We start from the raw sequence: 60,948 nt of genomic DNA on the forward strand, positions 1-60,948 counted from the left end.
TGTAAGACCTGGGCAAAGGAATAGGCTTTCAATAATCTGCTTTTGGGATATGAGATATAATATTAGACACACAAGGGTAAAAGGCTGAAATGAAAGTTTATTTCTTCCTGAGGTCAGGTATGAAAAGACATAATATGGTATTGTCTCCCAGTGCCAATAGCAAAATACTTCTGAATAATGTTTGCAACATAATTAAATCTGTACTATGAGCTTTCAAAAGCTTTCTAGCACTTAAGATGTTTCAAGTGAATCTGCATTATTTCAGAATTTTCAGTGTTAGTCACTAACTATTCCTGTGTCCTACATTTATGTGACCAGGGGTTCTAGTTCCTTTTGCAAACAATGTGAAGTGGCCATTTCAGATCAGCCAAGCTAGGAAGTTAAGTATTGCCTAACTCATGGTTTCAATTATTTTCTGAAGGCTTCTATATCTGTCTGTTTACCAGATGTGGAGCCAAACCCCTTCTGTAAGGTGCTCAGAATGTACATTGAGACTACTCCTTAACATACAGTACTACCACAGTACTCCAGATTTTTGTCAATATTCCAGAGTAAAAAATTTTTTCATTAAATTGTCTATTAGTGATTTGCATATACAAACTATATTGTACATAACAGAGACCCAATTCTTAAAGAACTAAAGAAAATTCAGCTTGAATTAAAGAATGGTTATGTTCTTCTGAATATTTTTACATCTTCAAATTTTATAAAATTCTCAGTGTAGAGGTACAAAATAGCCTCGATTTGCATAAGAGGCAGCTTAGTTTCCCACAGTTTAGGAAAGACAGGGCTCCACTGTAATGAGACCCTCTGAGAGCAAAGAGGTCATCACTCCAGTAATTTCTAGAATAACAATTTGATAGAATTGCTGAGTCAGACAAGCAAAGCCATAAAAAAGCTCTGTACCACTGAAAAGCAGTGAAGTATCTTGTTTTAGCATTTTTATGAGAAAACAAATAACTCCTAGGTAAATGCATAAATAAGATCCTACCCTGCATATCCTTCCAGCAGGTAGAAGTTCATGAACTTCTTGATCTGAAGATGGCATTTTCTCCATTGTGCTAAATAACCACAATGAGCCTATCTTCCAAGATTTTTTTTACATGCTTTATATGTGGGAACAAAATAAAAACATTAGCATTAGGAATCTCTACAAGTCCAGAAAATAGGATGTGTGATACTGTGCTGGACACTAGTTGTAATGTAGCTAAGCTAAAACCCAAGTGAACTTCTAGCATGACTTTGAAGTGTTGGAGTCTAATCCTAAATAAATTATTGTGCTCCATCGGAATTTGCCTTCATCTTTTATGAGTTTAACACTTTGATTCAAGCTTTCAGAAAGACGATGATTTAGATGTGGTAGCTGCCATCTCAGTTGACTGCAGATTGTGCTAGGAAATAGTAGACAGGATTTTGTACAGCTTGAAATAATTTCTAACTTGGTTGTGCTTTAAGTGTGAATGTTCAGAACCTGTCAGCTTCCATGCATGATAGACGTTGTGAATATCCATATTTAGCAGGCTATCTATATATCCCATTTTGGCCTGTATCATACACATCATAGAATTACAGAATGGTTTGGGTTGGAAGGGACCTTCAAAGATCATCTAATTCCAACCCCCCCTGCCACGGGCAGGGACACCTTCCACTAGACCAGGTTGCTCAAAGCCCCGTCCAACCTGGCCTTGAACACTTACAGTAATGGTGCATCCACAACTTCTCTTAGTAACCTTTTCCAGTGTCTCACCATGCCCATTGTAAAAAAAATTCTTCCTTATATCCAGTTTAAACCTACCCTCTTTCAATTTAAAGGTTACCCCTTGTCCTATCACTAAAGGCCCTGGTAAAAAGTCTCTCTCCATCTTCCTTAAAGCCCCCTTTACATATTGAAAGGCCACAATAAGGTCTCCTGGGAGTGTTTTCCAGACTGAACAATCCCAATTCTTTCAGACTTTCCTCACAGGGGAAGTGTTCCAGTCCTCTGACCATTTTTGTGGCCCTCCTCTGGACCTGTTCTAATAGGCCAGTGTATTTTTTGTACTGGGATCCACAAAGCTGGATAAACATGGAAATCACAGAACTGTTGTGATTGGCAGGGACCTCTTGAGATCGTCTAGTCAAACCCCCCTGCTCAAGCAGGGCCACCTAGAGCCAGTTGCCCAGGGCAATATCCAGTCAGGTTTTGAATACCTCCACAGATGGAAACTCTTCAACCTCTCTGGGCAACCTATTCCAGTGTCTGACCATCCTCACAGTAAAAAAGTGTTTCCTTGGTTCAGATGGAATTCACACATTTTGTGCCCATTGCCTCTTGTCTTTTCACTGAGCACCACTGAAAAGAGCCTGGCTCTCTCGTCTTCATGCCCTCCCATCAGGTATGTATGCACATTGATAAGATTTCCCTGAGCCTTCTCTTCTCCAGCCTGAAGAATCCCAGTTCTTTTGGCTTCTCCTCACATGAAAGATGCTCCAGTCCCTTAATAATCTTTATAGGCCTGTGCTGGACTTGCTCCATTGTGTTCAAGTCTCTTTTACTGGGGAGCCCAGAACCGGATCCAGCACCCTGGATGTGGCCTCACCAGTGCTGAGTAGAAAGGATGGATCACCTCCCTCGACCTGATGGCAGTCCTCTTCTTAATGCAGCTCAGGATGCTGCGGGCAAACACAAACAAGTTATGTCTTGCTGAAAACTGCATATCACAGAATCACAGAATCAACTAGGTTGGAAAGGACCTTGAAAATCATCTAGTCCAATCGTTACATATCATCTCAATGTGATTCATTTGTCCCAGTTTTAGAGACCTACATTTAGGCTAGTCTGCTGTATTCATTTGCTGGTCAGGGGAGAAAAACAAGGTCTTCCAAAGTGCAGCTCATCTAACTGAGGTCAAGGTCTACAGGGTCAGTTAAATTGCAGCTTAGCCTAGAGCTCTTCTTTGTCTACAAAGAAAACCTAGATCACTCACTAGCTGAGGTGTACACACTGTGCACACTCAAATCTGGTACCACAACTCTTTTCTTAGTGCTTAGTATTTCAAAGTGCCTGCAAATGTATTAAGTAACTTGAGGTGTGGGTAAATCTGCCAGTCTCTGCCAGAATGGTTTTGTACCAGAGCAGAAGGAAACAGGAGCAACAAGAAAGGATTTTAAGGGTTATACAGTTGTCCTGTTCTGCCATATGTGCATCTTCATGGGCCTCCTACATGGTTGTTGTTTGCAATAACTAATTAGCTGTTGGTAGAGGACAGGGAAGTGTATTTTACTTCACACACTTCCAGTTGGAGACACTGTTCTCATTCGTGTCTCCCCTAACATTTTGGTACTCTGTGGTCTTTCCTATCTCACCTTCATTTCCCTTTCTGACTTTTTTGTCTCATTTCTGATTCTTATTTGCTCTGACCTCAGTTTTTCTTTTTTAATCTCCTCCCATTTGTCACGTCTCCGTAACTAATGCTGTTGTTTTTCCACAGTGCTTTAAAAGCTTTGAGTACTGAGGCAGATGCATGGGGCAGTGTGCTAGTTATATAAAAGGGCAGCTGTAAAAACATGTGTGAGGGCAATTAAGCAAGAACTCTTAGAAGCATGAAGTCATTAATTCTAATTGCAGTAAGGCTCTTCTTAGAAATTGTCCCTAATATCTGAAATGGAGAAAAAGTCAGCTTCAGGCAGCATTCCAGCTTTACTTCCTCCACTTCCGTGCTACTGCAAGCAAGGGGACTGCATGTGTCCTATTATCAGCTACACTGAGGAAGCTTTATCTTCAGATATTCCTCTTTGGGCTTTCTGTCCCACAAGCGGTGGAGCAGGTTTCACTTTAAATGCAGCAGAAGCAAGAGGCCAAGTTAGCAGCCAGAGATTATTCCCCACCAAAGCATTCCTAGTTTCTTCTTCAAATATTATCAAGGCCCTATTCTCAATGCCTTCAATTACTTTTCAAGAAAGCAGCAGATCAGGGCAGTCAGCAGCATCGCCAGGAGTTGTTAGTGCCTCACAAACTGATAATACAGTCATCTTAACTTCATTAAACTCCAGAGTTGTTTCCAATAAGCAGCTACTCTTTTAACTAGCAGATATAGAGCTGAATGACGAAGATATGCTTAAGCAAACCAGATGAATACACACAAGGAACCCTGTTCCTTTCAGTTGCAGGCTGAAAGCTGATATATTACATGTCTGCATGCAATAAAACTTTTTTGTTTTAATGTTCCTAGGGAAGCTTGAAACTAAATCCTTGCAAAACATCTGGTTCAAAACTTCAGCATTTTAATATTAAATGCTTCCTGAAATCTGTTTGTGTAACTATATCATGCAGGTTTGCTTCGTAGCTTTATAATAAATTGTTTCTAACTCATTTTGTTATCCTTGCACTGACTTTGACATCTCCTGCTGAAAACATAACATCAGTAACAGTGCTACTCCAAGTTCAATAGTTAGCTGATATCCCAAGCACAAATTCTGAAGACAACCGCATAATTTTTAGGTTTCAGCTTCATATTGTCTTACATTCAACTCTAAGGTTTTAATTATCTTTTCCTTAAAATTTGTCTTCCCAAACACAGTGTTCAGTATCACAGTAGATCCTTTCTGCAACATCTCTGGATAAGGCATGAAGAAACTTTGCATGCCCCCGTGAACAACAGTTGTTGTGTTACTGCTGCGACTGGTATTTAGAACTTTGTGTCAAAGCCATGGAGAACTTGGAAGAAAAAAATTCAGCAGCAAAGTGGAAGATATTTTCCACACCTAATAGTCATCCTGAGCGTCCATGGATAGATAGACAAGCAAAAGGAAATTGGAAAAGGCTCATACATTTTAAAGCACGCTAAGCCTTGTGAAGATGGTCTTGCTGACCTCAAAAACTGTAGCTTAATAGTTCCAAATAAAGCCCTGTTAAACCTTAGCGTGATGCTGTAAATTATGCAGGCTGATTTCATGCCTTCAGCTGGTTTTATGTTTGCGCTGAGCACAGTGCAGAGTCCTGATCCGGCATTGCCTGACCCTCCTCCAGACAGTATAATTGTGTCAACCGGACTCTGAGCTGCAGGGCTCATGAACTTTGGGATCCTGTAATGCTAACACAGCTGTGCTACTTTTGGGGCCTGAGCTGGTAATTTTGCAAGATGTGTAGCTTAGACTAACTCTAGCTATCCAATTCAGGGGAGCCTCAGCTCCTTAGTCAGAGCATGACTGAGAGCATCTCAGGAGCTTGCCTCTCTCTCCAGGCTAAAGAAGCCTTGGTTTCCAACTTCAGCTACTCAGGTAGAGCTCAAAGACAGACTGAATACAAACTGAAGGAGAGCTCCAACAACCTTTGACATACAGGAGAAAGCAGAAACCACTCAGGGGCTCCTGAAGAACTAGGAAGGATTAAAAACAAAACAACAAAAAAACTTCACACAACAAAAGTTCAATTCTATAGCCTTAAAACCCATACTGTTAGCAAAGCTTTGTGCATGCTTTAGATTAGCCATGTAATTACACCGTAAACCCCCACTAGGATTTAATTTCAATTGAAATCACTGGAACTAATGGTGTGCTTACAAATAAAGCTAATTAAGATTTTGTAGAACTGGGGACAATTTCATAACAGTATCAAGAGATTTAATAGCAATACGTAGCACTTTGTGTGACTCACGGAGCCTATAAATATATACAGGTATTTTCAGCCTGATCATTATATGACTGGCCTAGCTCAGACAGAAATGTGAAAATACATAGTAGGAAACAACTCTTCCAAACAGCAAATAATTGTGTAAATATATAACTGGAACAAAATCCTACAGCTCATGTATAACACAGGAAATTCCATTTCAACATATTTCTTGATGCTTAATCCTGCCAGGTGGAATGGCTCAACCAAAAGGGAGAAGTCACAGTACATTGTGAAAAAAAAGTTATACATTTGTGGAGGTCATCCAACAGGACAGAAGGAAACTCCACAAAGCAGCTACAACTCTCATCACCCAAGTTCAGCTACAGTCAAGCTCAGTGTCTATCTGTATCAGTACAATCGTTTACATTTCAATTTATCAATATCTTGCAAAAAGCCTGGTTTTACTGAAATCTCTTTTCAAGCTATTTCCTTAATTTTTTCCAATACAGACATATTAATTTCAATTTAAATATAGCAGTACTGGAATAACAGTTGGGGTGGGGAGAAAGACACTTTCTATAATACAAATGCTCACAGGAGCTTCTGCAGACTGTCTCCAGTATGATTCAATATTAGAAGAGTATCTTAGAATTTGCAACAGCATCAGTGAGCACTGAATCATCTGCTTCCATTAGACTGTGAAAAAAATGAACATGTCAGCACATTGTCATGACAGGGCATACTATAGCTGATCAAAGCACTCAAATTCAGAGGAAAGGGGAAACTGTTGAACATGGCAGCTGAGATAAAAATTGGAGATCTCCACAACAGGTCACTGCAAATCAGATTCGGAATGTTAAAAGAGAGTGGATATTGGATATGAAACCTGAAAGTATAATTGGTGAGATTTTTATATAATTAAATTCAAAACAGAAATGAGAGAGGAAAAGATTTTCAGAGTGAGCACGACTGATAACTAACTGCCTTTCAGGAATGGAGTGCTAGGTTCTTAAGTGCACTTCAAAGATTAAGTTTAAGCCCAAGATTAACAGGCATACTAACTCCAGACAATTTTGTCCTGAGGTTCCTTAGACCTCCTCTTTCAGCCATTACATATCCATGAAATAACATGAGAGCAAAGAACTAGGATTTGGTGTTCTTGTAAAAAGAAATATATCTAGTAATGCCCTGTGGTTACATGGTGGCTATAATAAAGTGTGAGGAATAACATCTAAGACAATGCAACACACTTTGCAATGTTCATGATCAACTGAATTAAGAAAAGGAGCCTGACACCCAGCAGAACTCCATATCTCAGCATTAGCTTCTGTACAGATTTTCCTTAAGGACTGGCTTTGCAAGGTACAACAGTGTGTTTGACCAGAAAGCCCCACATTCAGAAGATGGGCAATTTTGAAAATAAGCATTGGGATCTGTGCCAGAAGCAGCCTCCAGCCTCTCCACCCTGGGGCAGGAGAGCTGTTCTCCCTCCCTGCAGGGCAGAGGCTGTCTGCTTTCTTGCAAATTCCTGTGAACTATGGGTGATGCGTTGAAATTGCCTTTTTTGCTCTGGATCGAGTAAAGCTTTCTCTATATTGAGTCAAGTCCAGAAAGGCCAACAGTAACTTTTGCTAGTAAACGAATATTAGCAAAGATAAATGTCAAAAATGAAGGGGCAAACCCTTGCAGTGAAAGGTCAAAGTCTTTGCTAGGATTCATGACACTCGTGGGCCAGTAACATGCATTTCAAAAGTGTCTGTAATAGATTGTCTTCCTTTGTGCAAATGTATTTTCCATTTACCCTCAAACCTGAGCCAAGCTTGAGGCCCAGAGAGAGAGACTGCCCCTTCTACTTCAGCCCAAGCCCCAGGGGCGCTTAATAAACAGTCTAGTCAGGGGATTGTGAAGTCTGCAAGGGCGCCTGTTTGGTATTGCCTCAGAAGAGAACTTTGAAAGGTCTGGTGTAGTGATGAGTCTTGATCAAGGAGTTAGCATTTCAGTGAGCCAGCAATTCATATATATTAAAACAAAATACATATTTCCCTTCCATCCATAATTTTCAGAAAATAAGAGTGGAGCTACCTTAATTTTTAATGCAAATTGAGGACTTGCATTTCCCATTACACTTAACAGGTTCTTCACTCTTCCTGATAACATTTTTAAAAACAAAACCTTCAAATACCTTGCCTAAGCAGCATTAATCATGTTAGATCTTAACCATCAATCATCAGTTGGCTTTTATGAACTATGAGGTAAACAAAAAAGAATGGGATGTTTTAAAACTGCTGTTACAGACCATCAGCTACAGGCATCTACTTCCCCATCTCCTGTTTGACTTCAAGGGAGTATTACTGCTGAACATCACAAGGTGGGATATGATTTGCTAACAGTACTCGTCCACATTTTCTATCAAGCATCTGTTAGTATTTAAATATCTCATTACAAAGTATCCAAAACTTCACCCTGGTCAGATCCCAGACATATTTCATACACATGGATTAACTGAAGAAAATAATTAAGAGGGCAAACCCCCAAATACTAGCAAGTATAATGATGTATAAAATGCCCAAATTTGCTTATCTCATTTCAGACTCTACTCATATACCAGCCTGCATCTGGAATCCTGATTTTTTTTTTTTTTTTATTTCTGTGTTTTCAGAAGGTATATGAAGAAAGTCATTACATAATCCAGTGGATTTTATAGCAAATTAAAACAATGCTGAAGAGATTAAATGGTGGAAGCTATTTTTAGACAAACTGATTGTAACAGAATCACTAAGAACATAAGCTGCAAATGTCTCCTAAGGTAAAGAGCAAGATGATGGAAAAGCCGGTAAAACGAAAGGCCTCCGACTACAGAGAAATAGCAGATCCAAATTGCATTAAATCATATGGTTCTGCCCAACGCTCCCCCTAGTGGTTTGCCCACAGAGATGAGCATGAAGTCCCATACAGCAAAACCCTCCAGCCTAATGACAAAACGTCCCGTTAATAGGATTAAGTACTTTCTCATCAGATAATTAGAACATGGCAAAATCCGTGACAGTCCCAGCAATTAGATCAGAACACAACCCGACCCCTTCCTGACGCGGGGAGCAATTTTGCAGAGGAGGTATTTCGGTATTAATGGTAAGTATGTTGGGGTTTTTTTACTTTTCTTTGGTAATGGGTTTGTATTTCTTTGCAAAGTTAATTGGTCTTTCACTATAAATGTAAAGGTACAATATGCAAGTAATTATATAAGTAAATCCAGGGTATAAATAAATTAAAATAAATTTACATACGCACTTGCAGCTGATAACTGCATCTCCAAGAGGGCTATAATGGCTAACATGAAGGTACTTAAATACTGTGTTCACTTAATCAGATGAGAACTATAAAGTGTAGTTGCATGGATTCTAGAAAATAAACCCTTCTCCTCTAACTGCTTTTGCAGGGGGAATAAAGCAAATGGCATTTCTTTCCCTTATTTTGTAGGAATTTCTTTCAGTTCCTGATGTGTTTGTTTACAAAACTGATCCAACTGCCAATTTCTTGGCACACCTATTATTGCATCTGCTATATTATGTGTTATACTGAAGGACAATGAAATAAATTGTATGTTTGGAGACAAGAAAGGGAACAACACTCCAGAAATATCCCTTTCTAAATTTGGAAATAATGTTTAGCATAGATGCATTTACAATATGAACTAAGAACATAGCGTGAAATCAATAAATAGTGTGTTTCACATGGCAGAAAAGGGATAGACAACCACACAAGCTTTTCATTTTAAATATATATGTCCTGATTCTCTTACACCACTGTGCAAACTCAGTGGAATTCATCTAGTTAGTCTGAATAGATAATTACAAATGAGGTCAAGCTTCTTACTCATGTGTTTTCACTAACAGTAGCATTTAGATGCATATTATAGATCTCAAAAAACATAGTTAAAGTCAAAATTAATGGAAACTTGTATAATACTTAGTAAACATTACACCTAGGCATTTGAGCATCATGAAGATACTTATATTTAACTGCACTGACCTGCTTCTTTAACAGAAAGAACATGAAGTCCTCTTGGTTATTTATAATATACGTGCTATGGCTGAATGGTCACCAGTGTGCACCAACAAGGCAGGAAGAAATTAATTCCTGGGAGAACCTGAAGCGTATGTATGCTTTTCTTATTAGGGGTGTGCTGGAAGCCCCTGGCCCCAGGTCTCCAGTGTCCTGGTGCATTTTGACTTCCACATTCACTGGCGTCAAGAAGATCTGCATTCATGTGTGGAGCTTAGAAACCGTTATATAGCTGACTACATGCATCCACACACACAATGGGGAAATAAGAACAACCAGGATGAGAAAGTAAAGTGATTAAGAGATAGACATGCTCTTACAAAAAAGTATTTATAGCATTTTTATAGGTTATTTTGTCCCTCATAGATCATTAGACCATAAACTGAACACAAAATTCAATTCCACAAATTCTGAATTATTTTGTTTATTTAAATAATATTTGAAAATGTTTATTCTACAGTTATATACTTTGCTGGAAAAGGTGGTTATTACAAATGAGATAAAATTATAGAAAAAAACCAGCTATTCTGCATATATTCACCTTTAAGCATGGCTTTATTTTGTGGACAGAAAACCCAAGAGGATCAGCCATGAAATATTCCTTCTGTCTACGTTAACAATATTTCTGTAACAATCAGAAAGTTAGGGGAGGGGAAGAAAGAGGTAAAGGAAGAAATTACTGACATGCTTTTGGCAGTCTCAGGTTGATGTGGCTTTTAGTTGTTTTGTATAGCTCCAGTGATATTCAGGGTATTTCTGACAAGGGAACAAACACAGATAAAGGACAGGCAATCATGCAGAGCTTCAAGGTGCAATGTGTGGGCTAAACCAGGTTTTCACCAAAACTCTATAGTCTTTGCTTCACAGGAAGTCTAGAGATTGTATTTTTATGAAAGCAGGTTGAAGGCACCTCTAAAGTATGTAAAGAGAAATGTAAAAAGAAGCTGTCACAGGCTGCTTGCAAATCAAAGATAAATCCATAGGATATGTCATTAGAAAACTGATGAGTAAATCCTTGGAGATATCCAAAACCCAGGATGAGGTCCTGCGCAGCCTGCTCAAGTTGACCCTGCTTTCAGCCCGAGGATTGGAATCGACGATCTCCAAAGGTGCCTTCCAGCCTCAACTGGTCTGGGATTCAGTGATCAGCAGTGTGACTGCTGAGTATATGGCTTGGGTTACATACAGCTGATCACTGGCAAAGGCTCTGGGCCAGATTATTATCTGATGCAAATTGTCTTGGCTCTGTTATTCAGCATTCACTATCTCAAGATTTGTCTCTGCAACTGTAGGGAAACATAGAGCTGTTTCATTCTCCTTCATCATCAGTGCATGACAACTTGGGATAGTGTTAAAATCTGATTAAGTCACTGTATAATTTGGCTTTTTTTAGTATTATCTGAAGTTGGAGAGAAGTATGTAGATGAAGAGGTAAAGAAGGCTTTGACTGGTATTAAGCAGATGAAAATTATGATGGAAAGAAATGAAGATAAGCATGTAAATCTGATGAAAACTTTGAAGAAAAGCAGTGAAGAAAAGCAGGTAACCGAAGTGCATCTGGGGGTTTTTGTTTGTATTTTTGTTAACTTGTGGCTATTTTTAATCAAAGATGAGGCAGGTTGCACATGGATTTAGCCTACCTCTTGGAAGTAGTACAAGTAGTACAGCATGCTATTGTTCTTAGTCCAATAAGCAACTCAGAAGGATCCCTTGGTGTCTCCCCTTTTGTGGGAAGAATGTAAACCATATTGTATATACACTCTGAGCAGTATACATGTCTTTATATGGTCACAGGATTGATAGGAAACCTGCTTCTGCCCCTTTCTCTCACTAGCAGAAGAAAACTCACAGAGGTTCTCACTGCCTGCCTCCTGGAAGTTGGAGTTGGGCCAGGAGACATCCTTTACTAGCCTATCAAGAACCTGGATGTTCACATTTCAGAAGAAGTTAAAACATTAGTTGATACTTGCCAATTTCTTAAGAAAGAGCTTGCCTGCTGGCAGGACCCTGGCAGACTGAGGAAAGCTTTCAGACTGTGCTTGAAATAAAGCACTAAACAAAAGCCTCATTGGTGCCACTTCCAGATTGCATGGTTCTTTTGAAAGCTAGAGGTGAAGAGTTTCTATCTTCCCTCAGAAATACAGCTTTCTAACTGAGTGGCATACTGTTAATTTTTCTCTGTGGCTGAATGTCTAAGCTATTTCTAAAATGAAACTGAGTGAGCACTAGACAAAATAAGCTGAGTTACCACTCATTAGCAAGTTACCTTCTCTCAGCCCATCCCGGCTGCAGGGTAAAACGTGTTATCTGAAACAACCTTCCTCGAGATTTGAGGTCTCTCATTTTATTCTGCAGTTGGGATGTAACTAGCAGCAGCCCAGGCACAGTCAAGCTGATGGTGACCACCATGCGGAGATACATAAGTTCTACAGTAAAAGGAGACATTAAATGCTGGATGTGGACTCAAACATTACTTTGGAGAGATAACCTGAGTTTTGTAACATTCAGAAGCCAGAGCTGCTGCAACAGCAACATGTTAAATAAAGTAGTGCACTTGTTGCTTATTTCTAGAATCCCCTGCTTCACTTAGGCAATGGGAAGCAACTTTATAAAGGTGTTTTGTGGAGAAGGTCCAGCAGTTCTGCCCTGCATGTCTTTATACACCTCAGGCCACAAGGTGTTTCCCAGCTTGCTTTGCAAACTTCAGACCTTCAGAAAAATATCAATGCCATAAATTATAATGTGTTCTAGAGAAAGTATAGGGGATCAGGGGAATTTCTAATGTCCAAATGCAATGCCTAGGCTCAGAGCCATGTGCTCAAATGATCCTGAGAAATAGACATTACTGTATATTTTTAAAAAGACAAAGATCCTAACTATTGCTTTCAATGAAGTTGAAAATTCCCTCTTGGCCCACCATCTGGTAGTTAGTTTAAACTATTTGTATTAGCAAGCCAGAAAGTACCTGATAGCTTTCTAACATCTATAGGAACACCAGTATGTTCCCATGATCTGTGCTGTTGTTAGCTCTTACTGGATGATTTAATTTACACATAACTTACATCCACAGTGAGAGTTCATAAAACACTGAATAAATGTATTAGATCAGAAAATAATTAAACATAGACTATGAAGTTACTGTCTCCACCAAGCACATTCTGGCAGAAATTTTCTTTTCTGTGAGCCTCTTCCCTATTGAAATAGTGCCAGAAAGGAATAAGACTGACCAATTAGAAGGTTTCTGTCATACTTAGGAACAACTTGGAACACTGTTTGGAAACCTAAACTACTAAAATACCTTGTACTTGCAGAAAGAAATCTGCTTTAGTAGGAAGTACTCTTCTGTCTTTCCATTGCCAAGTCTATTCTGAAATGTTGCTTCTGATCTGCTCAGCTTTGAGCTCTACCTGATGGAGAATGATCTAATACACAGAAGCAGCATTGTAAAATGCATCTTGTTTCCCTTCAGTATGGAAGGAGTGCCTCACGCTTCCACAAGAGCAGGAAGAAACCCCCTCACTACAGTCTTTTTGATCAGTATAATGCCAAACAGAGGAAATGCCAAACTTTAACATATGTCTGCATTAGAGAAAGAATCTATGTGTGTCAAGGACCTAGCCCCATGAAATATCAGTCCCTTAAAGAATAGAGCAAAGCAACAAAAAAGGGCTATCTGTGGAACAGATGAATACTGCAGATATGATATGAAGAAAAAATGATACAAGTTGAGCACATGACCTTGTGAGAGATCGGATGCTTCTTGCACAGGAGATCCAGGTAGATTGTAGAAGTCCGTTTGGTTTTGTAGGCTGTGCCCTCTGGGAGAATAGTATCAGAAAAATCCTCTAAGGAGAAGTTTTTTCAATTTTCAGTTCCATCCATATGTGACTGCAGCTGAGAAGACAACCTACTTTAACAGTTAGGGATTAGCAAAAAAAGGAACCACAAATAGCCAAAATGGGAGATCAATACTGTGTTAAGTATTTAGAACATTAAACTGAAAATTGCTCTCAACTGAATCTTTTTTTTTACTTAGCAAGCCTTGCGACTTCTGGATGAAGTAAAGGAAAGATTAGAAGAAGAAGAAAGACAATGTCAAGTATCCTCGAAAAATTTATGGGATGAATGTAAATCTTGTTTAGAAAGTACCTGCATGAGATATTATACAACTTGCAAACATGGTTTGTCAACATTTAGAGGAAAGGTAGGAAGAAATTTTCTATCTGGGAAATACTCTTGAATTCACCTAAGAGTTTTAGAGAGAGCACTTCTTATTTTCTCAATGGCCAGATCTGCCAGTTCTATCAGGTTACTTTAAATTAATTTGACTTGGAGGGTCTGGAAATGTTAAATTATATGGCAGAGATTACATGCAATTATATTCATTGAACACTGAGCCAAAATGAGTTCGTTTGCACCCTGGCGTGACTCCATGGACATTGATTATTCCCCTGACTCCAGTGGAGTCACTCCAGATATACAGTGTTGTCTCTGTAGGACAAGTCCTAATGTAGGACTTGCATTAAGATAACCTTGTGAAAAATACCACACAGATTCTTAATGGTCCATCTGAAAATCAGCAGAATCAAAAATGTAGGCATAGTTAGCAAAATTACATGGGGGAAAAAAATCATCTACTTATACAACATCATACTTTCCTATATTTATTTTTAATATACTCTTTAAGTAACAAAACAGCTTTAAAATGCTTAATGGTTTTTTAATAAAGGAAACTGTCGCCAAAGGAGATTCCCCTAATTCTACCAGAAAGAAAATACACTTTTCTGGCTGGCACATTATTACTATAAGATTTAACAAAATTGTAATCACTTTTTTTTTATTTGGGCATATGCTTTAAGTGCTGCTTAACAACCAAAACTGTGCAATTACTGCTACTGAAATTTTAGCCACATTACTTAGCTTTCACATCCCCAGGCACTGAAATAGACAGTAACTTAAACAAGAGACAAGCTATAGAGCAAAGGTGTTTAACACTTGTGCATATGCTTTAAATTATTCATGTAAAAATGTGGAAGATATTAAATTTAAGACTATTGGTGATACTTTTGGCTTTTTAAATACTTTTCATGGATACCTCAAATTTATCTCTTGGGCTTTCAAGAGTCTGTGGATGTCAGCTTGAAATTATTGCAGTAAAAGTTATATATTGCACCGTTACTGTCTTTGACCCTCTTGATAACTTCCTCAATGAGCTATATGGTTTATTTGACGCATTCAAAGTAAGAAATGTGTTGTGACATAAATTGTTTTAAAAAAAATAGGACAAAGATAGCTGTGACTGATGACCACACAGACAGGAGGGGCAATACTGGCTGAGGCTGTTCCTACAGTGCCATTTCACAATTCACCTTCCCTCTGAGCTGCACTAGAGGTCAGATTGTTTGGAAAAAAAATAAGTATATGTATATCTATCTGTGTGTGTTTGGCAAGGTGCTTCTTAACACTTACCAGTTTTCTAATGCCATGAAGTATGGCTCCACAGAACATTGCATCTTCTCAGGTGAAGGTAGCGTGTTAAAGGACAGAGCAGGGAACCAGTGGCTGAGACCCAGGCACTGGGAACTCTGTAAAGCGGAGTCAACACTCGGCCTCTTCCATCATCAAACCATGGACTTGGAGCTACTGTTTCATTGATTTTAATGGGTTTCAGTTTGCGCAAGGACATGACGATTTGGCCATTGGTGAGAGAGGGCAGAGTATTTACAGACCACAGCAAGAACAATTGCCTTCTGTTCTCTCTCTACACTGCACAGAAGTACTACAGAAATGTTTCCAAGATAAAGTCCAAATTGTTTGTTGGAAGAAATCCAAACGCCAATATTAACCTTGAGCCTCCACAGATTAAAGGCCAACTGGCAACCCTTTTACTCCGGATCTGATTTGGAGCTAATAATTTAGACTGATTGTACTTTCACTCTTTATAGTCTAGTATCTTAAATTACTTCAGAGTATATGTTGTGTTTGCAGTTATTAAAATGGCATTGTTTATATGGGTACTTGAAAGAGAAAAATTAGAGCCACTTCCCTGAGAGAAGAAAAACTGATAACTTGCCAGACAGCTGATCTATCTCCTTCTTGTGCACAGGTTGAAGATTTTTTGAGGAAAATACCTCCACTCATTTTTACTTTTCATGAGGATCAAGGAAAAGACATCCAGTTTAACGAAAGGCCTGAGAAAGAGGATACCCAGCTAGTAAAAATGGAAGGTTTATTTAGCCAACTATTATTGGACATGGGCTCAATATTTGACAAAAGCTTAATTTTTTTCAAGAAGATACAAAAAGAATTTGACCAGTCTTTTCAGACATATTTCATGTCTGATATAGACTTGAATGAGTCCCCCAGCATGCCAGCTTTACCTGAGGACACCACCAGACATGATGGCTCACAGAAAGGCTGGGGTATACCTGGCTTCTTACAGATAGTTTTTGATTTCAGTAAGACAGTGTTTGAAGGTGTCAGTGAGGTGATTACCGAAGTTTTTGATGAATACAGAGATATCAGAAGAGATGTGCCGGAACAAGCCAAAGGCAAGTGTTAGAAAATGAAAATCAACTGCACTGTCAATGACATCAAACTGCTTGGGATTGCTGAACTATGGTTAATGATTCAGTTTGTGGTATGTTAGTGTAAGATACTGTATGGGAGCTCTGGAGGCTTTCTTGGTTAAACAGGCATGGGTCAAGGATGACTTTATCAGTTAAATGAAAAGCTAGAAATCACAAATCTCAGAGAAATGTCACAGGGGAACTTTACAGGTTCTACACAGCCTGATTTTCATAGCAATTCTCAAAGCACTTGTAGGAGTTCCTCAGGAGTGCTTGAATTCATGATGGATGCAGGTTTTCATAAGGCTAACTGACAGATCTGATCTCAGCATTTGTCAGGACATGATTTGTATCATATCAGTGACTTGTCACCAATTCTAAAAAATTAGAGTAACTATGTGAGATGTCAAGGCATATCCCTGCCCTTGTCACATGACATTAAGCTCAGCCAGACAGTTGCAAGCCCCTGTTCCAGGCTACTGCACCAATGCAGGCAGCCAATCAAATACAGACCAGCCATCAGGTTTTCCAGTGACCAGAAAAATTCTGGACATAACGTTGGTTTCAGGTGATAACTCTCAATGGAGGAAAAAACCCATGGTCAACTTTTAGAATACAAGTAAGGCTTATCCTTCATATCTTACTAGTGCAAATAGAAAAACAAGCATCATTCAAACACATGCTGGTACCTGTCACAGTAAGCACATGCCATTAATTCTTGAGTGGCAGATGACATAACCATTATACAGTCATCAGGAAATATGAAGTTAAGTGATTCTTCAACACCATTTTTTAATTTTTCCTGTATCATGACCCATGTTACCTCAGAAATAAGCTTTGGTACTGTGCATCTAGCTGTACATGATTATGAAATATCTTGACTTCTAAGGGTCAAAAAGATCTTACCAGAACTTTCATGTTATAGAAATAATGTGTAATAATATTACCAATTGTTTGGCTATTAGTGGGGAATACAGTGCTATCCTTTATAAGGGAATATGCTATAATGGCATGAATTCCTTGAAAGAAAATGTGATTTGTATCTTCTTCTGACTTCGACTTTTCAATGTTTTATTCCTTTTTTTTTTTGGGGGGGGGGGGGCGGGGGGGGCGGAGGGATTATCGCCAAATATTTTGGGTTAAGGGCAAGAAATTATATTCTAGCACTTAGAGCGGGTAACAAATGTATATCTAAGATTAATGTCAGTCTAAAAATACTGTGACTTCATTCTAGATCCTGACAGAAGTGTCATGTTCTCAAAAACTGTGTCAGGACGCCAGAGACCTCTGTGCAGGGAGCTTCGGGAGAACTCCTCTGGATGCCCACAGTTTCGTGAGAGATGTCAGAAATGTCAAGACAATCTTTTGCATGGTAAATATCTATTTTCTGATTATTTCTTTTTCTGTAATTCATTGATCCCTGGTTTGTAGGTTGTGAGGCTGACATTTTCTACTGACCTGTTTCCAAATTTTTGGAATTAACATTCAGTCACTTTTTACTGGAACTACGGATAAAATCCTCATTCCAGATGATTTCAATTACCTTTCCCCACTGTCTCCACAGAGTGTCAGTATAACTCAGTCGTTAACATACCGCTGACGGTCCAAAGAGAAGTTTTACACTCCATAACAGAATACCTATATATTTTGTTAGAGTTCTCATCCTGTAGAGAAGCAAGAGGTCAGGCTGTAATCGATCCTGCCTGGGTGCAGAAGTGCTGAACAGAAAGTCAGGAGAAGTTCGAACTCTTGACACTCACTTGTCTTTCAGACAACCAGACATCAAGTCTGGTAGCATTCAGCTCCTCACAAGGAAAGCCAGTGCTGATGAGCCTGTAATTATTCTTTGTTGAACCATGTCAGCAAACAGGGCTGACATGAAGGACAAAAAGGGAACTGCTTATCAGTACATAAGGAGATGGAAAAGCTCTGGCATGCACCCTCCACTGGCACCTGGAAAAAATTCAGACTGCATCACCTAGAACTGCTCTCAGAACTCCCACTGCAGTATAACACATCTTTATTTCCAGAATTATTTAGGTCTTAAAAGCCACAGAATATGCTTAAACCCAAATGTCTTTCAGAATATTCCAGTGTGGCAAATATTAATGATCCAATTTTGAAAAGAGTATCAGATCACTTCCATCTCACTAAAAATATCTTTTTGTCTACAACTGTGTATTACAGATACCAGTTTGTATCTGCGGTTATTGTACTATCAGCCTGAAGGTGACCCTTGACAGTCCTATTTAACAAAGAATAAATTTAATTTTTCCATAGTAATTTTTGTAAAGGTTTAATATAATGTTCTTCTTTAAAATCCATATCTTATTAAAGAAAAAACCAGCAATATTCAGTTCTAAATTCATGGCAGATGATACTAGTCACATGCTAATGTCTAGCTATTGTTAGATAATACTAGGCCTTAACACTCAACAGGAATAATAACATACATTATGGGCTTTCTTGTAATAAACTATATCATAGAATAGATTGGGTTGGAAGGGACTTTTAAAGGTCATCTAAGTCCAACACTCCTGCAATGAGCAGGGACTTCTTCAACTAGATCAGGTTGCTCAGAGCCCCATCCTGTTCCATCCCTCTGATCATTTTTGTGGCCCTCCTCTGGACCTGCTCCAACGGGTCCGTGCCTTTTGTGTGCTGAGGGCTCCAGAGCTGGACACAGTGCTCCAGTGGGCTCTCACCAGAACAAAGTAGAGGCAGCTTCTCCTGATGCAGCCCAGTATACGGTTGGCTTTCTGGGCTGCAAGCAGATTTCTGGCTCATAGTCAGTTTTCTGTCCACTAATACCCCCAAATCCTTCTCTGCAGGGCTGCTCTCAATCCACTCTTCACCCAGCCTGGATTTGTGCATGGGGTTGCCTCAGCCCATGTACAGGACCTTGCACTTAGCCTTGTTGAATTTCATGAGGTTTACACAGGCCCACCTCTCAAGCCTGTCAAGGTCCCTCTGAATGGCACTTTCCAGAGTATCAACCGTACCACACAGCTTGGTGTCATCAGCAAACTTGCCGATGGGTGCACTCAATCCCACTGTGAAATCCTTCTCTCTAAATTGGAGAGATATGGAGCACCTCCCCTATGAGGACAGGCTGAGAGAGTTGGGGTTTTTCAGCCTGGAGAAGAAAAGGCTCCGGGGAGACCTTACAGCAGCCTTCCAGTACTTAAAGGGGGCCTATAAGAAAGATGGGAAGGGACTCTTCATCAGGGAGTGTAGGGATAGGATGAGGGGTAACAGTTTTATACTGAAAGACGGTAGATTTAGATTAGATATAAAGAAGAAATTCTTTGCTGTGAGCGTGGTGAGGCACTGGAACTGGTTGCCCAGAGAAGCTGTGGCTTTCCCCTCCCTGGCAGTGTTCAAGGCCAGGTTGGACGGGGCTTTGAGCAGCCTGTCTAGTGGAAGATGTCCCTGCCCATGGCAGGGGGTTGCAACTAGGTGATCTTTAAGGTCCCTTCCAACCCAAACCATTCTGTGATTCTGTGTTGTGGGGGACCATATCAAAGGCCTTACAGAAGTCCAGACAGATGACATCTGTAGCTCATCCCTTGCCCACTGATGCAGTCACTCCATCACAGAAGGTCCCTAGCTTGGTCAGGCAGGACTTGCCCTTGGTGAAGCCATGCTGGCTGTCTCAAATCACCTCCCTGTCCTCCATGTGCCTTAGCACAGCTCCTAGGAGGATCTGTTCCATCACCTTCCCAGGCACAGAGGTGAGGCTGACAGGTGGTAGTTCCCAGGGTCCTCCTTTCTACCCTTTTTTAAAAATGGGTGCAATGTTTCCCTTTTCCCAGTCACTGGGGACTTCACCTGACTGCCATGATTTCTCAAATATCATGGAGAGTGGCTTGGCAACTGCATCATCCAGCCTCAGGATTCTGCAATGCATGTCAACAGGTCCCATAGACTTATGTATATTCAGGTTCCTCAGGTGGTCTAGGACCTGATCTTCTCTTACAGTGGGAGGGACTTTGCTCCCCCAGTCCCTGCCTTGTGCTCTATATACTTGGGATGGATTGGTAACAGAATATGAGCAATTTAAAAAAAAATAAATAAAATGTATAAGGAGATTAGGAAGTTGATATATAAAAAATCTACCAGTTCTTATTTAGCATAACAGAAAATCTATTGCCATGAAACATGATATAAACCTTAAAGTACTTGGTAAGTTACTGTCATACAGCAAATGGGATAATTAATTCATTTAGTCAGTATGAGCCTAAACTAAACCTACCAATATAGGTCAGGACCAATTATTCCTTTTTTTTTAGCATTATTTAAATGCCAACTCAAAATGTGCCATCTTGCTAGAGTTTTTTACTGTTTTCTATACTTCAGATAGAAAAGACAAAATACAAAACATACTACTTTCCTATAAACTTCATGCTGGCTGTCTTTTCTAACAGATTGCCCAAATGTTCCCGACCTGCACATAAAGTTTGATGAAGCCTTTAAACTGGTTAATCTCTCGAGGGAGCAGTATGAGCAGATTCTCCAGGTGGTTCAGCGTCATACAGAAGACACTTCCTACTTGTTGAGCAAAATGAAAGAAAGATTTGGGTGGGTGTCTGAGTTATCCAATATGACCATTGGACCAGGAAACATTTTCAGTATAGTTAAGGTAAGGGTTGTCTCCCAAAGGGAGTAATTGCACAGTGCTGTCTTTGACCTATCCTTTGCTCACACTTAGACTCTTAGGGATTGTGGATGTTTGTACATGTGTAATGTTTGGTTTTTACAACACAAAGTTCCTACTCGTCTTGAATTTTTGTATGCTTGATAATCCCTTGATGAGCTGAAACTCCAGAGATAAGAAACTATTTTCCTCTAAATCCTTTTAGTCTGATGGATGGCTGACAGGCTAACCTGAATCATTGTCTGATAAGAGTAAATTGACACTAGCAGCTTTGACTGGCCTCAGATTACCTTTACAAATAAATTTCACCATACCAGTCAGTAACACATCCTTATTGGATCACTGAATATCTAGCTATATATATCTATGTCTGTATCTATACACCCGAAAGCTCAAAGAAGGCAAATGTTATGCAGTTATTGCAGTGGAAGATCCATATCTTTAACAGCATCTGTCAATATTCCAATAAATACATCATGACTAACTGTATCTCACACACAAGAATATATCCAAGGTTAACTCAATCCATCTTCCTCAGTGAGGGACAAATCCTATTCTCCTTTCCAACTCAGAAATTCAATGTACTACTATTACTACAAGAACTTTATATGAAATGATTGTGCAATCCACCAAAAAAGCACAAAATCAGGAACAAGGGGACAAGCAATACTTAAGCACACTTTCCCAAATGAGTCCGAGCTATCTGCTCCAGAAAAATAAAGCTACAGGACTGCCTGGTTTAGAAAAACACATAGGAATGAGTAACTTCAATCACAGGAACTTTGCCTTGAAATTAGTGGGACGACTCACACACAAGTTTTCATTAGGAGAACAGAAGCTCTTTATAGATGTAGTTCATGGTATAAATATTAACATGCAGTTCTTTAATATGGTCTTGCAGTGCCATGTCAGCTCTTCCCACCGCCTACAATAAGTTTTGGCATAAATTCAGACACCCACTGTCTTTGCAGAAGAAAGCAATTTAAAGAAAGTAGACGAGTCTAAAATATTCCTCTATTTAATTTTCCCCAATTAAAGACAGTAGGCACAGTAGGTATAAACAAAACTGAAAGTACACAGTAGTTTGTAGTGTTTAAAGTACTGATTTGTTCCCTTCTAGGTGGTACCTGGGGATCCCTCTGGTAAAAATGAAACAGTGGTAGATGTGAATATTCTGACTTCACCTACTTTCACCATTAAAGTTCCGCCCAATTTAGACCCAAAGAGTGCTGAATTCGTTGAACACATAGCTGGGAAAGCCCTGCAACTATATAAGCAGAATTTTTAAGTGGTAAGTTCATTCTTTCCCCTTTCATAGAGAATGCAACTCTTCATAAGAGGTATTTACATTGCAATAAACTTTAGTTAGAACAGGATTCAGTCATGGTATATGCAAGACCATCTCTTCAGAAACAATGCTCTGATTGAGACAAACACAAGTGTTACGGAAGACAAAAACAAATGCTCAATGTTCTAGCCTGCAAAGCACAGACATGATGATATTAGAAGATTTGACTTACTTAGCTGTGAAACCCTCAATCTTTAAGTAACATCTGGGATGAGGTAATGTGATGATAAATATTCCTTCAGAAGAATTGCCTCACAACCATAGTCCAGTCTTGGCACCGGAAACCATGCCTTTCTGTTCATTAATCACGAATGAACTGGAATTACCACTATTCATTATGTTTTTTATTTTCAGTGGTGTTTAAGATCATGCTCTGTATTACTTTTGATGATAAAGGAGTGCAAAGTTAGAATCAGCACCAGCACTTGAAAGAGCTGTTTTAACATAATATTTTCCCATTAACAGCACTCTGCTCAGATTAACAGTGCTAATAGAATCTGCAGTTTGACTAATAGGAACGTGCACAGAAAGATTCTTCTCATGGGCTTCTAACCATGTTTGTAGGAAGCTCCCACAGAGGCCTCTCTCTTCCAGATGGGGAAGGAAGAACCAGTCAGAGAGCAGGGGAAAACAATGCTTCATATTCTCTAACCCCACAAGGAATCTCCAGGAAAGGTGGGGTAGTTTCAGGTGGTATCACACTGGTGAGGGACTAGCCAGCTACCCAGGGAAATCCAGGGGGCTCTGGGATGTACAGCTCCCGTGGCCTCTGACTCTCACAGATGATGCTCCCAGGGGCCAGAGCCACAAGACACACAAGACCTACAGGCAAATCACTGCAGTGTCCCCCCCCAGTCTTCTGAGGAGGCACTACATTTGGACACTGCTGCTCTGTAGGTCATGGGTGTCTGATATCCTCATCTCAGCAAATAAAGCATGACATGAATGCCCACAGAAGTCTCAGGAGGCACACAAAAAGGATTCAACATTAACAAAGTAGATGAAGAAAATAAAATCTCAGCAATTTTTATTGCCTCTATTCTTTTGAGGTCAAACTCACAGCTTTTAAGCAGATGAAAGAAAGAAATCACGTCCATCAGAGAGGCTCAGGTAGGCTGCAGAATTTAGACAGAATATAATAAGCCTCACCATAAACCCCGCTTAGGTAAATATTGGTGAAATTATGCGTATATTATCTTTAAAATACAAGTATTTAAAAAAAATTATAAACGTAACAAATAAAATGCTTAGCAAAGTTTCTCTACAATTTTTCTTCAAAATTCTCTGCCATTTATAAGCAGTTATTGACAATACATACTCTTTCAGATCATGCAAGACTAATCTTCGAGGCCCAATGATGACACTATCAATTTCCTTAGTCTGATTACGATTTTTAGCCTAAATCTTAGTCTGATTTTCCCATGCAACATATCTCGTGTAGCCATTTTATACCTGAGAAAAGTAAGTGGCATTAATTTCCAAATCACAATACCATTTTATGTTCAGTTTGCACAACAGATTTAGGGTACGTGAAAATATGACAAAAGCAGAGTTAAAACTGTAGAAAAAAAGAGAAAGATCTATAAGAAGGGAAAAAGAGAAAGACATCTGTTTGTTTGGTTTTTATGTCCTGTATGTTTCTATAGCAGGGCACTGATACATTCCACATAAACTTATTTTTCTAATATCCTTTTCTCATTCCAAACCCAAAATGTTTAATCATTTTTAATTTTTTTTTCTCCTAGGAAAGAAGATATGTGAAATCTTTCTTCCCGAAAACCAGTATATACTCCTATAGGTGAAATACCCCTAAGTTTAACGTACAGCTAATTGTTAAAATGACTACGGTTAAAACAGTTGCATATAAATAAATTTTTGTTTAGTAAATACTGTGACATATGAGCTAGTAACCAAAGACTATAGAAATCTTTTAACTCAAAACCAACTTCAAATCCATTTTAATATTAATTTATTTAAATAAAATGTTATTTATGTTGTAAATTAGGTAATCTTTAATATCCAGCTATGGCTCTGTTTATGCAAAGATTTAAGGAAATAATCAACTGTAAGTATCAAATAATTCCTATCACTCCAAGCACATTCTTAAGCCTTTTCAAGATGGGTCCCTACAGATGATGCACATTCAGCTAAGTCTGAATCAACCCGATTTCCATATGCATGTAGCATATTATTTTCCAATGAAATCACTCCATTTCTTCTCCCAGTTGCTTTTGATGTTCATCATATACATTAAATGACTTTTCTGAATATGCAGTAATGAGTAAATCTTCTGCCTTTGGCATTTCTTAGTTGTAGTTCGCCTCTGGAATTAATTTTTTAATTCATGAACAAGGAAGCCTATATCAGAAAAGATGTTTGTTTTTTCCTAAATTACACACATTAGCTTTCACTGGTATTTGCAAATTATAATAAAGGTTAAGAACTGATACATATCTCTGTTAGAAGAAAAGCTCTATGCAATTTGGTTTCATTTGCTGTGCCTGGCATTTCTAAGCATTTTTTTGCAGTTATATTCACCATTTCCAACTGCATCTCTGCTAAATAAATTATATTCTAAGTGTACAAACCCATCTATATCAGATATGAGCATAGAAAAATAATTGTACCCTAATTATACCATACCTTTTCCTTTGCTTCTACACATGCAAGTATACACGTTTATACAAAAAAAAAAGGACCAGTTCATTGTTTTAACTAGTGGGAAAGATGTTTTCCTGCCTGCTGTAAGGAAATCCACAGTCCTCTGTTCCATTCAACCGCCATGACATATGCCTCCTAATCGCAAGAGATAGCAGGTCTAACCCTTGTAATCACACCAGGTGTCAGAAGATTGGCCTTTATCAGAGGTGACTCACACAAACTGCTTCATTTCCAAGATATACTAACAAAATATACCGAGAAGAGTCAGTTTGTTTTGACGAACAGGGAGCGCATACCTAGAAAATATAGGACACCACGCTGGGAGCAGAATGAGGAAAAATCGGTGCGGTCTGAGGCACAGGCTGGGGTTAGGGGCTCGGACAGCCTCCGCCGGGGAGACCAGCCCCGTGCGGGGCCAGAGAGGGCAACTGAGGAGGATCCCCAACGGGAGGCGAAAAAGTTGACAAGGACAGCAAAGGCACGGCCACCGGCCACCCGCCTCCGCGGCCTTGCTTGCGCCCCGCGGGGCAGGCGGGAGGCGGCGGCACTGCAGAGGGGCCCTGCCCCAGGGGAGGGCCCCGGCCGGCCCGGAATGGAAGGGGAAGGGGAAGGGGAAGGGGAAGGGAGGGAGGAGGCGGCCGTGGCACCGCCCCGCTCCGCCCGTTCCTCAGTGCCGCTTGGCGGGAAAGGCTGGGCTTTGGCGGGCTCGGAGGAGAAGCGGCCGGCGGGAGGGCGGCCGGCGGGCAGCCGGAGCCCACTACGGCCTGCAAGGAGCCGCCCGGAGCGCCTTTGGCCCGACATGCCTGCCGAGGGGGAGCTGCCGAGCGCGGCGGCCGGCGGCCCGGAGCCCGGCGAGCCGCAGTACCTGCGGCAGGTCGGGCACATCCTGCAGCACGGCCATCGGAAGGAGGACCGCACCGGCACCGGCACCATATCCGTCTTCGGCATGCAGGCGCGGTACAGCCTGAGAGGTCGGCACCGTCGGGACCCGCGGCCCCCAACCCGGCCCCCTACCCCTGCCCGCCGCGGCTCCAGCGGTTGCCGCCCTGCACGGGGGGGAGAGTGACGCCATCTTCTCTCCCGGGGCTGTCCCGCTCCGGCCCGCTGAGAGAGAGGCCTCCCCCGCTCAGGGCCGGGGCTCGGACCCGCTGTAGGGGCCTGTGGAGGCGTTTAGGTCCGTCCCGTCAGCTCCATCACCCTCTCCCTGCCCGGCAGCCTGCGGCGGCTCGGACCCCTCCTCTCCCTCGGCCCAACAGCCAGGCCTGGCCCGGCTCTGTAGCTGCGAGCTGATTTAAAAACGCATTAGATCTTGAGATAGCCTGTCCTGCTCCTTCCTACCATTCAAGCATAGTACGAAGGATGTTTGCGAAATAGATTTGCCAACAGTTTTAACTTAAGCCTCCACTTTCCATTGCAAATGCTTACAAATACGTCCATACGCAGCACCATGATGTCCTCATGGCAGAGTTCATCCAGGTGCCCACAGGTAATTCATCTCCCCCCCCACTGTCCAGGAAAATAAAAGTCAGGTTCTTGTGATCTGAATATAAGAATTGCATATCCTTTCCCAGCTTGTACTTAATATCCAAACCTCTGAATGTCAGATGGTGGCATTACCATATGTGGAGAAAAACCAAAGTTGGTTCAGCCTGGCAAATTGCAGGTCACCTCTGACACTGAAACTCTTTTTCAGATCAGTTTCCACTGCTCACAACGAAGCGGGTATTCTGGAAAGGAGTGCTGGAAGAGCTGCTATGGTTTATCAAGGTTTGGTATTTGGATGTCTCTGTGGGTGGTGTGCCTGAGAGTGGTATCAACAGAATGAGCTAGTGTGGCGTGGATTAAAGAATTTGGGGTAACTGTAGATGCTCCTGTTCGTAAGACAGAACAGAGGAAGTGCAGCCACCTAGTGTTTTGACTACACATGGAAGGCCATTATGTTCGACATTCTGTGCATTTTAGTGGACACTGTTGTATTGTTACCAAACAGAAGGTTTTCTTCCGTTTAAAGGGAAGTAGCCTGAAATAGTGAGGGCTTCTGCTGATTTGACAATACCCCATAGTTACCAAGCCTAGTACAGTCTCTTTTATTAGTGTTTGAATAAGAAATAATAAAATGAAGTATACCGTAGGCAGTTTAATGACCTGCTTTTTAATATTGGGGTAGCTGGTCTTGACTTGAACAGAAGCAAGCAGTGTGGAGTGAACTTGTACAGGTGAAGTAAGACTGATGTAAATGCTAGACTTTTTAGTACCAAAACCCTGAGATCTAATAGAGCTAATAGCTGTAGTTAGAGTATTAAAATTCAACTGTAGATAATACATTACATTGTAAGTGTTCCTTTATATGTTGTGACATAGTGCCGGTATGGGAAAGTCTATCTAACCTTTTGCTAGATAGCAGGACTTAAATACGAATTCTTTTTTTTTTTTTTTTTAAGTATCTATCTTTTTTCAAAGACAAAAGAGTAGACACTCCCCAAAACAGAACACTTTCTATTTTGGATTTTTGAGTGTGCTGATTTCAACATGTTTCAGAATTCAGTGAAATTTCTCTGGTTATTTTGTCAAATTTGTCATCTTTGTCATTTTAACAAAAGGTTTTTTAAGGCCTTAAGCTCTTTATAGGTAGCTTGGCAGAGACAGTACTCAGACCGTAAATTTTTTGTTTGTCTATTTTTATCCACCTGTAAAGTAAAATCTCTACAAATGTGCATATGAAATGATACACTCCAGTTGACCTTGAGGCTGTACTGTTTGTGCATTCACAAAGAAGTATTTTAAGTTAAATAAGAGGAGAATGGCTCCTCAAACTTCATTCTAGTATGTTGCTTGTAAGTTTTATTCAGTTCATTTATGTCCGCGTGCAAGAACCTCATCCAGTATATCAATCAGACCCTTCATCCTTTATAAGTGGAGAAATACTGTAGACTAGCAAAGCTTAATACAGCTGTTTCAAATCATGCTTTCTGTGTTGGGATTAGGAGATAGACTTCTTACTGCCTGTGTTTTGTAGGGTTCTACAAATGCCAAAGAGCTCTCTGCAAAAGGTGTGAAGATTTGGGATGCTAATGGGTCACGGGAGTTCCTGGATAAGCAGGGTTTCAGCACCAGAGAGGAGGGGGATTTGGGACCAGTTTATGGTTTCCAGTGGAGGCACTTTGGAGCAGAATACAAAGATATGCACACAGGTAATCACATACAAATACAATCCTGATTGCTTAGTGGAATGACTGTGACACCTTGTTTCCAGAAGTCTGGGTGGAATGGAGTATTGTTAAAGGGACTGTTTGCAGAGTGAACTGAAAGCCAGAATAAATCGTGTTTGAGAGGGTTAATTCCACTTTTTTTTAACACAGTCTATTATCCTGAAAGATGTAGCTTAATATGCTGTAGTTTGGTATTTGTAGAAGAGATGAATCGTAAGGCATATGTTGTTTTGCTTTGATCCAGAGCAGGTATGGTGACTGATAGATGGAAGAGTGTGTGTCTATTGCAGTCCAGAATCACGAGCTAGCTCCATTTGGTAGCAGTGGAACACATGCTGCTACCTCTGAATACCAATGCAGAGTCCTAATTTCCACAAATACAATTGTGTTGGCAAGAATGGACGTTAGTGCACTACATTCATTGGAGGCTGTGGAAAAGAAAGATTTTTCCATTCTGCAGCTGGAACTAAGTAGGATCTATCCATAGCTGATGATGCTGTGGACAGAGTAGCTGTGTGTGATGGTTTGACTCTGGCTAAATGCCAGGTATCCACCAAGTTGCTCTATCACTTCCCCCCCCCTTTCCCTTTGTTTTCTCAACAGGGTAAAGAGGGGAAAGAAGATAAACTAACCCTTGTGGGTGAAACAAAAGCAGTTTTAATATAAGCAAAGCGAAGCAAAAGTCCGCGCGCGGAAGCAAAAGCAAACAGATTTATTCTCTACTTCCCATGGACAGGCGATGTCTGGCCTTCTCAGGAAGCAGGGCTCCAATACGCGTAGTGGTTGCCTCAGAGGACCAAGGGTGACCCCACCCCCTTCCTCCTTTCTCCCAGCTTTATACTGAGCAGATGTCACATGGTATGGAATATCCCTTTGGTCGGTTTGGGTCAGCTGTCCTGGCTGTGTCCCCTCCCAAGATCTTGCCCACCCCATCCCACTTGGGGAAATATCAGAAAGAGCCTTGGTGCTGTGTAAGCACTGCTCAGCAGCAGCCACAACACCAGGGTGCTATCAACACCCTGCCAGCTCCCAGCATAAACCACAGCACCGTGAGGGCTGCTAGAGGGGAAAACCAATTCCAGTTCAGCCAGACCCAGTACAGTCTCCACCCCTTATTCCATACCATTTACATCATGCCCAGGTCCCACATAATATTCATTTATCCATTCCATAAGCTTTCTTCACTCCTTCAGATGTTCAGTGACTTGGCTCCCATCTGTCAAGACAGATGTTCAGGACAGAAGTATGCTTGACCGTTGGACTCCAGCACCGGCTAGGTTTGGGTTGTCATTGCACGTATCTGGTTTACTCTTCATCGTTCCTACTTCCTCCATCACTTCCTGCAACATACAACTCATCCTACAGATTACTTTGCCCCCAAGGTTAAATGTTCTTGAGGCACACACTGAGTAGTCCCATCCTCCCGCATTACCCACCAAGTACATCCAGGTCCCTGAGCAAAGACAATCCCACGCGTGGGCTTGCCTTTTCCCAAGGGAGGAGCAATCCACACAGCCTTCCCCAGCCATTTCCCTGTGTGTACTACGGGGACCTTATCTCCTCCCACAGTATGAAGGGGGTTTGTTTGGGCAGGACCAGGACAGTTAACAGATCCTCTGGTATTAATTAGCCAAGTGGCTTCTGCTAAATTTATATCCCAGTGCTTCCATCCCCCATTGTCCAATGCTCTCAACATAGTCTTCAACAGTCCATTATATCTTTCAGTCTTTCCAGATGCTTGTGGGTAATAAGGGATATGATACTCCCACTCAATACCATGTTTCTTTGCCCAGGAGTTTATAAGATTATTTCGAAAATGGGTCCCGTTGTCTGATTCGATTCTTTCAGGAGTACCATGCCGCCATAAAATATGCCTTTCAAGACCCAAGATGGTATTTCGGGCAGTGGCATGATTTACAGGGTATGTTTCAAGCCAACCCGTAGTTGCTTCTACCATGGTGAGTATGTAGCGCTTGCCTTGGCGTGTTCGTGGCAGTGGTCCAATATAGTCAATCTGCCAGGCCTCACCGTATTGAAAACTCAGCCATCGCCCTCTGTTCCAGGGAGACTTTACTCGTGTGACTCGCTTGATTGCAGCACATGTTTCACATTCATGAGTGACCTGTGAGATGGCCTCCATGGTCAGGTCCACCCCTCGATCACGAGCCCATCTGTACGTTGCATCTCTGCCAAGATGCCCTGATGTTTCATGGGCCCATCGAGCTACAAACAGCTCACCCTTACGCTCCCAGTCCAGGTCCAGCCGAGCTACTTCAATTTTGGCAGCTTTGCTTGCTCATTGTTTTGATGTTCTTCAGTGGCACGCCTTTTGGGCACATGAGCTTCTACATGACGCACCTTTAGAGCCACGTTTTCCACTCGGGCAGCGATGTCCTGCCACAATGCAGCAGCCCAGATGGGTTTACCTCTGTGCTGCCAATTGGTCTTCTTCCACTCCTGTAGCCACCCCCACAGGGCGTTAGCCACCATCCAGGAGTTCATGTAGAGATACAGTACTGGCCACTTCTCCCATTCAGCAATCTTTAGGACTAGTTGGATCGCTTTTACTTCTGCAAACTGACTTGACTCTCCTTCTCCTTCAGTGGCCTCAACGACTTGTCTTGTGGGACTCCACACAGCAGCTTTCCACTTCCAATGGCTTCCTACCACACGACAGGATCCATCAATAAAGAGAGCATAACACCTCTCATCTTCTGGTAACTCGTTATATGGCGGTGCCTCTTGGGCACGAGCCACCTCCTCAGGCAACGCTCCAAAATCTCTACCTTCTGGCCAGTCCATGGTCTCTTCCAGGATCCCTGGATGGTTGGGTTTCCCCAGTCGAGCCCGTTGCATGATCAACGCTACCCATTTACTCCAGGTAGCACTGGTTGCATGGTGTGTGGAAGGGATGTTTCCTTTGAACATCCAATGTAATACAGGCAACCGTGGTGCCAAGAGGAGCTGTGCTTCTGTACCAACAACTTCTGAAGCAGCTCGAATCCCCTTATATGGTGCCAGTATCTCCTTTTCAGTCGGAGTGTAGTGGGCTTCTGATCCTCGATATCCCCGGCTCCAAAATCATAATGGTCAACCTCGAGTTTCACCTGGTATCTTCTGCCAGAGGCTCCATGTGAGTCCGTGCTCCCCAGTTGATGTGTAAAGTATATTTTGCACAGCTGGTCCTGTCCGAACAGGCCCAAGAGCTACCGCCCGAGCTATCTCTTGTTTGATGTGCTCAAAGGCTTGTTGCTGCTCAGGACCCCACTGAAAATTGTTCTTCTTTCGGGTCACTTGATAGAGAGGGCTCACAAGCTGACTGTAACCTGTGTGCTAGTTTGAAAACAAACTAGTGGGAGACACCAAGTCAGAATAACAATTTAATAAGGAAAAAAAAAATAATTATAAAGGCAGATAACACTGGGTTAAACTAACAGAGAGCAACGAGCAACGCACACAGAGAGCGTGCTGGTACTGCCTTGAGGAAGCGGGTCAACGGGCTGTTACTCCCTGTTAATCAGGGTGGTGGTAGCAGTCCCCCCGAAGCAGTGATCCCGTAGAAAAGAAAAAAAACCAGATCTGCTCTTCCTCAGAAAAGTCCAGTGGTGGCTAAGTAGCTCCTGTCCTCTGGAAATCCAGTGGAAAAGAGAGCATCTCTGGTATTCAGAATCTCAGGTTATATCCAGGATGGAAATGCTGGTTTTCTCCCTCTGGGTGGAGCATCTCACAATGGGGTAATGAGTCATGCTGCATGGCATTGATGGGCCATTAGCAGAAAGATAGTCTGGAGGTTGGGGGGGCGAGGGGGGGGGGGGGGGGGAAGCAAGGAAACACTGCCCCACCTGATTTCCACGGCTCATGAGGATGGATGGTAATAGAATACTCTGCAACCCAGGACATAATCCACCCCTTATTCTATTATCATCTCCATCATCCCAAATCAATACCTTCCTTAAACTCTACACACGCCCCCCCCCACATATATATATACAATGAAACCCTGCACACAGTTCTCACCTAAGATTAGGTCTCCTTGTGGTACACAGTGGGTTTCCCCATCTTTTTGCATTACCCACCAAGTGTAACCAGGTCCTTGAGCAAAGGCAATCCCACGGATGGGTTTGCCTTTACCTGAGGTGGGATTAATCCAAACAGTCTTTCCTAAAATACCTCTCAGGTGTACCACAGGGACTCTATCTCCATCCACTGTGTGCAAGTGTTCAGACTCGGCGGGACCAGCTCGATTGATGGACCCTCGGGTATTGACCATCCAGGTGGCCTTTGCTAAGTTCACTTCCCAATTTTTGAAGGTCCCCCCACCAAGTGCCTTTAGGGTGGTTTTAAGTAGTCCATTGCAGCGTTCAACTTTCCCGGCAGCTGGTGCATGATAAGGGATATGATATATCCATTCAATACCATGTTCTCTGGTCCAGGTGTTGATGAGGCTGTTCTTAAAATGAGTCCCGTTGTCTGACTCGATCCTCTCAGGGGTGCATGTCTCCACAGGACTTGCTTTTCCAGGCCCAGGATGGTGTTCCGGGCAGTAGCATGAGGCACAGGGTAGGTCTCCAGCCATCCAGTGGTTACTTCCACCATGGTCAACACGTAGCGCTTGCCTTGGCGGGTTTGGGGAAGGATGATGTAGTCAGCTTGCCAGGCTTCCCCATACCTGTACTTTGACCACCGTCCACCGTACCACAGAGGCTTTACCCGCTTGGCCTGTTTGATTACAGCACAGGTCTCACAACTGTGGATGACCTGTGAGATGCTGTCCATGGTAAGGTCCACCCCTCGGTCATGGGCCCATCAGTAGGTTGCATCTCTCCCCTGATGACCAGAGGCATCATGGGCCCAACGAGCTAGGAATAATACTCCCTTGTGCTGCCAGTCCAGATCCACCTGAGACACTTCCACCTTGGCAGCTCGGTCCACCTCCTCTTTGTTGTGATGCTCTTCATTCGCCCGACTCTTGGGTACATGCGCATCCACGTGTCGAACCTTCATGGTTAGCTTCTCTACTCGGGTGGCAATGTCCTGCTAAATCTCAGCGGCCCAGATGGGTTTCCCTCTGTGTTGCCAGTTGGCCTTTCTCCAGCGATCCAGCCATCCCCACAGAGCATTAGCTACCATCCACGAGTCGGTGTAGAGATAGAGCCTCGGCCACTTCTCTCGTTCAGCAATATCCAAAGCCAGCTGGACGGCTTTAAGCTCTGCAACCTGACTCGATCCACCTTGTCCCTCAGTAGCTTGTGCAACTCGTCGTGTGGGGCTCCATATTGCAGCTTTCCACTTCCGGTTAGCGCCTACAATTCGGCAGGAACCATCAGTGAAGAGGGTGTAACGTCTTTCAGTCTCTGGTAGCTCATTATATGGTGGGGCTTCCTCAGCACGAGTCACTTGCTCTTCCTCTTCTTCAGAAGATAATCCAAAAGTCTCACCTTCAGACCAGTTCGTTATAATTTCCAGAATCCCAGGGCGATTCGGGTTTCCAATACGGGCACGCTGTGTGATGAGAGCAATCCATTTGCTCCATGTGGTAGTGGCGTGATGCGTGGAAGGAACCTTTCCCTTGAACATCCAACCCAGCACCGGTAGTCGGGATGCCAGGAGGAGTTGTGCTTCTGTGCCGATTACCTCTGAGGCAGCTTGAACTCCTTCATAGGCGGCCAAGATTTCCTTCTTTGTGGGAGTGTAGTTGGCTTCAGACCCTCTGTAGCTTCGGCTCCAGAATCCCAGTGGTCGACCCCGAGTCTCACCAGGCACCTTCTGCCAGAGGCTCCAGGACGGACCATTGTTCCCGGCTGCAGAGTAGAGCACGTTCTTCACCTCTGGTCCTGTCCTGACTGGGCAAAGGGCTACTGCATGGGCAATTTCCTGCTTGATCTGAGCGAAGGCTTGCTGTTGTTCAGGGCCCCAGTGGAAATAGTTCTTCTTGCGGGTAACCAGGTAGAGAGGGCTCACGATCTGGCTGTACTTGGGAATGTGCATTCTCCAAAAACCTATGGCGCCTAGGAAAGCTTGTGTTTCCTTCTTGCTGGTCGGTGGAGACATTGCAATGATCTTATTGATGACCTCAGTGGGAATCTGACGTCGTCCATCTTGCCACTTTACTCCCAGGAACTGGATCTCTCGGGCAGGTCCCTTGACTTTGCTCCTTTTGATGGCAGAGCCGGCTTCCAGGAGAATCTGGATGATTCTCTGTCCTTTCTCAAATACTTCCTTTGCTGTGTTTCCCCACATGATGATGTCGTCAATGTATTGCAGATGTTCTGGAGCCTCACCCTTTTCCAGTGCAGTCTGGATCAGTCCATGGCAAATGGTGGGACTGTGCTTCCACCCCTGGGGCAGTCGGTTCCAGGTATATTGCACACCCCTTTAGGTGAAAGAAAACTGGGGCCTGCATTCTGCTGCCAAAGGAATGGAGAAGAAGGCATTGACAATGTCAATAGTGGAGTACCACTTTGCTGCTTTGGACTCCAGCTCGTACTGAAGTTCCAACATGTCCGGCACGGCAGCGCTCAATGGTGGCGTGACCTCATTCAGGCCATGGTAATCCACCGTCAGTCTCCATTCTCCACTGGACTTACGCACAGGCCATATAGGGCTGTTGAAAGGTGAACGGGCCTTGCTGACCACCCCTTGGCTCTCCAGTTTACTAATCATCTCATGGACGGGAACCAGAGAGTCTCTGTTGGTATGGTATTGCCGACGGTGCACTGTTGCTGTGGCAGTTGGCACCTGCTGTTCTTCAACTCTTAGCAGTCCCACGGCAGAGGGGTCATCTGAGAGGCCAGGCAATGTATTCAGTTGTCTGATATCTTCTGTCTCCACAGCAGCTATCCCAAAAGCCCAATGATGTCCTTTTGGGTCTTTGAAATATCCATTTCTGAGATAGTCGTATGTCGAGAATGCACAGAGCCTCTGAGCCAGTCACAATGGGGTGTTTCTGCCACTCATTCCCAGTTAAACTCACTTCAGCTTCCAGTACAGTCAGCTGCTGGGATCCTCCTGTTACCCCAGAAATAGAAATTGGTTCTGCTCCCACATACCTTGATGGTATCAGAGTACATTGAGCACCGGTGTCAACCAAAGCTGTGTATTTTTGTGGGTCAGATGTGCCAGGCCATCAGATCCACACAGTCCAAAAGATCCAATTATCCCTTTCCTCTACCTGGCTGGAGGCAGGGCCCCTCTATTCCTGGTCATGGTACATGTTGCTTCCCTCCGGTGAATATGCTCCTGAGGTCCCTTCAAGAGGATCGGTCATATTAACGTCCCTATACCGTCTGGAATTCTGTGCACGAGAGACTGGGGCAGCATTGACTCTAGATGAGCTTCTTGTGGTAGTTGTCCCTCTTTTTAGTTCACGTACCCGGGCTGCTAAAGAGGAGGTGGGTTTTCCATCCCACTTACTCATGTCTTCTCCATGTTCCTGAAGGAAAAAACAGAGATTACCTCGTGGGGTGTATCCTCTCTCCCTGGTTGGGGGACGCCTGCTCCTAATGGCAGAGACTCTTGTTGGTTCTGGCGAGATGTGGTAAATCTCTTCCTTGAGTTCCTTTTTCAGTTTCTGATGGCCCTCTTCAATCAAGCTTTGGACTTGCTCAGCCAGCCTTGTTTCTACGGAGGAGACATGGGTGCGAAATGGGGCTGTGACAGTGTCCTCGTAAATTCTCAGTTTGTTGACCGAGACACCACCCTGTCCTCGCCTTCCCTCCATTGCAGCGTTGCCAGGTAACGGGAGTACATCTCTGGTCCAAGGCGTGCGAACCTCAACCACATCTGTGACGTGCACTTGACACCATCTGGGCTCTTAGGAAATCTCTCATCTTCTGAGAAAATTATTTCCAGCACAGCCAATTCCCTCAGGCACCAGATACCTTGTTCCATTGTGCTCCATTTTCCCTGGTGCACCTGGAGGTCTTCTTTACAAAGGTACCTGTCCCTTACGCTTGTCAGCAGTCGCTGCCAGAGGCTGAGGGTTTCTTGGGTTCTCCCGATCCCCTGGTCAGTGACCACATCCCTGGACAGAGATCCCAGTTGCCTGGCCTCACTTCCATCCAGAATGGTGTCATTGGCTGCAGCGTCCCAGATGCGGAGCAGCCAGGTCAGGATAGACTCGTTTGTCTGGCGGGTGAATTCCCTCCACAGGTCATGCAGCTCACCCAGGGATAGCGACCGAGTGATGATCTCTGGCCTTGCCTCTTCTGCTGGGTGCAAAGGTCCTGCTGCATCCTCCTCAGTCACTATGCGAACTGATTTGCTTTTTGATTTCTTCTTCTGCACGGGGGCAACTGCAATCGCTTTAGGCTGTTCTGGTTCAGTGATGGTTTGTGTGGAGATGCTTTCAGCGCCTTTGGTTTTTTCCTCCTCTGTGTCAGTCTGCGTAGATATGGATGCTGTTGTCTTGCATCTGGTTTCTTTCTTTCTCCTCTGTGATGGTCTGTGTAGACATGGTGCTTGTTGCTCTGCTCTTTTTTTCTCTCTCATCCTGAGGATGCTGTGTCATAGCTCTGATCCTAAGCATGGTGTACACAGTGCAGGTCATAGAGAAAAAAGAAAAAAGAACTGACAAGAAGATTATGCCATCCTTAACATCCACAGAGAACTCAATATTTCCAAAAACTGCTGTGTCCGGCCTGAAAAGCTGGAAAAGAACATTCTTTAATCCTGCCCCCAGGGTATGGGTATGATTGTTGAGGCCCCAGATGTAGCAGCCTAAAGCAGGACATGCAGACAAAGTTGAGTATATATTCCGAATTATGTTCACTGTCTTGGAGGTTGTCATGCAGTAGGCATAATAGACTAATAAATCCAATTTTATACCATACCCTGGTCTACACAGGATCATTAAAATCGGCAGATAGTTCCCCATGTGCGGAAAAATATCGAGAGCTAGATACAAGACCCATGTAAGCATGTTGAACATCATAGCGAGTAGGTGGCTTTTACAATACAAAATTGTAATTCTGACTTTTCTCAACAGCCTGGCCCCACGTTGTGCGCCAAAATATGTGCTAGTTTGAAAACAAACTACGGGGAGACACCAAGTCAGAATAACAATTTAATAAGGAAAAAAATAAAAATTATAAAGGCGGATAACACTGGGTTAAACTAACAGAGTCAGGATACAACCTGACACCCTGTTAATCAGGGTGGTGGTAGCAGTCTGGTAGAATGGTGGCTGCAGTCCCCCCGAAGCAGTGATCCTGTAGAAAAGAAAAAAAAACAGATCTGCTCTTCCTCAGAAAAGTCCAGTGGTGGGTAAGTAGCTCCTGTCCTCTGGAAATCCAGTGGAAAAAAGAGCGTCTCTGGCATTCAGAATCTCAGGTTATATCCAGGATGGAATGCTGGTTTTCTCCCTCTGGGTGGAGCGTCTCACAATGGGATAATGAGTCATGCTGCATGGCATTGATGGGCCAATAGCAGAAAGATAGTCTGGTGGGGGGGGGGAGCAAGGAAACACTGCCCCACCTGATTTCGACAGCTCATGAGGATGGTAATAGAATACACTGCAACCCAGGACAACCTGGAATATGCATCCTCCAAAATCCCACAAGTCCTAGGAAAGCTTGTGTTTCCTTCTTGTTGGTCGGTGGAGACATAGTTGCTATCTTGTTGACAACATCCAATGGCACATGACAGCGTCCATCTTGCCATTTTATTCCCAAGAACTGAATTTCATGTGCTGGTCCCTTGACCTTGCTTTTCTTCATGGCAAACCCAGCTCTCAGAAGAATCTCAGTTACTCTTTGTCCTTTCTTGAACACTTCTTGCCTCATTGCCCCACACAATGATGTCATCAGTGTATTGTAGATAGATGTTCAGGGGCATCACCCTTTTCCAGTGCAGTTTGAATTAGTCCATGACAAATAGTGGGGCTGTGCTTCCACCCCTGGGGCAGTCGATTCCAGGTATACTGGACACCCCTCCACGTGAAAGCAAACTGTGGCCTGCACTCTTCTGCCAAAGGAATTGAAAAGAATGCATGGGCAATATCGATTGTGGCGTACCACTTGGCTGCCTTTGACTCCAGTTCATATTGGAGCTCTAACATATCTGGTACAGCAGCACTCAGTGGTGGCATCACTTCATTCAGGCCACGATAGTCTACTGTTAACCTCCACCCTCCATCAGACTTTCGCACTGGCCGTATTGGGCTATTAAAAGGCGAATGTGTCTTACTGATGACATGTTGGTTCTCCAGTTGACGAATCAATTCTTGGATGGGAGCCAGAGAGTCTCGGTTTGTACGATACTGCCGTCGGTGCACAGTCCTCATAGCAATTGGCACCTGTTGTTCTTCAACTTGCAACAGTCCCACAACAAAAGGATCTTCTGAGAGGCCAGGCAGATTAGACAACTGTTTTACCTTTTCTGTATTCACACTGGCCACACCAAAAGCCCATTGGTATCCTTTTGGGTCTTTGAAGTATCCCCTCTTGAGATAGTCAATGCCCAAGATGCAAGGGGCTTCTGGGCCAGTTACAATGCGATGTTTTTCCCACTTGTCCCCAGTCAAGCTAACCTCGGCCTCCAATACTGATAGTTCTTGACAGCCCCCTGTCACTCCTGAGATCCAGATAGGTTCTACCCCTCTATAACTTGACGGCATTAGTGTACATTGTGCCCCGGTGTCAATTAAAGCCTGGTACTTCTGTGGATTTGATGTGCCAGGCCATCGAACCCACACTGTCCAGTACACCCAATCATCCCTTTCCTCCTCCTGGCTGGAGGCAGGGGCCCTCTATTCCCGTTCTTGGTCGGAGTATTCACTGTCTGACTCTTGCCGTGCCAGGCCGGAGGTTCCTTCTTCAGGGTCAAGGGAGGTGATCTCAGTCTTTCTGTATCTGGGAGATCGCTGGTTACTTTCTTGTGGTTTTACACCAGCTACATTAACAACCTTCTTGGATGTCTTCTTCTTGGCAGGGGTCTTTCCTCGCAATTCATGTACACGTGCTTCCAACTTAAAGGTGGGTTGACCATCCCGCTTCCTCATGTCCTCCCCCTGGTCGCGCAGGAAGAACCAGTGTTCGCCACGTGTCATGTGCCTTGGCTTCCCTTTCCCCCTGACTGGGACAGAAGAGAAATGATTTCTTGGGGAGCTCTTAACATCCAGGGCACTCGCCCGTAGAGATGAGGAGGTACCAAGACTCTCTTCAAAGTTCTGACGCCAGGAAGAGACTGCCTCCACAGTTGGCATACATCTTAGTCCTTCTCCTGCATCCATTTCTGGGTAGTACATCGCGGCCAAGCCGGCAGAATACGAGGATGGCGCACCTTTAATCACCTTCCTCCACATGGCCCGTGTGCATGGGACATCCTCTGGATTTTTAGGGGCTTCATCATTATCTGGATCACCATAGATGACTTCCATCACTGCTAATTCTCTCAGGTACTGGACACCTTCATCTGCAGTAGTCCACTTCCCTGGGGTGTGGTCCATAAGATCTTCCTTGAAAGGATACCTTGCTTTAACACTTGAAAGGAGCCGTCTCCACAGACTGCAAATTGCTGTCTCTTTTCCAATTCCCCTTTCGATTCCTCGATTTCTAGCAAGGGAACTCAGCTGTTTGGCTTCCTTGCCTTCCAGTTGTTGAGCATCTGCCCCATTATCCCAGCATCGCAGCAGCCAGGCAGCGATCCGCTCACCTGGCTGGCGGCAATAGTCTTTTCGCAGATCTCGCAGTTCTGATGACGTCAGGGACCGGGTAGTTTCTGCCTCCTGTTTCAGTTCTGTTATTCCCTCTTCTGATACCTTTGCTGAAGGACCAGCTTCTTCCTCTTCTTTCTCCTCCCTTATTAATCGAAGATATGGGCCTATTGTTCTCCTTGTCCATTGTTTCTTTTTTACTACTGGGGCAATCTCTGTTGCTGTTGTTATTGTTTGAGTTCCCATGTCAACCACAGCCCTTTGAGAGTGCTGAACTGCAGCTCGGTAAGCACAGGCCAGGCCCCAGTAAAGTGCTAGAAGTTGCTGATTCTCACTGGGATAGGCAAGACACCCCTCTATCAGGTGATGTGTCAATTTTGTGGGGTTGCTTGCCTGTTCAGGGGTGAGATCCCAGGCTACAGGAGGTGATAACCGTCCTAGGAATCTGCCCATTTCCTTCCACTCTCCCTGCCACCCAGGAACAGGCCGCCTCAGAGCACATTTTGGCACCGATTCACTCAAAATTTGCCTTCTCTTACACCAAAAGCATACTGAGCTCCACACAACCCACAACAGGCAAACAGCATTAATAAAGAGTATCAGTGAGCTAACATAAGGATGACTAAGTACCTCGGGAGCCTGCAAAATAAAACCACTCATGATGTTCCCGATTCCTTGCAGCATGTTCCCGAGCTTAACAAAATAAAGATAAGCAGCGCAATAAACAAGCCCGTGACCAGCACAAGAGCTTGTTGCTTAATAACTACTATAGCTACAGCACATTTAATATAAAACTGCCGTTGTTTTGCCCCACGTTGGGCGCCAGAACAGACTGTGATGGTTTGACTCTGGCTAAATGCCAGGTATCCACCAAGTCGCTCTATCACTTCCCCCCCCCCCCCCCCCCTTCCCTTTGTTTTCTCAACAGGGTAAAGAGGGGAAAGAAGATAAACTAACCCTTGTGGGTGAAACAAAAGCAGTTTTAATATAAGCAAAGCGAAGCAAAAGTCTGCGCGCGGAAGCAAAAGCAAACAGATTTATTCTCTACTTCCCATGGACAGGCGATGTCTGGCCTTCTCAGGAAGCAGGGCTCCAATACGCGTAGTGGTTGCCTCGGAGGACCAAGGGTGACCCCACCCCCTCCCTCCTTTCTCCCAGCTTTATACTGAGCAGACGTCATACGGTATGGAATATCCCTTTGGTCGGTTCGGGTCAGCTGTCCTGGCTGTGTCCCCTCCCAAGATCTTGCCCACCCCCATCCCACTTGAGGAAATATCAGAAAGAACCTTGGTGCTGTGTAAGCACTGCTCAGCAGCAGCCACAACACCAGGGTGCTATCAACACCCTGCCAGCTCCGGGCATAAACCACAGCACCGTGAGGGCTGCTAGAGGGGAAAACCAATTCCAGTTCAGCCAGACCCAGTACACTGTGACAAGTTATGATGTGGTGCAGTAACTGTTGGTATTATTTTCAGTGGAACTGGTTCATTAAACTTACTCTGAAGTGTCTTGAGGGCTCTTTTTAAGTCACTGAAGGAGAGGTTGCAGAAAACATTTACAGGACTGCCATCAAAAAAAGATTGTCCCTGTCTTTTGGTGTGATTTTTAACTTGGATTAGCAACATGGTAAGTCAATAGTTTTTCCTCTTGTTTTTTTGACAGTACAGTCTCTAACTTCATAGTAGTTACAGATATTAGACTTAGTATTGGCATGTTGACCACTGGCAGAATATGGTTTTATGCTAACACAAATGATGCAAATTGTGAACTGACACATTTAAAAACTTACCCTGAACTTAAAAGGTCTGTGGCATAACATACAGAAAAAATGAACAAGATAAATTCCCATAGGTTTCATTACTAAGAGATTTCCTTAAGTTGCCTTATTAATGGATAGGTAATTAGGTTCAAGGAACCAACATAACCATTTGACAAGGCTTTTGGCATAGTATTTCTGACAGAAGAATTCCCTGAGATGGTGATTATATATTTCTACCTTGTTTGTCAGCTTGGGTCTCCCTGTAACCATAATTTGGTGTTGCTTTGAAATAAGAGTTATTAGAAAAAATTAGTTACCAGCCATGCTGATTCACTGGCATGAGTCAGAACAATGAGTAACAACTAATGACTCTTTTATTCTGGAATCCATTCTAATGTTAAGTTAATTCCAGTGAATTTCTTATATAACTGGTTTTGAGCCTAAAAATTAGCCTGTGAGCATCACTGAGTGAAATGTAATAATTCTGTGCTATACATGATTAAAGTTCCCTTCTGGCACTGAATACTATGGAAATTTAGTTTTCATACATGGCCTTGTCAGTGCTAGATAATTTATTTTTTAAGAAGGGGCACTGTAGCATGGAAGTTTAACATGTAGAAAAGCGTCTTAATCCAGAAATGCAGTGGGCAAATTACTTTAAATACCATGAATCACTAAGTGGTAATATCTTGCCCATTCATTCCAGTAGAGTTTTTGTTCTATTTAGGTAACAAGTCATCCTGAGTGATAAATAACATGCTTTGTCCAATTAATATTTTTGTATTGCAACCTCTGTTTCCTGGGATGTGGTGTTTATGCAGACTTCTTATTGGGTCTTTAAAAATGTCTGGTTGTTGAGGCATGGAATAAAGTGTTCTAAATAGGAATGGTCCTATTTCAGTGTGTGCTAAAGGTACTCAAAGCATGCAAAAGAGATGGGGGGACATATGAAAATACCATCATGAGAATTTCACAAGCCTTAGAGCACCCTAAGGAAGACCAAGAATAGCCTACATTTGGAGGGTGCCAACTGACAAATTCAATCACTTTCAAAGCTACAATACAATCTTCAGAGGTTGTTATTTGGTTATCACTTTTCAGTGGGATGTGGGTTGGGCTTAAAAAAATACCATGACTTGAATCGATCTGGCTTAGATCTTATTTGATATCTTTCTACAGATTACTCTAACCAAGGAGTTGATCAGTTGCAAAAAGTGATTGAAACAATCAAAACCAATCCAGATGACAGAAGAATCATTATGTGTGCTTGGAATCCCAAAGGTATTGAACATCAGACTTCAAGTGAATGCAGTTGCACATTACCTTGCTTTATGCTAAACCATGTTCTAGTCACATTGCAGCAGTCAGTTCCATTTGGTGTCCTTTCCTGTTCTTTATAAAACTACCAAGAATGCAGTAAAAATGGCCAGGATTTGCAAGCTTGATTTTCCTTCTACTTAATTCTTATGTTCAGACTTCAAAATTTTTGAACGATTACTTCAAAGTTTTTCTCTCCAGATTAAAGTGAGGGATGTACCTAGCTACCAGTGTCTTTGGCATATGGCCTCTGTTCAAAGACAGCAATTCTTATTTTAAAAAGCTTAAAAAAACAAAACCAAAAAAATAGTACACCAGTATGACTTTTCTTTAGCCATATAATAAATTGTAAACTTTAAAAAAATCTTTATAGAACAAAAATCTTAGTTGTGTTGTAATATCTCCTTGAACAGAGGTTTTCTAGATATCCATTCACCCTGTAGGGTTACCTCTAAATAAGAGCTAGTGCCAGAGAATGTTTAACTTCAGCAGCAGTAGATCTGTGCACAAAAAAAATCACCCAGCATTTTCCACTTGTGTCTCTGAAAGGGGATGCCACATGCTGTTGCTGTTATTTTTAAGGTTAAACATTCTCAGATATCAGGAGATACCTAGTTAAAATTTTCCTTAGCAAGCTGTAGTTGCACTATCTGCACTTCTAAATAAACACTGAAAAGATCTTTTATCTTCTGATTATTATTTTTTTATTGATCATTACTTTTATATCTCAACAAGCAGTAAAGGCATGTTGCAGTGGGAAGAGAATAAGATAAAGCAGTTGGAAGTCGCTTTAGGGTACATGCTTAATTTTACTCTTAATGTCCTCCTTTAGGGAAATCAACTTTCTCACCAAGGTGAGTGAAACTAAACTGCTGTGCAGCATTATGGCGTAAATCTGTTCTGTGGGATGTTTGTTTATGACTCTTCTGGTCATACAGCCCAGGAGATAGCTTGTCATGACCCAGACTTAATTGCTTAGCCAGCAGGTGCTTTTAAATGAGAAAAAGCAACAGAACAATAGTGCAGTTGGATTTTCACTCTCTACTGTATCTCATTAAATGCTTGTTCAGGTTTTGCATCGTTGACATTTATAACACATTAATACTCTTACGATATTCCCTCCCCCCCCCCCCTTCCTGTACTTCAATTCCTAGATATTTCTCTGATGGCTTTGCCTCCATGCCATGCTCTTTGCCAGTTCTATGTTCTAAATGGTGAATTGTCTTGCCAACTCTACCAGAGGTCTGGAGATATGGGACTAGGAGTGCCTTTCAATATTGCCAGCTATTCGCTGCTCACATACATGATTGCCCATGTCACAGGGCTAAAGGTAGGCTGTTTAATCATTTTACTTAATCTTGTCTGAGAAGTGAGAGACTAAGAGATGAGACTTTTCATGTCATGTTCAGGAAAAACTGGAATGAACATACCATTCAAAATCTTGATGAAAAATGTGTAAGAAAGGGCCTCATGAATATAATGTGAATTGCCTCTGGTCTGTATTGGCAGTTAGGATCAGTAATGTAAATTCAGGTCAAACAGACAAGATCCTGCAGGTCTTTTTAACTGAACATGTCAAAACTGACCTGTTCCACTAATCTACTTCTTAGAAATCTTAACTGAGTACTTGTCCTTATGGGATAATAACATAGAAGTGATTAAATTTTGTAACATCTGTTCTTTATTGGAAGCAAACAGTAGCTCAGCAGTTGCTGTCAAGGTTCCAGTTTGGATATTCTGCCCACCTAACTTCCATCTATAATTTCAGCTGGTTATTTTTTTTGCTTCCTGTTGTAGATGATTGTGTAGAGTGGTAGTATGTTCTGAAAAGGCTACTGCCCTGACTCCAGAGCTGTATTTTGTAAGTTGGCAGAGTAATTTAAGTATACCACAATCTTGTACAGGTGAAATCCTATTTGTTTCAAAGCATGTAAAAAATTATGCTAGCAAGGCCATTTGGGCCTGATCCTCCTGCTACCAGGAATATGAAGGGGGAACTTAAAATAGGGAAGTAGGGAAGAATCGGACATCACAGCAATTGCAGACCTACTTAAGAAATAAGGCCAAGGTACTAGAAAAAGTTAAGTTTTATGTTATGTCCATAAAGCAGCTGTTACCGCTCAGCTTTGGTGTTTTTTAGCATAATATATCCAAGGACTGATCTACATTGGTCAGAGGCCAGTAAAATAGCCAGCCGATAAAGCTTCTCTAAATTAAATTAGATTGCTCAGGGGCTGCTAACTCACAGAACTTAAAAGCTTGCAGAACCCATCTGGATGCTTGGTAAGTGCTTTGGGATTTAGCTTGTGACTGACACCTTCACTGCCACAAACTACATTGTTTAGTAGTGCCTGAGGCAACTAGTTTGAGACCAGCTTTGGCAAGTCCTGCTTACTAGAAGTGAAGTGGAAAGGCTGGATGTCACTGCCCCATCTGTTTCCATCTTGGTGAGCAGATCAGTAGTGCTCCATTCATTTACTGAAGCTATTATCCTAGCAGGATTTCAGAGATAAATTTTTTGGTAATCTAGTAGAACTTTCATTATATTTTTCATTAATGATGCATTAGTCTGGGAAGATATTATCCTTCGAAGCTTGCAAGGATATCTTGATAATCCAGTTCAGTTCAGAAGCTGCAATTCCACACTAGATATAAGATGTTAAGAATCAATACTGTAAGCATTGTAATGTTTTGCTTTCTTGGAACCTGACTATTTGAAAACCACATGCATTCTCCTTTCTATTCAGCCTGGAGAGTTTATACACACATTAGGAGATGCTCACATATATCTGAATCATGTGGAACCTCTAAAAGTTCAAGTAAGTACTTATTCTGGATTCTTGTATCTTTTTATCTTCCATAATGCTTATCCAATACAAAGTTAGAAAACCATTCTGCCCAATACAGATAAATACAAAATAAAATGTCTTTGTAGCATATCAGAAAAGGGTAACTTAACAATTCAGAGTTTATCAGTATTACTATTTGGCTGAATAAGGCCATGTTTTCTTCACAAAGTAATTTGTTTCAGTAAGAGCAAACCAGAACTCTATTTGATTAGATTTAACTCGGACTGAATGTCTTCACAATCTGTATGGTTCAAAATGATCCAGAGAACTAGTCACTGGTTTGGACCCAAATGTTCCTGTGAGAAATTGCAGCACATTTGATGCACATCTGGGTCAGAATTTCCAGTTTAGTTTCCTCTGTAGCCACCTGAATTGCTCTGCAAACTGAAGATGCTTGCAGTGCATTTGGAAGCTCAGGGGAATCCACTTTAAAATTATACTCCTGCTCCCTTTCAGAATATTAAAGTAGATTCCACCTAAATGTTTTACAATATTTTTTTTGGAGTATAAATCATGGGGTGGAGGGAAAATCTACATAGTGTAATCTGAATTGAGATTAATGAGATCTGATTTATAACACAAAATCTCTGCCTTCCAAGTATTAGCTTTATACAGTAAGCTTGTTTTTATTTCAGCTTCAGAGGGATCCAAGACCTTTCCCCAAACTCAGAATTCTTCGTAAGGTTGAAGACATCTGTGACTTTAAGGCAGAAGACTTTCAGATTGAAGATTATAATCCTCATCCACCTATTAAAATGGAGATGGCTGTTTAATGCTATAAACCAAGTTCTATTAATGTGGAAATGTACCTAAGCTACTTAGCTTTCTCCATACTGAAAGTTATGGGGTATTTGTATAATTCAAAAAGATACATACTTTATGACTGAAAAAGAAATGGATACTAGTACACCAGTAACTGCCTTCAGTAAGTCACACAGAACAGATGATTATTTATTCCTGCTGTACTATGCAGATGCTAACCCAGTTTTAATTAATTGCTGAAGTAGTTTTCTACAGTTGGTTACCACTGGCTGCTTCTGTTACCATTCAGTTGCCGTGTGTGAGCAGCACTGGCTTACATGCTTTATTTAGTACTGAAAATAAGAACTTTTATGTGTGATTGAGGATTCTTTGAAGGTTGTAGAACTCTAAACATATGCTCTTTAGAACATATTCAATAAAGCTTTTTAAAAAAAATTTCTGGAAGGGATGATGCATATTGAATTTAGTATGTTTGTTTATAGATAGCAGTAAATAAGAGCTGAAAAGGAAAGGTAAATTCTGTTTTACTTTAGGATCTTGGAGGGTGAGATCTAGCAAGGGAAAACAAACTCAAATTTGCTGTGGTCTTCGTAGATGAACCAGAGGAAGGTGAAAGATCTTAATGGAACCTTGCCTGAAATGCAATCTCTGCATAACATCTCTGTATCAGCATTTTTTCTTTAGTCTCCAGTCCTACATGAATGATGAATTTGATACCCACAGCTCTGATTTATAAACTGAGGTTACCAGATAGCAGTAATCTCTCTGTCATCATGTAAAACCAGATCCCACAAACATAAGGACTAATTTTGCAGCCTGGAATAGTAAAAGTTAGTTGTATTTGTAGGATCGGAGGTTACTAATTAAATCTTGGCAGAATTCAGCTTTCATCTCTTCTTATCCTTGCAACTTCTGCAGTAACTTCAGTCTTTATAGAACTCCTCTTCAGGAATTCAGTTGTGAATAGTTCTATGGTTAATATTCAGACATAGCATATTAAATACATATTCAAATACACAGAGAAATACATAGTAATCTTGATTACTTTTTAAAGTCAGTAAATGGTAAATACTGTAAAATGATACAATTGGAGACAATTTTAAGAATTTCATAAACAGTGTACCTTGATTCCATTCATTCAGGGGCCTGCATAAGAGGAGCATTGCATCTTTCTTAAACTTTGTAACCTTCAAAACCATAATTTGCATCAATATTATTTGCAAATCTCATTATACTGATCACTGATCTTCAGACTAAATTTTTTGTAGTGCCACATCATGTGCTTAAAAATAAGTTGTTCTTTTTTTCTGACATTTAGCCCAACGCAACAAAACTGCAGAAAAACCACGTTGTTACCTTTTGTAAGTACATCAAATGTAAAGAGGCCACTCTTCTCAGTATCTAATGTAGTCCATCTTTCTTGAGCAGAGATGATCAAACTACATGCTATTTCAGCTGAGATCATATGAGAAACTTGATACAGGGAAGGATCAAACCTATCTTTTTCTGAAACTACCTTAAAAGGACACTCAGCCAACCTATAGTTAAACACACTTGGGTCTTACATTCTTTCAAATTACTGAACTCACAGATAGTAGCAGCATTGTTACTAGACCTGAAAGCCATTTCACATGCTCCTTCTAATTAAATTTAATCTCACCTCGACTATTCTTATATTCTAAAGCCACCTAGTTTGGATATTCCAGGTGTCATCTGCATTAATGATACCTCCCAGCTGTAGGTTGTCAGCAACTTCTTACCATCTGCATACTTTTATAAGTTAAATGTTCTTGAGTATATTTACAGTCCTCTAAAGTACAAGAAAATGGTTTGGGTTGCAAATCCACTTACAGTTCTGCCTACACTTAGCAAGTTAACTTCATTTTGCTGGAAACCACTTTATGTAATGTGTCAGATGAGGTGGAATCTGCAGGGCATTTTAGCAAGTGTAGCCAGAGAGGATGTGAAAAAAAATGTTGGCCTCAGGGCTTGACTAGTGGGAATCTGCAGTCTCAGTGTAGTTAACCAGGACATGAATACCCAGCCAAGAGAAGAATTTAGAATGGGAATCATTTACTTCCTTTCATAAATTAAAGAGCAGTTAGTCCCATCAGTAGGAAAATTAAAAAAACCCTTTGAAGTATTACCTTTATGAAATGTGACAAATGGTCTATTCTCAGATAGGAGTACGGACATACGTAGATACTTAAATGGACCAATATATATAACTCTGGAAGAGTTACTGCGTTTCAGTATTGGAATTAACTACAACTTCACTGTTCCCCTTTATCAGCACAATTTACTACCAATAGGAGTTGTTGAAATGAAGCTTGTACCTTGAAGTCCAAGAAAGTTTATGCTGCTCAAAAGATCAGAAAGATATAAAAGCAGTCTTTACACAGCAGACTTTAATGTGAATAAAAGTGAAAAGACACATATTTTAAATTAATAGGCATAAGACTTCTATGATTTCAAGAAAAAATATGAATATTCAAAAAATTTGAATATATAGACTTAGGAGGTACTCAAGGAATGTTGATTTGCAGAATAGGAAGACTGTTCACTGCTGCAAAGATGACTAGTATGACTGCAGACTGTATTCAGAGCAGTATTTTAGACAAAACATGGGACATTGTTAGATCCTTGTGGGAAGCTGTGAAAGGAACACATAGGCTTACTGGAAGAAAGGGGTGTTCTTGGACTTCGTGAAGAAAGCTGTCCCTGCAGCTCCCTGTCCCTTGCACCCCTCAGCTGATGACTTTAAAAATAAAGCTGTGCAGGTGGCATTAGAAGTCAGTTCCTTATGAGCTCTGTGTATCCATAGCATTTCTGAGTCCTTGCCATTTATTCTGCTGACTGCCACACTCATTATGCCTCACAATTTGGCCTTGAAGAGTTTCCTCTCTTCTGTTACTCCTCCTCTGAATGCATCCTTCTGTCATTTCCCCATTTTCCAAGGGTACTTCAATCGACTTGGAGATAGCAAAGAACTTTCTTACTACTTTGTTCAAATATCAACTCCTTCTATGTTCTAGCTTCTTAGACAAGCTCTCGTAACTCATATTATTTTTGATGTTATGATACATTGCAAAAGTGGCCTTACTGAAATACCAGAAAGAATATTAGTTATCTGGTCATGATAGGTGAGGGATCAGAAAAGAAGGAACTATTTCTGAATTTTGAGACTAACACCCACCTGATTAGCCATCGAGATCAGTAGTCTGTTAATTAGTCTGACTTGAGTTTGCCGCCATAGTGACTGGCATCTGTGAAGTGTCTGAATATGGAATAGAGCCCAGGTTCCAAGTGCCTCTATCAAATCCACCAGCTGTTCACTTTCACCTGCTTGAAGTTGAATCCACACTTCTAACTTCCCTGTGTAGCCCACAGACTTACAGGGTAACAAGACAAGTGCATGCTGTGACTACCATGTAGCAACATCTTTAAGAATAAAAAATATCACCATAGGCAATTGCTACTGGAGTAATCTGTATAACTAACCTGCTTTGAAGGCTTTCAGATACTGGGATATAATCAAATATCAAGTGCTGGACTAATTCACAGAGACTTGCAAGTCCATACTAGAAAAAGGTAGTGCCCAGTACCATGACATCCACAGCACTTTGGTGCAGCCCTACAGCATGAGATGAAACAAAGAAAATTATAGCAGTGCATGCAAGCTTACACTTAGAAATCACAAGCATGACAGCTGAAGAAACTGGTCAGACTAGCTTGGAGGGTGGGGAGAGAAAGATTGTCTCATTGCTGCTACATTTTGCAGAATCTTACTCTGGAACTTTTTGGCCATCAGCAGCACAGACAAGTTTTCATTAACACTTCCCAGCCTTCAGCTGTCAATTTGGAGATAACTCAAGGCCTTAGCTTGTAGAAGCGGTTTAAATATCATTCTGTTGAGCCAGTGTACCGGAAGAAAAAAAAAAAAGACCTGAAGTCTCACAAATTAACATCTTACAAGAGCTGCTGGAAACTCATATAAAATCATTTGTACAGTGTCCCTCCTGTGTGTCTCAATAAATCCAAATTATTTTAATTACTTCATTTAAATGAGAGATCACATCAGAATATGAATGAACTTCAAGGATGTTGCCAGTATTAAAAATAATCCGTTCATACGTGTAATGTTAAGAGCACTACACCTGACACAATGACTTGAGGTACACTGAAAAAAATCACTGTGTGCCAAATGATATAGTCTTGCTAGAATGAGTTTGGAAATTACCGCCCCTTAACTGGATGTTGAACAGCATAAGTGAAATTGAAGCAAAAATGCCAAGTGAAAATGGCTCTTCCATTCCAGGACAAGGAGGGGGGCTTGACCTACACAAAAGCAGCCGAGTTTGTAAGTGAAACCATTATGTAATGCTGGCACAAACTGATCAGGCGCTTTGCCAGGTAACTGCCTCACAGACTGCCTCAAAATCTTTTTAGGATTTAGACTCCTTTTGGAGCAAACTCACCCCCCTCTGGTCACCCAACTGTGTCCCCCAGGCAGGGACTTGAGGTACATTGGGGACTGGACCGTCTTAGCCCCACTTGAGCATGCTCAGGACTGCATAACTTTGGGATGTACTTGCCTATGTGAATGAGCAGTTATTCCCATTTGAGACAGCTAAAGTGAATATAGCAGTGATTCTGCTGTAGGAAATCATTCCTTCTGCAGACCAGTCCAGCCACATGAGAGATGGCCTTGTAGACAAGATACACTTGAGTAAGAGTCAGGATTCATTCTACCTGTGCTACCAGATTTCCTGTCTGGAGATTGGCTAAATTGTTCACACAATTCAGGCCTCACATTAATTTTCCATGTCTGTAGTACAGATAATAGTACTCCCCTTATTCACAGGGGAATTATGTGAATAAATACATTAAATGCTCATGTGGTTCTCAGATGTTATGGTGAAAAGAAGAAAAAAGGCTGTACAAACCACCAAGTAAAGCCAGTACTCAGGACTGGCCTTTACTTTGTAAAGCAATGCTATACTAATGGGTAATTCAAATCCATTCTAATAGATGTTCAGTATAAAACACTCCCCTCCCCAGATTGTGTCCCATCTACTGGTAGACAACAGCTGAGAGCGAGAAGTACAATGAAATATGTTGGTAGCAGGGCTTGGCATGGGAAACTGGAAGCGGAGAAACTATGCTGATGCAGTCACTGTTCTCTCCAGTTGCTGCAGAGAACTGAGAATTTAATTCACATTGTTTGGCTCTGTAGATTTTGTGTCAAGACCTGGGAAAAGTATGGATGCAAAAAAAACCAATTTAGGTTGGAGACTGGTATTCTAAAAGGTACCAGCCTGTCTACTGACACTTTGCTATTTATGATATATCTGAGAATTAGTTCTGGTCTTTGGACTCATTAAAAATATTTCATATGAAAAGTATTTAAATACAGCTGATGGCAGTGATTTACTACTAATGCTAGCAATGAGTTTCTTTGGGGGAAAGGAAAGTTTCAACCTTATAAAATAGCTCCATTATATACCAGCCAAATTCCTTGTAAGGCCAGACAGGGCACTGAATGCACTGACAGGCCTCACCCTGACCTGTCTCACCTGGGGCCCACAACCTCTCTCTGCCCATGGGCTGTAGTTTCTGCCTGGGCAGCGTTGCGGGTGTGCCTGCTTCCAGCTGCGGTACAGGTGTGCACGTGTCTGGTCATGGACCTATGGCCCAGACTGGCCCTGTGACCATGGCCTTGCTCTGCCATGGCCCTGCCCAGACACACCTTGGGCTATGTCTGACCTTGGTTCCCCCCACCAGGCCTGATCCTGAACCTCATTCACACACTGCTGGCCTGGGCCGGGCTTCAGCCTTCCCCCTCCTTGTCCCCAGGGAAGTGCTCAGTGCTCTGGGCTGGGGCCACCCCACTGCCCCCCACCAACCCTACTCCTGACTGGAGGCGTGATGGGCCTGGCGGGGAGGCCTCTGCCCTGCTGCCCACATGGGGAACCCCTGCAGATCCTGGTCCCCTGGGAGCAGCTGGCCTGTGTGGCACCCTGACAGTTATCTCAGGCTGTCTCAAGCCTTAAGCCAGCACCTCAGAACCAGGCTCATGGCTGTACAAGGCCTTGCCTTACAAACCTGGCGTGAACCCCTCACAGGGCCATTTTGGGGCTCTTTCCCATTTCCCTGTCCCTGCCCTGGATCTGTGTCTCCTGGAATGCCCCGACCCCCCTCAGCAATTAAATCACACTTCATCAAGTGCCATCTGAGCCCAGATCTCTGTTGGGTGGGAAGACAACATGCCTCCAGGGGGGAGCTGCCACCAGGGCACTGAGGGCAGGAGTGGCCTTGCTGGCCCTGTCCAGCCTCATGAGAGGTGTCCCCCCACCCCCATCTGCCCTCGGGACCATCTCAGCTCAGGCCATGATCCCCAGTCCCTGCATGAGCTGCTCCCAGGTGTGACCATCTCCCATCGCATTGTCGCTGTGCCAAGCCATGGACCTCGCTGATCTGGACCTGATGGCCCAGCTCACCCTGGGTCTGACTTCATGAACGTGGACAGTCTGTCAGTCACTGGGCTGTGTCTGACCCAGGTCCCTGTCACTGGGCCAGACCCTGCCCTCAGAGCTGTCTCCTCACCATGACCTTGGCTGGGAACCTTCTCGGTTGAGCCTGGCTTCAGCCCTAGACACACCCTGCCGGCCATGCCCAGCGCTCCCTGCACCCCTGACAGTGCTCCTGGTGCCACCAAGAGAATAAACTACAGCTGGCTAACAGCATGGTTTTCTGGGATTTTGATCTTTACAGATGAGTTAGTGCAGCACAAATAGAGTTGATACAAGAAGAGGAGCCAGGAACCTCTCCAATCTAAAAACTATTCCTTCACAGAGCCACTGCAAGGTCATGCCTAAACATGCGCTGCTTTGCTGAGCAAAAAACTCACTTGCTTAAGCACCAAAGCCACAGAGCAAAATGGGAACTGCGATAATTATCCCCGGGCTATAGGGAATATCAGCTTCAGCAGCCCTGCAGCTCTCTGCAGACCACATTGTTCAGCCTACATTGCTCTGCACAGATGTCATCTGAGTCATCTCATGAAGCTGCAGTGCGCTCCACGGAGAAGCATGGGCTTACCCTTTGTACCTTGCTTCTCTACCTTTCATATGGGCAATCACGATCATGGATGCATTCTTTCATATTTCTCACTGATGCAGGAATATGAAATTTTAGCAGTTACTCTCATAATAATAATTTTAAAATCAATTATTTCCAGGTGGTTCACAGAAATTATGTGTGGGAAGAATGAACCAGGGAAATAAGGTGAAGGGAGGCAACCTTAGAAGGGAATAGCTGAAATAGATACCAAGTAATTTTCAACTGTATTTAACTTTAGTGAGAAACGCGAAGGAATTTTGGCACCAGCTCCTAAGGTTATGCAGTAGCTGTATTAAACAAGTAGTAATTAGGAAAAAGCCCAAAGCACTTATACATATACTCACATGTTCTCTGCTTGCCACACAAATTCCTAATAGTGCTAAGGCCTGCAAGGAAATAACAAACATTCGAGACTTGCCTCTGGTTTTTAATTCTCAACGGTGTTACTGAGTAGCATAAAGGATGGAATAACAGTTGATTCAGTATACTGTTTTCTACACATTTTATAGAAAATGTAACACACATTATAAAACTTTTTATTGATTCTTTTTTCTGCTTTCTCTGCTCCACAAGCAGTGTAAAGAATTATATAGCAGGGTGTGTGGAGCAGTAAAGAAATGCACATACTGTACATATGGGGTTTTAACAGTGCTGATAAGTATAGTGTGTTGGGAGCACAAATTCTGAACCAAACTTCCAATTTCACTGGAAAACACACATTTAAAAAAAAAAGTCCATTCACGTTTCATACTAAATGTTGTCTGCCTTCCGCATGCAGGCATTACTGTCCTTTTATGTATTTTTTTAGAAACTAACTATTTCCTTTTAAGGTAATACAGATGCAGAATGGGCATCAAGGTCCTGTAGAAAATACATTTAATGGTATTCTGAATTCAGCCTGAACTCTGAGTATGTGAAGGAACAGTATCAACATTACACTACAGTACTGACTGGAGTCACTGCATTATTACTGAAATAAAAAAATCAACTCTCCAACCTTTGAAATGGTGGCATGTCTCATCTGGACATACATATCCTCATCTGGAAAATCTGGCTCCTTAATCCACAAGGGTTTAAACTCGGCTGGTTTAGTGATCCATTCTATTGCTTCTTTTATTTCCTATTGTTGGTTTGCATCCAGCATCTGGGGATAAGGAAAATAAGAATCAAATACACTGAAGGATTCCATTGACTATTTTCTGTCCAACTCTCATAAAGAGAGCTGAAAAATTGATATGAAGTAGAAATTCAGGAAATAGAAAGGAAATGAAAAGCTGGAATTGCCATTCTGTCTGTATTGTACTTTTGGCCACACTTAGGCTCTGAGTTGCAATGACTATAGCAATATCCAGACTAGGTTTGAAGCAAGCAGATCAGGAGCTGTAGGAAGTAGAGCAGAGTATTCTGTGGGAATGAGTATATCTTGGCAGCATATACTTGAGTAAAGCACCCTAAAACATGGACATGTCTGCCTGAAATTTTCAGCAGAAAAGCTTCTTGACAAAAAAAATACAGTAGTTTAAATGAGTTTCTCAGCACTTTTCTCCCACACAAGGGAGAATTTTTCTCCCTACAAAAAGTGAAACATCTGAAAATGACACCACAGTTCCTCTGCAGGTTCTTCGGGTCCTTGCCATCCTGTATTCACAGAGTTCCTGGTTCAGCATTCCATTATACATGGCATCCAATGAAAGCTCCATGCTGCACTGCAGCACCTAGAGTAGGTCAGCTGCTGTGGCGTGTCGGGGAACACATGGGGCAAAGAATCCAGCCCATAGTGGTCAACACAGTAACATTTCCAAATCAAAGTGTGTGACTTCCATTTAATTATTCCTTTTCATTCAAATATTTTCATTTGAAAAACTTATTTTCCAGATTATTTTTGGCTGAACGTCAGTGAAAAAATACTAACAGAATTTCCTCTGGAAGCCTTCCTGGATATAAAAGGCACTTTAAATCCTCTAGAAGACCATCCTGGAAGTGGGGTTCCCCTGCAGACTTGAATATAAGTTCTGGCACAGATATACAGGATAAAATTATTAGTAATACCTCTGCTTTGTTCATGTCCAATACTGCTCTTTGTTGATATATATCAACATTTGCTGCCATCATTATTCAGGATTTGAAGAAGGAAGAAAAAAATATTCGTCAAGAAATGTATATAATGAGAGATATTTCATCTAATAGTTTTAAATAGAAAATAATATAGTATAGTAGCAAAAAGTGATATTCGCCATTATTTTGTCTGGGCTAAACATTTCTCATATAAATCTACATCTGCAAATATCATTCTGCAGATCTGCACCCACCTTTACTTTGAACCTAGATGTGTATTTGGAACGAGATATAGATCACTTCTAAATGATTAATGCAGCAGTAAACTGGAATCCATAAACTAGAATTCAAAATTTCAGCATCGCTGTCTTACAGAAAGAACTTTCTTATTACTACTCTTCCCTTGTGAGTAAGATGCATTCTACTCTGAAAATGAAACAGCAATGTTTTTTTCATAAATCAATGGAAACATGTTTATCTTCATTTGTGATCAGCCCTCAGCTTTGCCGTACCATTACTGTTTTCCTGCAATGCAGCATTATGCAGTAGTAGACGGGGGAAGTGTCTGAGAGATATACAGAAGCAAAGTCATCACTGCCCATATCATTGACCTGGAAGAGTTAGACTAGGTCTAATCCATCTGTTCAAAGCACAAAACACAGAAGAATAACACTCAATACAAGTGTTTACTGTATATTGTCCAGCCTTCTCTCAAGGCTTATGTGAGTAACTGCAAGCAATGATACATGTCCAAGTAACAATATCACACTGAATCTAGAATAATATTAATTTACACATTTTCAGAATAAGTTTTTTATTTCTTTTTGGGAGGTGGCAGAAAACCATCAGAAAATTAGATCAGATATATGGATAACATCCAGCTGAACCAAAATCCTCAACCCAGCTAACTGTAACATATAGTAAATTTTTCCAATCCAGGTATGAACATGCCATGACTCGGCAACACTGTTTCTAGATATACCAAAACATATATTTCCCAGAAGATAAATCCCAGCTGTATTAACTAAATCTGGCACCAATTAACTGTCCAAACCTTTCACAATATTTTACAGAAAAACAAGCACATGCAACTCTCTCTAGCATTAAGGATGCTGCTTTATGAAGGAAGCTAAGGGCCCTCTGCTGCTGACAGAGTATCCCTCAAAGCCAAGGCAACCAGAAGTTATAGAAGAAACCAGCAATTATCAGACTTTTGAGGTTCATGTTTTCTGTGAGGGAGACATCCCCATTTCTCATCTATGAAGTTACTGCAGGTCAAAGGCACTGTGCTTCTGAATGTAGTTATCCAAGCACAGATTTTATGTGTTTTCATTAACCCTCTTAACAATCACACTTTTGATTAATTCATATCACTCTCCTGTGTATCTCTATGTGCATAAGATCCTTGCTTAAACCAACACAGCTGCACCCATGCAAACTCACTGTTATACACAATATGACAACATAAAGAGATTTCCATTTCTACCTTAATACCTTGTTCTCAATACTCATATTCCTTAGGTATATCCTTGGCCATAGACAGGACTGTAACACTCTGCCTTATTGTGGAAATTACTTAAATGGCATTAGGCCTGCTTTTTACCTCACCAAATAGATCTGCAATGTTATATTTTTGCTCAGTCCAGCAGAACTTCTAAGTATTTGGGAGCATGGAGTGAGAACTGATTATTGTCTGTTAGCATTTCCCCACTTCACATGTCACTTAAAATCTTACTATTATAAGATCAAACATTCAGACCTGTTTTAATTGCTGCTCTGAGTGGCCCAGACAGACAGAGGATCTTGTATAAGCCGGATATCTGTGCTGTAACATTTGCTGTTCTGAAGCAGATGAGGATGATTTCAAGTCAGGCTGTATTCTAGTCAGTGGAGGATTATTTTGTTAAATAGTACTTTTTTTCCTTGAAAGTCATAATTTTAATCAAATAGATCAATTTTGTTCCATAAGCCTTTCCCATTCTTCCTAGCTATTTCATTGCAAGAGAACTGCGAACCAGGTAAATCCCTGGAAGAAGCAGATAATAGCACAATCCCCTTGCTAATCCAAGACACAGAATTATATAGCAAAAAGTCACCAATGTCCGTCACAAACCGACTATCTGGCTTTGTGCTCCTGGAACACATGAGAAGATGCTAGCAAGCAACAGGCTTCATCTCACACAGTCCTCTTCCCATTCTCTAAGAGATGCAGAGTAATGGTTTACATCAGGTACAGATCTGTTTAAGCTCACTCCTTTCCTTTTTCCAAGCAGGCCATTTTGCTATTTCTGGAGAGGAACAAGCATAAATGTCAAATTACACTGGAAAACAACTTCTACTCATTCTCCAGTTTTCATCATTATGGTTGTCCCTCCAACCTGTCTTAGTCTCACAGGCTGATGGTATATTAATGAGTGAGCTACTCCTACCAAAACTGATGAGACAGCTCAAGGATTAGGAAGAGTGGAGAGTATCAAAGCCTAGCTTTGAAAGAAAGATGACTTACCATGAGCAATATATCTGAATCCATGCAGAATAGCAATTGTTTGGCAACCTGACTGAAGTATGACATAAAATTAAAAGAAAAAAAAAAAAGAATAATAGAACAGTATGATGAAAAAAGTAATGCTGATCACTTGAGGAATGGCTGTTAAACTTTTCCCTATTTCTCTGAAGCAAGCAGGTAGTTGAGACAACAGATATTCTAAACTTTCCCCCCCAACCACCTCATCAACCTGTGTTGCACTGCCAAACGTGTGTGTGCCTAATTTCATGGCTGTGAGTAGTTGATAATCAGTCCTTTTCAACTTTCTTTTAAGCAGGAGTAAAAAACTGAAAGTCAGGTCACACTTTTCACCTGTCAAATTAAAACAGAGAAGCACCCCTATTGTCACACCTCCTGCCCTCAGGAAAGAAAAAAAACAGGTTATTTTAGAACAGGCTCTTTTAGATCTTAATACTGAACAGAATTCCCCCAAAATGACTGATCACTTCAGCAAACAGATCAACACATGAGGCTAGCAGACAGTGGTAGCATACAGTTTAATTAATGAGTTTTCAGTAAGGAGTTATTTTTGGGAAAAAGCCCCCAGCAATCAAAAAAATTAAAACAAAACCCCAGTTATCCAGACTTAAAGAAAAGCAGCTCCTTGGCCAAATCATAAATAGAGACCCACAGATTAAAGCACAATCTTTAAGTACACAGCTTCCTATTAGCAGTAGCCATCAGTTCCCCCTGCCAGCTATGATGCTACAGCCAGACAATACAAGCTGTACAGCTTCCCCAGAAGAGGAGCTAGTTTACATCTCTGCATGAGGGTAGACACATGAAGAGGGTATGTTAGGAAGGAAGGACATCTCTGAGTAGAAAGTAACACCCACCACCAGGAAAACAGCTTCTGTCTGAAATGACCTGTAAGACCATTTTAGTTTGGACACCAACTAAAACACGTACTCTTCTACAGTTAAAAACAATAGGACCCAGTTGCCTTTAGACTGGAAATATAACAAGATTTCCTTACCATGTCGACGAGTAACTTCCACATAAACTAGAAAACAAAACAGATTAAGTAACTGGAACCGCATGGATGCCATAAAAGAGATAATCTTTTTTCTTTATGAGGGAGTGTCATGAAGTGCAAGTATGTTTACATTTGGCACACAAAATTCATTACTGACACCAAAGCAATGTGGTACTCATCCCCAGGCAAGAACGTTTGACACTTTCACCCGAAAATCATTAAGGATTGAGCATCCATCTTAACTTGGTTTCATCATGGAAGCAACATTGGTGGGGTGATTATAAAAAAACCCCCCTCTTCATATCAGCTATCAGAAATGGTGACCTTCCCTTTAGCCCCCTGCCTTTCTGGAAATCATCATCATACAAACTACCCTTTCAACATATGTCTCTGTGATTTTTTTGATGAACCTCTTTTTTGGACTGTATATTACGCTCTTGGACTTTGGCAAGCTGAAGGTTGCTGATTGCTTTCACAGGCAATGGCACATGAAGGCTCAATCTAACAGAGCAGAAGTGAAGAAAAGAGTGGATGCTGGTGACCTGAGGCGGTGGGACTCAAGCCCACTGTCCCCTGCAAGCTCTGCAGTCAGGGTAGTGCGGTGGCCTGTCCCAAGCAATGAGGTACATTAGTGTGCACAGCGGCAACTCCAGTCAGTGCTAGCTACTAGGTTGTCTTCTTAAATCACAAGGCTGCCAAACAGCAAGCACATTCAACCATGCTTGTCAGGATATGGCCACAGCAACACTGTACCAGGTATTATTTGTCCTACTGCAGGGGTCTGAAGTGATAGATCTGGACTAGGCCTCCACCATACAAGGGTTTTAAGCTCAAAGAGCAAAAGGCCAATTTCTGTCATAACCTGAAGGTTTACCTGGTCTACAGGCATGGAGAGATCATGGTCATGGGTTTGCAGGATTCTCTGATATGCATAGACACAAAACTTAAGTCTCTAAATTTATCTACTTCATTACAGATTACCACAAATACTGAAAAACTCATTGCAAGCAAGTACACTACCACAAAAATCACCACTAGCAGACATACCTGTGATTAATAAAATTAATATGAATTAATATATATCTCAAGCTATTACAAATTACTATCCGCAATCAATAATATATTATCAATCAACAGTATGGTATCAATCAATAATAGCATGAATCAGTATTGTAGTGTAGCCAATAGCAGCAGCAGCCAAGTAGCTTTATACTATTACAGATTACTACAGTTTATTATTAATGAAGCAAGTTTATCAACAACATAACAGCAGATATATTTATGATAGATTACTTATATGAATATATATAATACCAATATGAAGTGAATTAGATTTCAGAAGGAGTCAAACCATCCCAAAACCAAGGAACAAACAGGCCTCAGAGGGGGACCAACCACCCCCAAAAGAGGGGAGGACAGACTGAGACAATAAGACAGCAGGCAGAGTCTCACTTCCAAAATAATCTGCATGACATACTCTGGCTTCAGACAAGCATCCCTGGGGAGAGCTCGTAGAAAGTTCATGTGGGATTCAGCTGGGAAGTTCTCAGAGAGAGGCTCCATTTTGGATAGAAATAAAGTCATTTTTGTATCACAGAGACATATGAGGGAGGAGGACATTGAGCACCCAATAGATGATAGTAATTTCTGTTATTCACCTGTAACAGCCAATAGATTATGCTGTTTTCTGTTCCTTCATAGCAATTTTATTTTTTTCAGACTGATTTCCACATGATAAATTGCTGCTACAGTCCCTTGGTTTGTGCTTATCAGTGGTGTCTGTGGATATCTCTGGTTTCTAGGTAGCCCGG

The 60,948-nt window shown here is 41.9% G+C and overlaps 3 protein-coding genes across 3 annotated transcripts; 2 read left to right on the forward strand and 1 right to left on the reverse strand.

The window, feature by feature from the left end:
- Window positions 1-8,587: 8,587 nt before the first annotated feature.
- Window positions 8,588-24,499, forward strand: CLUL1 (clusterin like 1). The gene is made up of 9 exons (XM_074899121.1): window positions 8,588-8,722; window positions 9,638-9,747; window positions 11,049-11,197; window positions 13,692-13,859; window positions 15,762-16,206; window positions 17,459-17,596; window positions 20,652-20,866; window positions 22,002-22,172; window positions 23,975-24,499. The coding sequence occupies exons 2-8, from the start codon at window positions 9,645-9,647 to the stop codon at window positions 22,167-22,169; spliced, it is 1,386 nt and encodes a 461-aa protein (XP_074755222.1). The 5' UTR covers window positions 8,588-8,722; window positions 9,638-9,644; the 3' UTR covers window positions 22,170-22,172; window positions 23,975-24,499.
- Window positions 24,500-25,558: 1,059 nt separating this feature from the next.
- Window positions 25,559-47,447, forward strand: TYMS (thymidylate synthetase). Its single transcript, XM_074897756.1, has 7 exons — window positions 25,559-25,861; window positions 26,584-26,657; window positions 27,907-28,081; window positions 42,691-42,792; window positions 43,983-44,158; window positions 45,576-45,647; window positions 46,313-47,447. The coding sequence occupies exons 1-7, from the start codon at window positions 25,690-25,692 to the stop codon at window positions 46,448-46,450; spliced, it is 909 nt and encodes a 302-aa protein (XP_074753857.1). The 5' UTR covers window positions 25,559-25,689; the 3' UTR covers window positions 46,451-47,447.
- A 2,435-nt stretch (window positions 47,448-49,882) lies between these two features.
- Window positions 49,883-59,201, reverse strand: ENOSF1 (enolase superfamily member 1). The gene is given in 9 exon segments (XM_074897471.1): window positions 49,883-50,020; window positions 50,212-50,360; window positions 53,908-53,947; window positions 54,559-54,705; window positions 54,999-55,012; window positions 55,837-55,887; window positions 56,316-56,346; window positions 57,376-57,458; window positions 59,138-59,201. Coding segments are annotated over 9 exon segments (717 nt in total).
- Window positions 59,202-60,948: the final 1,747 nt, after the last annotated feature.

This window comes from Athene noctua, chromosome 2 (assembly GCF_965140245.1).
Source record: "Athene noctua chromosome 2, bAthNoc1.hap1.1, whole genome shotgun sequence".
In the NCBI taxonomy this organism is placed as follows: Eukaryota; Metazoa; Chordata; class Aves; order Strigiformes; family Strigidae; genus Athene; species Athene noctua.

What these genes read in the sequence shown, in the direction of transcription:
- CLUL1 (XM_074899121.1), top strand. Translation starts at nt 9,645, where the DNA reads ATGAAGTCCTCTTGGTTATTTATAATATACGTGCTATGGCTGAATGGT. An exon ending in AAAGCAGTGAAGAAAAGCAG is followed by an intron (nt 11,198 to 13,691) that starts GTAACCGAAGTG and finishes TTTTTTACTTAG; the next exon opens with CAAGCCTTGCGACTTCTGGA. An exon ending in TGTCAACATTTAGAGGAAAG is followed by an intron (nt 13,860 to 15,761) that starts GTAGGAAGAAAT and finishes TCTTGTGCACAG; the next exon opens with GTTGAAGATTTTTTGAGGAA.
- TYMS (XM_074897756.1), top strand. Translation starts at nt 25,690, where the DNA reads ATGCCTGCCGAGGGGGAGCTGCCGAGCGCGGCGGCCGGCGGCCCGGAG. An exon ending in AGCTGCTATGGTTTATCAAG is followed by an intron (nt 26,658 to 27,906) that starts GTTTGGTATTTG and finishes TGTGTTTTGTAG; the next exon opens with GGTTCTACAAATGCCAAAGA. An exon ending in ATACAAAGATATGCACACAG is followed by an intron (nt 28,082 to 42,690) that starts GTAATCACATAC and finishes ATCTTTCTACAG; the next exon opens with ATTACTCTAACCAAGGAGTT.